This window comes from Adelges cooleyi, unplaced genomic scaffold (genome assembly GCF_023614345.1).
Source record: "Adelges cooleyi isolate 19-005CV unplaced genomic scaffold, UGA_ACOO_1.1 ACOO_flye_CR_arks_rails_tigmint_CR_PRNA_521, whole genome shotgun sequence".
Lineage (NCBI taxonomy): Eukaryota > Metazoa > Arthropoda > Insecta > Hemiptera > Adelgidae > Adelges > Adelges cooleyi.
In genome coordinates this window covers 195832-267920 of record NW_026096210.1, presented here as the reverse complement: position 1 = coordinate 267920, position 72089 = coordinate 195832, and the positions used below count along the sequence as shown (strand labels likewise).

Sequence of the window (72089 nt, the reverse complement as noted above, 5' to 3'; positions counted from 1 at the left end):
AGTGCAAAGAAAGGAAGCAAGTATCGTTTGGTTTTCGTGAAGCAATTATGTTAAGAAAAGGTGTTGTTATGTCAAGTTTGGATAGAATTCTATAGTCATAGTGGCCGTGAAAAAGGATGATGAAAGGATTGGGATCGTGAGAGAGGTAGTTATTAATATAGTCAGCGTTGAGTGTGTTATAGTCAGTAGTGAAGGAGATATCTATTTGTTTGAGAATTGCTGATCTAATTATTGGCTTAGGGGTTAGATAGTTATATACATGATGCCGAAAAGCATCATATTTGTGAATTGGCATTGGTTTAGATTGGGGGTGTGAAATAATTAATGGGGGACCTCTAAGGCGAGTGGGGGTTGCATTACCAATTGCCTGTTTAATGGCACCTGAAACTAATATATCCTTACCTTGATAATTCCCGAATTCGGTGTCGAGGGCAAAGTAAGTGATCTTGTTGTTCATGGTTTAAGAAAATAAAGAGATTTGACACAAAGTTGTAATTAACACCGAGTAAAAAAAAAAAAAAAATACGAAAGTTTTAAACAATTAGACAAATGTTTGTTTAATAGTCCACGTTAAAAAAGTTGTTGTTATAAAAAAAAATCGTATTAGCACAGCACAAAAAAAATAAAAATAAGAACCAAGGTTTGTATAATTATGAAATTGTGATAGAACATCTGCAAGGTCGAAACTTGATTGAGTGGAAACAACCTGAAGATATTCTATTTAAGGGATTTTTTGTCGATTTTTGTGAATTTTGTAGAGGGAGTAGGGGTGCGATTCCTTATTTGGATTTTAACTTGCTTAAGTGCTGAAGTGACAGTGTTATTGTTGTTTATCTGGGGTGCCTTGCCTATGTAATAAACTTGTAATGTTTATGTGACTTTTTACAAGAGCAATTATAAAGATGCTCTGGGGGTTTGATAATGTGGTATATTAAGATACTCATTTGTCAAAACAGGGTAGGCCCTTTTTGGTGGATTCGGTGGTGATGGTCTGTCCATTTCAAATTTGATATTGTCCATCAAGATGATGTTTGCTTGTTCGTCTGAGTTTGGCGCCTTTAAGGGTTGTTTTTGTTCATGATTGTCAGTAGTACCTTGTTGTTTGTAGGATTTATGCATTAAATACTGTGTTAAGTTTGTAAATAATGCTGCTAATAGTTTTATACTAAAACCAAACGACTGATATAATATTGATATATTTAGAGTTGTGTTAATAAAAATCATAATAATTTTATATATGAATAGGATACCGAGAAATCCAGAAATTAGATTACCAAGGAAAGTAAACCATCCCCATAACCTGGCAATCTTTTCCTCGACCAATTCACTGAGTGTATCTTTGTCTATTAATGAATTAAGTTTTAGACCTTGATTCATTACAGAGTATCCAAGAAGTGACCCTCGTATAAGATTAGATTCAGCTGCAAGAATTTCATTTGGAAACAATAGATGTCGCTGTAAGGTGTTAATCATTTCCTTGCTATATAATCCTGCATTCATAAGATTTTCTGGTGATTTATAAGACCATGAAAAATCTGCTTGTGGTTTTAGCATCTGTGGTGTACGAACATCGATGTAATGAGGATTCATTGAGAACCATTCGCCTTCCAAGTTGAAAACTGCAGGTAAAAGTTCATTACAACTGATTTCAGTTCCATATAATTGTAATATGTGGGATTTCGGTGTTAAGTATCTGGTGTTGTTTTGATATGTCACTGCTAGTTCATTAAAACATGCTGTTGGTTTTGCCAGTTGTACGTCGACTTGTTTACATTTTAATAAGTAAACTACTTCTCCTGATTTTAAGGCAGCAAAGCCTGGACCTTGACCCATAATGTAAGCAAATTCATTTAAATTATATGAAGCAATAGATAGTTGTTGAATTAGCAATTTGCGTTCTAAATTGCATTGTTTCATAACTAAATCTATATACATTGAAGTTACAGTTGAACTTAAATAATGCTCAATGTAAACAAATTTAGAATTGAAATAGGCCAATAAATCTGTTTCATGTACAGGTAGTGATTTAGAATTAAAATGAGACATGTGTGCTAAGTCTGTTAGAATTACTAAACGTGGGTGTTCTGTCGTGAATATTTCAACGGAGCAAGCATATGCTGAGTGTAATCGTTTTAGGGCAAATACGATTTTATCAGTTTCGACTAAATATGTAAATGTTTCTTTAGTGTCACCATGTTTAAGTGCCTGAATTAGTGTTGCTGGCCCATTGTATATCACTGTGAATTCGTCGATGTCACAGACTAAGTTTGTCGTTTGCCATATTACTAGGCCTTTAAATGGATCAGTGCCGGATAACTGTGAGAGTTTTAACCTTGTGCCGGTCGGTAGAATTATAGTGTCTTCCCTATAATTGGCGATTGCTGTTCCGTCGGTTAAAGATAGTTGATATTTTACTTGCACAATGACCTGCTTCCAAGAATGCCTTTCTGTCGAAAAATTATCTCCCGTACAATCTCCGTCTCTATTTACTGACCCTGCTATTATTGCGGCAAATGATTGTGTGTGGTTTACCCTTAAATTTGATATTATGTTACCGTTCGGTAGTTTAAATATTAGTTTTTCATGCATTTCGTGACATTGGTGGTATGAGAGTTCAATAATTTCCGTGAAATATCCATTTTCTACTGCTTGTAAGTCGCTTAAAAATGCACATCTTGATACGAGGTAATCGGCTACCACATAACATGAACGATATCGAATCATCTGGGATTCAGTTTTTTGTAGTAATTTTATGATTGGAATTTTAGTAACTTTATTTAGTGTAGGTGGTTGACAATATTCTACGTCTAATGTGCTAAAGGAAGTGATATTTATTTTCGGGCCTTGACAATCATATGCTATGAATGCATATGATAGTTGTATTAATGAAAATGTTGTAATTATTATCATCGTATGTTTCATTTTTGGTTTTATTGTTGTTAATGCGTTTTGCTAGTGTGATGAATGTGAAGTGTTGTGTAGTGTATTAATGTGGATATATTAATTATTTACCTTGTTGCGTGTTGGACGAAGTTGCGATGTCTTGTATTAAATTATTTTCTCTTGCATGATATGGTTTCAATCTTCTAATATGAATGACATCTTTTGTTAATTTATTGTTTAATAAAAGTTCAACTAGGTAATTAACATCATTTATTTTGGATATAATTTTGAAAGGGCCTCTATATTTTTCGGCTAGTTTAGGGGTTTTATTCGCTTGCTGAAATGGAAATTTTATTAGAACTAGTTGGCCAGGAGTGTATTGTGTTAATTGGTGTCTCTGATCGTATTGTGATTTCTGTGTGTGTTGTGCTTTGGCTATGTATTCGGGTATCTTTAGTCTAACTTGTTTTAGATCTTCCAAAGATTTTTTAATGTCATATGGTAATTGTTCAGATAATAAAATATGGTCTAATCCAATATCTGCATTAAATCCGTGTAAAAGGAAAAAGGGAGAAATGGAAGTTGAAATTTGTGGGCAATTGTTATAAGCGTGTGTAATGAATGGTAAATAATAAGACCATCTAGATTGATCGTTGTCCTTGATGTAGTGTTTTATAGCGAGGCAAATAACGCCGTTTATCTTTTCAGTAAATCCTTGTGTTTGAGGAGCATAACTTGAAGAGAATAATTGTTTTATTCCGAAATTTTGGCATACTTCAGATAAAAGATTATTTTTAAAATGCTTGCCTCTGTCTGACGAAAGTTCTTTGGGTACACCGAAAGTTGTTATAGTTTGTATTAGAAAAGATACCACAGAATTTGCGTCTGCTGCCTTTGTAGCTTTTGTGAGTACGAATTTAGTGCTTTGACATGTCATCACCAGGATGTAATTTTTCTTATTGCTATTTGGTAAAGGACCTAAGAAGTCTATTGTATATCGAGACATAGGTTTGCAAGTTAATAATTGTATAGGCTGTAAATGGCCTGCTGGCTTGCCAGGCGCGTTTTTGTGAATTTGACAAGAGTGACAAGTTTTGATAAAATTGGTTATATCTTTTACTAAATTTTTCCAAAAATATTTTATTTGAATTAATTTGATTGTTTTTGAAATGCCCATGTGAGCTGCAAGCGGCGGACAATGGTATGCCGAAATTACCTTATTGACTAAGGATTGTGGTACAACTAATAGGTTCTCTATATTTTGTTTTGGTATATTTCTTTTGAGATATAATATATCATCTATTATTGTGTATCGTCGTGCCATTTTATTAATTTTGTTGGGACATTCTTCTCCTTTTAAAGCTTTTATTATGTTGAGACAAAAGTCATCTTGTTGTTGACTTTTAATTATGTCAATGTCTTTAGATAACTCGTTTTCTATATTTTGTATAACATTCTGTTCATTGTCGTTTGTATGAACATAGTATTTGTGTGTTGAGTCAGTGCTGATTTCATCTGTGTTTTCTGTGCAATAAAGTGTATTATCATCCCTTGTGATTTTTTGTGTATAATTATATTGTGTTAGTTCATTCGTTTCTGTTGAGTTATTGTTGCTGTCTGTTTGTTCATATTGAAATATTACAGCGTCTATTATGTTCATTAGGACTTCTCTAGAAAGGCAGTCTGCAACTTTGTTATCCTTTCCAGGTTTGTGTTTAATGACAAAGTCAAAGTCAAGAATTTTTAACGTTAGACGTGCTATTCTAGCTGATGGTATTTTTAAATTTTTGTAGTATTGTATGCTTATATTATCTGAAAAAACTGTGAATTTTCTTCCATATAAGTATTCTCTGAAATATGTGATACCGTAGCATAATCCTAATAATTCAAGTGTGGTTGACGAATAAGTGTGTTCAGATTGCAAAAGTTTTCGTGATGCAAAACCTATTGGTCTAAATTTGTTAGTATCGTCATATTGTTCTAAAACAGCACCTAGGGCGATTAAACTGGCATCGACACTTAGAAATGTTTCTTTAGTTTCTGAAAAGTGTGCGAGTACCGGTTCATTGGTTAATGCTTTTTTGAGTAAATTAAAGGCGTCTTCGTGTTGTTGTAGCCATTGAATTTTTTTGCAATCATGTTTAGTTAAATCAAATAGAGGATTAGCTATTTGTGAAAAGTTTTTTATTAGTCTACGATAGAACCCGCACATTCCGATAAAGCTTCTAACTTGTTTAGGAGTTTGAGGTCTTTGAAATTGAGTTATGGCTATTGTGTTTCTTTGTAGAGGCTGAAAACCGTGCTGCGAAATCTGATGCCCAAGGAGGTCAATGCTATGAGAAAAAAATATACATTTCGAGGTTTTTAATGAAAAGTTGTATTGTTTTAGTATTTTTAGGACTTGGTGTAAATTTGAGAAAGCTGTTTCAAAGTTTTGTCCAAATGTGGCTAAGTCATCTATGAAAATGATTACCGATTTGAACAAGTATTGTGAAAATGCCATATTTAGTTCTCTTTGAAAAATCGCACTTGAGTTTTTAAAGCCTTGAGGTAATCTGCAAAATGTATATAATCCTAAAGCAGACGTAAATGCTAACTTGTATTGGTCCTCTTTTTTAATTGGAATTTGAAAAAATCCACTGTTCAAGTCTAATGAAGTAAAGTATGTTGATCCTTCCAAAGATCTAAATAAATCAGTCGATCTGGGTAATGGGTAATTATCTGATTCAACTCGTTCATTGAGGTCCTTGTACGATATTACCAACCTGTGTGAAATTTTGTCTTTCTTTTTGACTAAGAAGGCTGGTGCTGCGAAGTTTGATTTTGTATGAATGATTATATTTGCGTTTAGTAATTTGTCTATGTGTGATTTCAACTCTAGCCTTTGAGAAGGAGAAATTCTGTGTGGTGAGTGAAATTTTGGTGTTGTTGTATGTGGTTTTAATTTTATTTCGACGGGTGAGACATTTGCTGCTGGTATTTTCGAAGTATCAGTTGAGAATAAGTGTATGTATTGTTTTAGAATGTGGGTAACTTTGTTATGTTGATTAACATTTAATTGTGGTGATATTATTATTTGTGTGCCATCTCTATCAAATATCTGTTCTTTTGTTGCTTCATGTATCATATTAATAGTTTCATTGTTGTGAGATGTTAATGAAATAAAATTGTGACATGCTTCTATGACTATATCTAATGGAAGAAAGTTTTCTGTTTTTATGATTTTAATTGGAATTCTGTTTGATGTCTTATTTTCTGATAATAATTTTCTACCAGGGATCCAGTGTGAACCGTCTTGTGAATTATATAATACCACAGGTGGTCGTGTGCCTGTGCCATATACATAACCAAGTTTGGTTTTATCTGAATAAATATATGTGTCAAAATTGTAATGATTAGCTAATGAAGCTAATTCGTCGTCATTCCACCAATATTTTGGTAGATCGTCTATTTTTAGTAATTTGTAGATGTCTGCTAGGCTGACAATCCTTTGTGATTTATTATCGTTTATAGAATTGATAAGAGCATAAATTCCGCAGTTTCCATCTGAAAGAACATTTTCTCCAATGTTGTATTTGGAGAATACTTCTTTATATATATCTGTACTGTCTATGGCATTTATGGTTTTTTGCTGTGTGTTACAAATTTCTGTGTCAGACTTATTTTTTGGTGAATGACATATGAGTATGTAAATTTTGGTTTTGAAAAATATATCAAATATAATGTCTTTAATGATGTCCCATTGAAGTTGTTCATTAACTATATCATTAACAGCTATTGCAATGAAGTTATAGTTATAATTGATTGCTATTTCTTTGAGATTATGTAAGCAGTCAAATATGTCTAAATACGATGTAGGTATATCATGTTGTTCTTTTATGGCCATATAGTGTATTGTTATGTGATTGTTGCTGATTGTATTGACTTGACCTAATTTTATTTGTTCCTTATTTAATAAAAGAGTTAAGTTCCCATACTTGTTTGATATATCGTGATGTATTTGTGTTAGATATTTAAGATCAGTGGAGATGCAATTGACTAATGAGTATATTTGTGGTATATTGGTTATTTCAATATTTACCTCCGATATATTTCTTGATCTAATTGATTGTATAATTTTATTTTTATCATCTTGTATGTTTTTATTGTTTTGTAAAAAATTATTGTTCATAATTTTGGTTTTAATGATGCCATTTAATATAATTGTTTTTTGTGAATAATCGATTTTTGCCATATGGTCCGATAAAAATTGATTTCCTAATATTATGGTGCTACTTAAATTGTGTATGATGTGCGTAGTGATTTTAAATGATGTGTTTTCAATTTGTAAATCTATTGTACAAACACCTAACTGCATCAATGGAGATTTATCAGGGCCAAATAAACTATGATTAAGTGTTCTGTTAATTTTTTCTTCACTAATTAAATCTGGGCGAATGCAGTTCAGGTTGGCTCCAGTATCGATTGTAATTTGAATATTTTCATTATTTAATTTTGCAAGAATGTACAAAGCGTTTGCTTTTCTATTGTGTTTTATTATTGTATTAATGATGTGTTCATTCTTATGTGAGTTTTGTTGTAGCATTGGATTTGAAGGGTAATACTTATTTCCAATGATAGTATTTAACCTGTATTCGAGTTTTTTGATTCGTTGATTTTTAAATAACATGTTTCTGCTGTATGATAACGTTTGTTGCAAAAATCGCATTGTAATATCCATCTGCAATTATCTGTTGAATGATTAGTAAAATTGCAATGGTTGCATTTTGTTGTGTTTTTCTCGTTGTTAACTTGAGAGTTGTTGTTTTTGGGTGTGCTTGTTTTATCATTCCTGTTGGTTGTTCTGTTGTTCCTGTTGAAGTTATTGTTGTTATGAGTTTGTGTCCATTCATTATTCTGTAATGGTTTGGAATTATATAAGAAATTTTCAATTTTTGAAATTTGCTGAGCTATGATTTCAATTTGTTTTTGGGTCTTAGTGTCTTGAATATTGTATAAATGTTCTTTTGTTATTTGTGTTTTAATATCATGTGGCGATTGTATTTCGTTATCATCTCCAATCATGAATTGTATTGATTCGTATTTTCTAATGTTCTGTTTTAGTTCCTGTAAATTTTTATTGTCTAGAATTCCAACATAGCGCACAATTTGTGGTTTTAAACCTTTCATTATCGTGTGAACTAATTCAGATTGTGACATTTTTGCGTCAATCCGTTTGCATAAACTTTCAATTTCGTTGATATAGGACGAGACTGGTTCGTCACATAATTGTTTTCTTTTGTCAATCATGATTCTTAAAAGGTGCGATTGGGCCGTAGGTTCAAATTCTAATCTAAGTGCTTCTTCAATTTGGGTCCAATTGGTTAATTCATTATTTTGTTCGAGGTTTTCGAAGAAAGTAAGTGCTGTGTCAGACAGATATATGGCCAAAAAGGATCGTTTTTGGGGTTCTGTCCATGCATTTATTTTAGCCGCGCGATTGTACTTATTTAAAAATAAATCTACTGATTCATTTATGGCGCCGGAGAAATTTCCGGGTTTACAGAAGGGAGTCTTATCATTCATGTTATTTTTTTTTGTGGTCTCAATATTTACGGAGAAATCGTTTGGGTGCCAATCGCCTGCGAAGTAGCGAGATAGGCGATCTTTCAATTGCGTCAGCGATCCTTCTACTTTTAGTTTGCGCTTCAATAATTCAGACGTAACCGAGTTAATAGGTGCCTTTTTTAACCACTCTAATTGACTTGAGTTGTTCAATTGATAAATATCATTTAAATGGTCATTTTCCATTTGACATGATAATGGAAACGTGTTGTTGGGTGTTGTTTATGTTTGCGTGTAATATATGGATTCTAATAATTGTAATATTTCCAGGAATAACGCTTGAATCGTTGCAGGAAAGATAAAACTTCTGATTGTTCTGGTTAATAAGACCGTATGACAATATTTTATAGCTTCTTTGTCTTTGATATTAGTATTTCTGAGGGCTTGTGTATAAATTTGTTTTATTAAATTTTTGTATTGATTGTGGGAGGTTATTTCAGTTGAAAAATCTGCCTGTGATATGAATATACGAATAATTTGTCTTAAGATGTTTGTGAGGTCGTCTGTGTAATGTTCACTTGTGGGAATAATAGTCGTGGGAGATAATTTGTTTAAAATGTTTTCAAAAATTAATATTAATTCCAATATTAATTCATTGCTAGTTTTTGGATAGATGATTCCTCTAATTAGTCTGGATTCAAAAAAATGTAAAAACGCATATAACGTTTTTGGAGAGAAGTTGTTGTTTTCGTTTGTTACTGTCCAGAGTAAGTTGGCTAAAAAGGTTTGTAATTTGTTTTTGTTTTCAAATGCAACAGGGGAATTATGAGTGCTTATGATTTTCTGAATTAATTGTTTTATTGTATTAGTGACTTCAACGGTGTGTACTGAACTCATAGGTTTTAAATTAATGTCTCTTTTTCATTTAGTTGTATAAAATCTGTATAATTTGGAATTGAATGAAATATTTTGTGTACTGAATTTTTGACGATAAATTGAAGTGTTTCCGTTACTTTGTTTATTAAAGTAATGTCCGAGATAGGAAAAGTTTGACGATTGCTGATATGATGTGTAAAAAATCTTTGGAACAGAAGGGAGTTGTTTACATCAATGTCATATTTTGTAGAAATGTCCCAGATTATATTTGTAATTATTTGAATGATTTCAAAATAGTTTGTTATTATTTTATCGTTGTATTGGATTATTAATTTGATGAGAATCTGTTTGGCAGTTAAAATAAAAAGTTCTTTTGTTGTGCGAGTCATTAATATGTTTCTAAACAAGTGTGTGATATTTTTGAAAATGTGAGAGAAAGAATATTTTTTTTTTTTTTTTTTTAGAGAAAAGGGAAAAATAAAGATTATTTTTGAACAATGCTTAGAAAAATTGTGTTTTGTAGGTATAAGCTTTTGGTTGGGCGCCAATTTGTAATAAAAGAAAAGGACGGGGAAGCGGCGGTGAATGGATATTTTAAATAAGTATGAAAACGACTCTTAATCGGGGTGTGCATATGTGTATGTTTACTACAAGGGCTCACTTCCTGCCTCTAGACTTATTATTACACAGTGTTATAATATTGTATGCAGTACATACCTTGTCGTGGAGTCACTCGAAGCTTTATGACCTTGTCGATATTCCTTGAGTATGTGATCTTGATATGCCGAAGTGAACGTTGTTTTAACACGAATGTTTTCATTCATAAAATATTTCAAACACTGGCGTTTTAACGTTATCTTATGACCATCTGTTTCTCGTTAAAGTGTAATTCAGTACACGGTCTACCAATGATATTATAATAATCAGTGCGCTTGTCAGAAATAACCACGTCTACTGAGTTATTATAAGCCGACTACATTCCTTGCTGACCAAAAATAGTCACATGGGTGTAATAGGATTGTTCGACCGCTAGAATTAATGTCCTTTAACGATACCTTTAAGAGGAAAGTAATTAGGTATAGGTATATGTATATAATGAACGAAAGAACAACAGTGTTTTTTTGTTGGTTAATAATGACACGTGTGTGATAAGAAACTCGTACGGTTTAAAGTATTTAAGTAATTGAACTGTAATATAGTATTTTTATATATCGCTACGGACTCGGCGTATGTATGTGTAAGGATAATAAGGAAGGATTATGTTATTGGTGGCCGCGGCGGACTGATAACAGCTACCCGACTTTGGCGTCCACACAATAAGGAAAGGAAAGATATTGGTGGCCGCGGCGGACTGATAACAGCTACCCGACTTTGGCGTCCACACAATAAGGAAAGGAAAGATATTGGTGGCCGCGGCGGACTGATAACAGCTACCCGACTTTGGCGTCCACACAATAAGGAAAGGAAAGATATTGGTGGCCGCGGCGGACTGATAACAGCTACCCGACTTTGGCGTCCACACAATAAGGAAAGGAAGGATATTGTTGGCCGCGGCGGACTGATAACAGCTACCCGACTTTGGCGTCCATACAATAAGGAAAGAAAGGATATTGGTGGCCGCGGCGGACTGATAACAGCTACCCGACTTTGGCGTCCACACAATAAGGAGAGGAAGGTTGTAAGAGAGATGTGAGAGAGCAACTGCGCTTCGCTGCGCTGTGGGCTGGGTTAAATAGTGCGTTTCTGTGTTGGTTAAGTTCGTCTCGGATAAGTTCGTGTCGAGTCGTGTGTTTTACTCCTTCTTTAATGAACCTATTGTTATGTAAATGTTACGCCTAAAATGAGTATGTACGCTATCTATTAGAGTATTTTAAGTTTATTGAAATTATTCAAAGAGGTTCTATATCACACTACGCGCGTTGTATATTGAATAATAATAACATGATAGTTATATAAAAATGTCACATATAGTATAAATTTGAATATATAATATGTTATTACAAAATGATAGTTTAATAAATATAGTTAAAACTTAGACATATGCTTTATGTTACTACACTATGTATGATTGTTGGAAAGAATACAAAACTGACGAGCAATGGTTAAAAAGTAAGTAATTTGTTTATTTAAAGTAATTAGTTAATTAAAATAATTTATATAAAAAATAGTATTAATAATGTTTTTACTTAGAATTTTATGTATTCTTAATATTTGACTTGATTTATTAAAGTTGACTGAATATTCTATAATTTTAAAATGTTAAATTCTTTTACTAGAACCTATTACTTCAAGGCTATTATTATCTAGTTTGAACACATTTTAAAATTATAATAATACTTTACTTGATTTTGTTTTTTGAGCATAAATGCACTTTACCTAGCACCTTTTTTGGGGGGTTTTTGGTTTTACCATCTTATAGTTTTTTTTACGGTTATTTTGAAACTGAAGTAAAAAATTGGCTGACGCCATTAGTTCCAAAATTAGAGCTACTTGAAATTTGAATAATACCACGTGCATAATAATAGGCAGCTGGCAGCCGCATAATTTATATGTTACGAGGATAGGTTAGGTTCGGTCTCGTTAGGTCGCTGACGCCTTCAGAGCGATAGGTTAGGTTAGTTTAGTCCTTTAGGCAAGCTATTTTTTTCCTTCACCACAATCTCCTTCAATTTCTCTCGATACTGAACTAATTCCCTCCATTCCTGTTCTCCCAATTTATCAAAGTCTTCTTCTACAACATCCAGCCATCTTTTCTTGGGCCTACCTCAAGGTATTTTTCCCATTGGTTTCCAATTAGGGACTGCTCTAGAATATAATATAATGTAATCACTGTAAAAAAACTCTACGAGATGGTAAATAAAAAGGTGCCCGGCAAAGCGCATTTGTTCCAGTTTTTGAAAATATTATTGTTAATTTCTCTAATCTGCAAAAACAGTATAATGATTTATCAGCTCAACATTTTAAATATTTATTGCAGTTAACGATTTAAAAAAAAAATGAACCAACATAAGAGATAACTTTACAAGATCAGTCAACGATACGAAAAAAATAAAATCTGGTAGTGAATCCATTCCGATCAAGAAGTACGCATACAATGATATTTTGTAGTTCCTATTGCCAGTTCTTAAAAAAAGGAAGTAAGTAAAAATATAGGAAGTAACAATATTATATTATTGTTAGTGTGTAAACAATATCATATAAAATAAACAATACTTTAAAAATTAGCTCTTTTACAGTTTAACTATACTAAACTATAAACTACTATAAACTTAGTATACTATAAACTTAGTTTAGGGGAAGTCATGTGGAAAACAGTTCCCCCGCATTGCTTCTGTATTAAAAAAAAAATAATTAGATGAGTATATTGCATATTTTTATGCAACTTTAAACATAATTTCTTTATTAAATACAAACCTATTATTTGAACATATTTTATTTATGTATATTTTTTGTAGAATTGTATATGATGGCTTGGAATTTTTCAAAGTTTTCTCTAGACACCTCTAGAGTCAATTATTTTCTAAACATTTCAGATCTGTTGACACTTTTATAAAATGTGCCGATAAATATGAAATGTACAAGTGAAATGATATTTAAAATAAAATTGTATTTTATAGGACAACTGGTAATTTTTGAGAATGAAAGTGATCCATATTAGACCCAACTCAAAGAATTCCATATTATTTTACTGAAGAACACGATGACACAATAGATAGTGCTTAAATGCTTTAAACATTTAAAAAATAAAATAGTGAAGATCAGAAAGGAGTTTAGGATTCTAAAAACCTTAAGACTTAAAATTAGTGATATAATTAATTTTTTTTTATTTCACAAAAAAATAAATGTAGGCTTTTTGAAAAACACTAATTTTAAGTTATAATGTTTTTTTATCCCTGGCCTCACCCCTGATCTCCATCAATGTGTTAATGTAACCTTATCTTTAAATATGTGTATTAACAGTTTCTTTGGTAGCTGTTCTTACAGGCCTATGTTTTTAATAGAGTGACGCTATGCACCTACTCTTCTCTACAAATCTAATGATCCTATATAAGAGTTACGATGTATATAATACTTTAATATATTATTGAACAAAAGTTACTTATCTATACTAAAAGACAAAAGTAGCAAGTATATAATATAATGTACTGTTGTTTATTACATATAAGAAGAATATACAAATATAATATTTAGTACAAAAATTAATTCACAATATTGTATTACACAGTGTATACCAATTATTTGTATTATTAAAAAAGTAATATTTACTTATGACTATATTTTTTAATTTTTAATGTTATCATTAAAAAATCAGTGTAATAAGTAAGAGTAATAATTATTTAGTATTATTACGGTCTAAAAAATTATTCTAATGGTATACCTAGAGCTTTATCCTATACAAATTTCTCTAAGCTCTGAATTCAAACTTTTTATTTTTTATTTATTAAAGGATCAACCAAAAAAGAAGGAAAATTACATTTGGACTGTAGTCAATTTCTAGGTTGCGATGCGTGAATTAATCAACAGTCAACAGGTATTTGTTAACAAAATATTTTCATACATTTACAATGTATAGATAACAACGGTAGCTACTTATTATAGAGTTGACAATAAGCCCTAATCGTATCCTCCATAATACATAAAATATAATATGAATTACGTTATGACTTTTACAATTAAATATTTAAGTTTAAAAAAATAAAAAAAAGTATGAATTTGAATATTGTCTAATAGTGTATAGTAAACAAGATCTTTAGAATTTCATGTCCCGTTGAATTTTTTATGGTAAATTAAAAATATAAAAATATTACTAATGTAAACCATTGTTTGATTTTTATTACACAATAATAATTTATGTTAAAAATATTATTTTATACAATTTTGAATATTGTATAATATTGTAAAATAACAATCTCCGAAAAGAAATACCATACAATTTTGATTTTAAGAGAAAATGAGTGTCCTATCCTTAATTGAATCACCAAGTATTTAAACACATATCAAGAAATTTTCTATCACGTGAACGACTAGAAGACATATATTTTTTCCCAATTGAATACAAAAAAAATATAAGAATTTGTTCAAAAGTTATTAGGAGGGTTTCTTGCATACGTTGATTAAATCGAACAATCGATTAAGTTACTTCAGTATTAAATTATTTAGGCTAAATCCTTAGTAAAGTTTGAAAAATAGATTTTTTTTGTGTATAAAAATGTTTTAATTCTTTCTTTTTTAAGGAAAATCAAGAATCAAAATATAGTCGTAGAAAGATGAAGCATAAAAAATATAACTAACCTGCTTTATGTATCTTGGGTAGCACTAGCATTAATAAGTAAGAAATATTTTTTTTTTTTATTTCTATAGAAAATGAATGTCTGCAAAGGCACAGAGTACAATAAAAGATGTTTTCAGTATTCAATAATTAATAATTCTAATAATATACCAAAAGGAAACAATTATAAACAAATTTAAAATTTACAACTGGACAACCATTAACCTACTAAAATATAATTGTTTTTTAAAACGATCGTCCTAAAGGTTCAAGTACAGTTAATAAAGTGAGTGCTTATTTTTAGATGTTACAAAAGTAATTAATTAAATTAATAAAATATATCTTATACATACAAAAATTAAATACAAAATTCCATACTATATATCCATACTCCAATATAGGACGAACCAAAGCACAAAAAATAATTTTATGGCATAGTACTTTGATAAAAGATTCCATTAAAAAACCTAGTGCTTTACAATTTAAAACATATGTAATATTTTTTTAATACTCGTAGTTTATTACAATGTGTTAGACGTTGAATCAATAAAAGACATGATAGAAGCATATTATATATATAAATATATATATATATATATATATATATATGGAATATGGTACTAAGAAGACTCAGGAATCGAAGATAATCATTGGGTTCTTCTATGTTTAACGCCAAACGATCAACCATGACAAATATTACAAATTATCTCTACATTGAACACAGTAATCCAAAAACCATATATGTGTAAAACAATTTATTCTCTGTGATATTTAGCGTGCCGATTTGGTTTTAAAACTACCTTCAAATTTATAATGACACGGCAATAGCACATGTTGAAAGTAACAACTTAAGAGAATCACTGTATGGAACCCATTTGAACGAAACCAGTTATGGTACTATCAATTTAAGACCGGATTTAGAGGAGCAAGAAGAGCACACCAATATAAGCGTGTATTTAAAAAACTTTTATGAGCCCAAATACGATGTGTATCGAATTTATTTCACATTATAATGTATAACTTTTAATCATTTTAACATTCAGATACCTATCATGACGACTGACGGGTTTTTACACTAATGGCATTTTTTTTTATCTAAAACTCGTAAGTTATTGGCCTGAAAAATTCTATTGATACATATTCCTAAAGAAAATTGAGTTTCCTACAAAAAAACTATCTATGTAAATTTTCCTCAAACAAGCTGTTTTTATCGAAATCGCGCCTTAAACATTTAACGGTTTTTTCAGTTTGAATTTTTGTAACTACCACAAATATCAATATTTAAAAGGCTTGTTTGACGAAAATTTACAAAGATAGCTTTTTTTAGCTAAAAGAAATATATCTTAACTTAAAAAAAAACAAGTTTTATGTACATTCGTTGATATAGTAAAAAAAACCTTTGTGAGTATTTTTGTTAGACTATATAATAGTAGCTTATTTCCAAAACTAATTATCAACCCTTTTTAAAATTTTGGGAGAATAAGAAAAAAAACTGTTTAAAACGTCTAAAACAATCATAGATATAATTTGTTTATTAATCTACATACATTTTAAGTTATTTTTCTGACAAAGTTTCAAATCAAACACTTTAAGGCTTTAAGCCAAATGAAAATATTTAAGAAAAATTATTTCAGATAATTAGTATTAGCACTCAAATGTGTGCATATTATTAATTACTAGATTAAAGTGGGTTATTTCCGAGGAAAAATATCATTACGATTTTATTCATGTTATCAACTACAACTTGGTAAACAAATATAATAAAGTATTTTCGTTTTTTTAAATTTAAATGATTACCAACTTTAAAATTAAATTATAATATCAATTTCCCAGGTGTGCAGGTCTCCTTTTTATATTCCCCACCACCCATTAGACGAATGATGACTTTTGTCAATGCGGATCCTTCCTTTTTATTACCTGTTTTTAACTCATAATTTTTAAGATCATAATATGTGAGTATCTATTGGTTAAATTTCTCATTTCTTATTTGTAATTCTATACTTAAGGGTTTAATATATAATTATGTAAACAAGGGCGCCCATATACATTAAAACAAATAAATAATAGTTTTGGAAATAAATTTACAAATAAAGTTAAACTTTATTAGGGAAATAATGAGTTATGGAAGTATATTTAAAGACCAAATTAAAACAATATATTATTAAAAAACTTTAACATAATATCAATATTAAGTTTTTGAAAATAAGCTACTTTATTATGATAAACTATGTTAAACATAGGGTAAGCCATCTTCTGGTAAATAACATGTTTCTTAAATGTGTGTTTACTTTTTGACTTGTGTCACTTAACAAACACATGTCGACTGCCCCAACGAAAAGGGTCGTATCTCGTTTTTTGCAACTTTTCAGGATAAACCAAACAAACATTCAAATTTAAATTCTTATTCTGTTTTTAACATATCAATTTGAAAATTTGGATACATGTTATAGCATGTTATCCAAATTTTCCAAGTTAAAAACAGAATAAGAATTTAATTTTGAATGTTTGTTTGGTTCATCCTGAAAAGTTTCAAAAAACGATGTACGACCCTTTTCGTTGGGGCAGTCGATGTGTAAATTTCAGTTTTCTTTACTGTTTGTACATTTAACTGTCGTTACATTATTTTACGCCTTTCGTCTCATTGTGCACTAACATTTTTATACTACACATGGCACATATTACAGTAGTATTCTAATTTATGCCACTTTGAACTTAAATAATCACACTTAGCTTAGTCTTCACTTCCTCATCGTCATATAATATCTATATTTTCCAAACTAAGTTGTTCAGTACCTCATAGAGTTTCTCAGGGAATCAACCCCGTGTAAACTCAATTTACCTAAGAGTACTTACATACACCAGCACTTTGAAAAAAAATGATTAAATTAAAATCTAAATTTTATAATTCAAAAAATGTTTAGTAATAATTAATAAAAGCCCAATCCCACTTAATATTATAAAAAAAAAATGTATAGATTAACTAAAACAGTATCTATCTATTTCATTTGTAAAATACCGTGTATTGTTAAAGTTTTCGACGAAATATTACCGGGGGATTTAGCTTTCAACCCCCCTAACCTCTGAATTTTGGGTATGAAAGTCGAAAGTTTGATTGTACAACTTTTTTGTTACTTAGATTTGGTTTCAAAACCGAAGAGCAAGGCTGCGTAATGATTTGAATCTACAAAATTACCACAACAAGTTGCAGAACTGGCGAATGAATAATATTAAAGCGCAAGCCGATTTAAGAGGTAACCTCGTCAACATTTAATTTTAATAATTTCAATAAAATAATTATGTTAACTAAAATTTTACCTTGTATAGGACATCAAGCACTGTATGGAGCCCATTTAAACGAAACCAGTTATGGTACTATCAATTTAAGACCGGATTTAGAGGAGCAAGAAGAGCAGACAAATATAAGTGTATACCTAAATAACTTCTATGAGCCCAGAAACGTTGAGTATCCAATTTATTTTGCATTATAATGTATAACCTTTAATCATTTTCTAAGTTAGTTAGTTATTAATATAATTTATAACATTAAACCATACTTAACAATGATTTTTTTGTCTGTAACCGCTGTAACTTATTTTTATGTTATTCATTAATTGTTTACAAAAAGGTGTGATATTTTTTTAAACACAAAACAAAAAAATTGTTATTGAAAAGACTTATTGATTCAGAAAGACGATGAAGAAGAAAAATTAAGCTGGGAAGAAATCGATGAATGGGTGGATGCTATAATTCAAAAATATGATTTGTTAATAATTAATTCTAAAAATATACCATATATTTTTTTTAATTTAAATTTAAATTCACTTAAAAAATACTTTTTAGAAGACAACACATATAATTGTATAGAGGAGGTGTAGTGATATTTATATTATTTATTTATTTTTTTAAATTAAACAATAATGTTTCGTTCACGTAGTTCTTCAATTATTGATATTATTTCATTACTTACACCTGTATTCCCAGCCTCTTTAGAAGCCATTAAAAGAGCAAGCCTAGACACTAACTCATTTGGATTATCATAATAAATGATTTGTGTATTAGGTTGTACATTCTTATATAATATACCAGATCCTTCTTTTGACTTAAAATGGGCGGTAAAGGCCCATATTGCTACTACTAATCCAATTGAATACATTAAAAGTTAGAGTATCAATAAAATCATTTGTTATGTCATTTTGTGAAATGTTAGAACACTCAATATTTAAACATTGTGTGCACCTCAACTTAAATTTTTTTAAATAGTCCCAAATTCGTTTAAATATTTTATTTACCTCGATAAAAATTCCAACATTTGCAAAACTAGAATCACAATAAACTACAAAGGTATATATTAAAATATTCTATCAATAAATACCGTATGTCACGGATCTTAAACGTTTTGTAGTTTAAATTTAATATATTATGATTAATACCTTATTTAGGATTTTGAAGCTTTATTAGAATGTTCTCAGGAAAAGAAGCCAAGTCGAACAAATTTTTAAAGATATAATTCAAAGATATTTTCACTGAGCCAAATTCTTTCTTCATAGCTGACATTATCAAAAGTTGTTTAGGTTTTGTTGTAAAAACATATCGTAACGAGATGGAATTACTTTTATGATAATGTAAGTGCCTTTTTGGTTAATATCAATCAAGTTCTTTTAAATATAATATAATTCTATATGTAATAATTACATGAAAGTGTCCAAAATTAAAAAAAAAACATGTTTTGGAGTTCATGGTAGAATAGAACAAATTAATTCAGCAGTATGCATAAAGATGAAGATGCTAAGTACATTTTTATTTTAATGGCCAAAAAAACGTCTAAAAATATCGTTATTGAAAATAAATTGGGAGAGTAAAAAAAATATTACCCGGGGATTTAACTTTCTACCCCCCCCCCCCTCTAATATCTGTATTTTGGGTATGAAAGTCGAAAGTTTGATTGTACAACTTTTTGTTACTTAGGTTCGGATTCAAAACCGAAGAGTCAAGTGGCGTAAAGAGTCAAAATTACAGAATGATCAAAACACATTACAGTACCATCATTTGGAAACTATTGCGTCACAAAGTTCTACAGGTAATTCCCGCTGATATTTTATTTTAAAAATTGAAATAAAATAATTATGTTAACTAAAATTTTAACTTGCATAGGACATCAAGCACACGTTGAAAGTAACAACTTTAGAGAATCACTGTATGAAACCCATTTGAACGAAACCAGTTATGGTACTATGAATTTAAGACCGGATTTAGAGGAGCAAGAAGAGCAGACCAATAAAAGCGTGTATTTAAAAAACTTTTATGAGCCCAAATACGATGTGTATCCAATTTATGTCAGAAAAAAAGTCCTAATTACTGAACTAATAGTTAGACATCATAGTTAAACCTTTAAATTAAGATTTTGTGACTCCTTAATAAGACCAGAAGTAGTACCTTATATGTACTTTCAAATATCAAACATGAAACAATTTGTTTCTTTGTCATCAAAAGCATAAACAATATTTTAAATATGTACACTTTTTCCATTTTAATTTGCATTAACGATCAAAAATTTATAAACCAAACTATTTTCAATTACAACTTGGAAAATATATCATGTTGTGATTATGTTCCTTGGATCCCGGACCATTTAAAACATACTGAGAAAATTAGACTGATTAAAGACTATTTTAAGGAGTTGAAGATAGAAGATGAGGATGATGTTGAAGAAGATGAACAAATTGATTATTGGTAATATAAAAAAATGTAAAACATCTTCTATTTTTAAACCATATATTAAAATATTATAGGTATAGAAAGGATTTACTGAATCAAAAAGAGGATGAAGAAGAAGAAGAAGAAGTACAAATAAGCTGGGAAGAGATAGATGAATGGGTAGATAGTATAATTAAAAAATATGACTTAATAATAATTAATTCTAAAAAAATACCATTTCTTTTTTTTAATTTAAATTTAAATTCGTTAAAAAAATACTTTTTAGAAGAAAGTATAAATAATTGTATAGAGGAGTGGTAATGTTTATATATATATATATATTTTTTTTTTTTTAATTAAACAATAATTTTTTGTTTACGAAGTTCTTCAATTATTGATATTATTTCATTACTTACACCTGTATTCCCAGCCTCTTTAGAAGCCATTAAAAGAGCAAGCCTAGACACTAACTCATTTGGATTATCATAATAAATGATTTGTGTATTAGGTTGTACATTCTTATATAATATACCAGATCCTTCTTTTGACTTAAAATGGGCGGTAAAGGCCCATATTGCTACTACTAATCCAATTGAATACATTAAAAGTTAGAGTATCAATAAAATCATTTGTTATGTCATTTTGTGAAATGTTAGAACACTCAATATTTAAACATTGTGTGCACCTCAACTTAAATTTTTTTAAATAGTCCCAAATTCGTTTAAATATTTTATTTACCTCGATAAAAATTCCAACATTTGCAAAACTAGAATCACAATAAACTACAAAGGTATATATTAAAATATTCTATCAATAAATACCGTATGTCACGGATCTTAAACGTTTTGTAGTTTAAATTTAATATATTATGATTAATACCTTATTTAGGATTTTGAAGCTTTATTAGAATGTTCTCAGGAAAAGAAGCCAAGTCGAACAAATTTTTAAAGATATAATTCAAAGATATTTTCACTGAGCCAAATTCTTTCTTCATAGCTGACATTATCAAAAGTTGTTTAGGTTTTGTTGTAAAAACATATCGTAACGAGATGGAATTACTTTTATGATAATGTAAGTGCCTTTTTGGTTAATATCAATCAAGTTCTTTTAAATATAATATAATTCTATATGTAATAATTACATGAAAGTGTCCAAAATTAAAAAAAAAACATGTTTTGGAGTTCATGGTAGAATAGAACAAATTAATTCAGCAGTATGCATAAAGATGAAGATGCTAAGTACATTTTTATTTTAATGGCCAAAAAAACGTCTAAAAATATCGTTATTGAAAATAAATTGGGAGAGTAAAAAAAATATTACCCGGGGATTTAACTTTCTACCCCCCCCCCCCTCTAATATCTGTATTTTGGGTATGAAAGTCGAAAGTTTGATTGTACAACTTTTTGTTACTTAGGTTCGGATTCAAAACCGAAGAGTCAAGTGGCGTAAAGAGTCAAAATTACAGAATGATCAAAACACATTACAGTACCATCATTTGGAAACTATTGCGTCACAAAGTTCTACAGGTAATTCCCGCTGATATTTTATTTTAAAAATTGAAATAAAATAATTATGTTAACTAAAATTTTAACTTGCATAGGACATCAAGCACACGTTGAAAGTAACAACTTTAGAGAATCACTGTATGAAACCCATTTGAACGAAACCAGTTATGGTACTATGAATTTAAGACCGGATTTAGAGGAGCAAGAAGAGCAGACCAATAAAAGCGTGTATTTAAAAAACTTTTATGAGCCCAAATACGATGTGTATCCAATTTATGTCAGAAAAAAAGTCCTAATTACTGAACTAATAGTTAGACATCATAGTTAAACCTTTAAATTAAGATTTTGTGACTCCTTAATAAGACCAGAAGTAGTACCTTATATGTACTTTCAAATATCAAACATGAAACAATTTGTTTCTTTGCCATCAAAAGCATAAACAATATTTTAAATATGTACACTTTTTCCATTTTAATTTGCATTAACGATCAAAAATTTATAAACCAAACTATTTTCAATTACAACTTGGAAAATATATCATGTTGTGATTATGTTCCTTGGATCCCGGACCATTTAAAACATACTGAGAAAATTAGACTGATTAAAGACTATTTTAAGGAGTTGAAGATAGAAGATGAGGATGATGTTGAAGAAGATGAACAAATTGATTATTGGTAATATAAAAAAATGTAAAACATCTTCTATTTTTAAACCATATATTAAAATATTATAGGTATAGAAAAGACTTATTGATTTAGAAAGACGATGAAGAAGAAAAATTAAGCTGGGAAGAAATCGATGAATGGGTGGATGCTATAATTCAAAAATATGATTTGTTAATAATTAATTCTAAAAATATACCATATATTTTTTTTAATTTAAATTTAAATTCACTTAAAAAATACTTTTTAGAAGACAACACATATAATTGTATAGAGGAGGTGTAGTGATATTTATATTATTTATTTATTTTTTTAAATTAAACAATAATGTTTCGTTCACGTAGTTCTTCAATTATTGATATTATTTCATTACTTACACCTGTATTCCCAGCCTCTTTAGAAGCCATTAAAAGAGCAAGCCTAGACACTAACTCATTTGGATTATCATAATAAATGATTTGTGTATTAGGTTGTACATTCTTATATAATATACCAGATCCTTCTTTTGACTTAAAATGGGCGGTAAAGGCCCATATTGCTACTACTAATCCAATTGAATACATTAAAAGTTAGAGTATCAATAAAATCATTTGTTATGTCATTTTGTGAAATGTTAGAACACTCAATATTTAAACATTGTGTGCACCTCAACTTAAATTTTTTTAAATAGTCCCAAATTCGTTTAAATATTTTATTTACCTCGATAAAAATTCCAACATTTGCAAAACTAGAATCACAATAAACTACAAAGGTATATATTAAAATATTCTATCAATAAATACCGTATGTCACGGATCTTAAACTTTTTGTAGTTTAAATTTAATATATTATGATTAATACCTTATTTAGGATTTTGAAGCTTTATTAGAATGTTCTCAGGAAAAGAAGCCAAGTCGAACAAATTTTTAAAGATATAATTCAAAGATATTTTCACTGAGCCAAATTCTTTCTTCATAGCTGACATTATCAAAAGTTGTTTAGGTTTTGTTGTAAAAACATATCGTAACGAGATGGAATTACTTTTATGATAATGTAAGTGCCTTTTTGGTTAATATCAATCAAGTTCTTTTAAATATAATATAATTCTATATGTAATAATTACATGAAAGTGTCCAAAATTAAAAAAAAAACATGTTTTGGAGTTCATGGTAGAATAGAACAAATTAATTCAGCAGTATGCATAAAGATGAAGATGCTAAGTACATTTTTATTTTAATGGCCAAAAAAACGTCTAAAAATATCGTTATTGAAAATAAATTGGGAGAGTAAAAAAAATATTACCCGGGGATTTAACTTTCTACCCCCCCCCCTCTAATATCTGTATTTTGGGTATGAAAGTCGAAAGTTTGATTGTACAACTTTTTGTTACTTAGGTTCGGATTCAAAACCGAAGAGTCAAGTGGCGTAAAGAGTCAAAATTACAGAATGATCAAAACACATTACAGTACCATCATTTGGAAACTATTGCGTCACAAAGTTCTACAGGTAATTCCCGCTGATATTTTATTTTAAAAATTGAAATAAAATAATTATGTTAACTAAAATTTTAACTTGCATAGGACATCAAGCACACGTTGAAAGTAACAACTTTAGAGAATCACTGTATGAAACCCATTTGAACGAAACCAGTTATGGTACTATGAATTTAAGACCGGATTTAGAGGAGCAAGAAGAGCAGACCAATAAAAGCGTGTATTTAAAAAACTTTTATGAGCCCAAATACGATGTGTATCCAATTTATGTCAGAAAAAAAGTCCTAATTACTGAACTAATAGTTAGACATCATAGTTAAACCTTTAAATTAAGATTTTGTGACTCCTTAATAAGACCAGAAGTAGTACCTTATATGTACTTTCAAATATCAAACATGAAACAATTTGTTTCTTTGCCATCAAAAGCATAAACAATATTTTAAATATGTACACTTTTTCCATTTTAATTTGCATTAACGATCAAAAATTTATAAACCAAACTATTTTCAATTACAACTTGGAAAATATATCATGTTGTGATTATGTTCCTTGGATCCCGGACCATTTAAAACATACTGAGAAAATTAGACTGATTAAAGACTATTTTAAGGAGTTGAAGATAGAAGATGAGGATGATGTTGAAGAAGATGAACAAATTGATTATTGGTAATATAAAAAAATGTAAAACATCTTCTATTTTTAAACCATATATTAAAATATTATAGGTATAGAAAGGATTTACTGAATCAAAAAGAGGATGAAGAAGAAGAAGAAGAAGTACAAATAAGCTGGGAAGAGATAGATGAATGGGTAGATAGTATAATTAAAAAATATGACTTAATAATAATTAATTCTAAAAAAATACCATTTCTTTTTTTTAATTTAAATTTAAATTCGTTAAAAAAATACTTTTTAGAAGAAAGTATAAATAATTGTATAGAGGAGTGGTAATGTTTATATATATATATATATTTTTTTTTTTTTTAATTAAACAATAATTTTTTGTTTACGAAGTTCTTCAATTATTGATATTATTTCATTACTTACACCTGTATTCCCAGCCTCTTTAGAAGCCATTAAAAGAGCAAGCCTAGACACTAACTCATTTGGATTATCATAATAAATGATTTGTGTATTAGGTTGTACATTCTTATATAATATACCAGATCCTTCTTTTGACTTAAAATGGGCGGTAAAGGCCCATATTGCTACTACTAATCCAATTGAATACATTAAAAGTTAGAGTATCAATAAAATCATTTGTTATGTCATTTTGTGAAATGTTAGAACACTCAATATTTAAACATTGTGTGCACCTCAACTTAAATTTTTTTAAATAGTCCCAAATTCGTTTAAATATTTTATTTACCTCGATAAAAATTCCAACATTTGCAAAACTAGAATCACAATAAACTACAAAGGTATATATTAAAATATTCTATCAATAAATACCGTATGTCACGGATCTTAAACTTTTTGTAGTTTAAATTTAATATATTATGATTAATACCTTATTTAGGATTTTGAAGCTTTATTAGAATGTTCTCAGGAAAAGAAGCCAAGTCGAACAAATTTTTAAAGATATAATTCAAAGATATTTTCACTGAGCCAAATTCTTTCTTCATAGCTGACATTATCAAAAGTTGTTTAGGTTTTGTTGTAAAAACATATCGTAACGAGATGGAATTACTTTTATGATAATGTAAGTGCCTTTTTGGTTAATATCAATCAAGTTCTTTTAAATATAATATAATTCTATATGTAATAATTACATGAAAGTGTCCAAAATTAAAAAAAAAACATGTTTTGGAGTTCATGGTAGAATAGAACAAATTAATTCAGCAGTATGCATAAAGATGAAGATGCTAAGTACATTTTTATTTTAATGGCCAAAAAAACGTCTAAAAATATCGTTATTGAAAATAAATTGGGTGAGTAAAAAAAATATTACCCGGGGATTTAACTATCTACCCCCCCCCCCTCTAATATCTGTATTTTGGGTATGAAAGTCGAAAGTTTGATTGTACAACTTTTTGTTACTTAGGTTCGGATTCAAAACCGAAGAGTCAAGTGGCGTAAAGAGTCAAAATTACAGAATGATCAAAACACATTACAGTACCATCATTTGGAAACTATTGCGTCACAAAGTTCTACAGGTAATTCCCGCTGATATTTTATTTTAAAAATTGAAATAAAATAATTATGTTAACTAAAATTTTAACTTGCATAGGACATCAAGCACACGTTGAAAGTAACAACTTTAGAGAATCACTGTATGAAACCCATTTGAACGAAACCAGTTATGGTACTATGAATTTAAGACCGGATTTAGAGGAGCAAGAAGAGCAGACCAATAAAAGCGTGTATTTAAAAAACTTTTATGAGCCCAAATACGATGTGTATCCAATTTATGTCAGAAAAAAAGTCCTAATTACTGAACTAATAGTTAGACATCATAGTTAAACCTTTAAATTAAGATTTTGTGACTCCTTAATAAGACCAGAAGTAGTACCTTATATGTACTTTCAAATATCAAACATGAAACAATTTGTTTCTTTGCCATCAAAAGCATAAACAATATTTTAAATATGTACACTTTTTCCATTTTAATTTGCATTAACGATCAAAAATTTATAAACCAAACTATTTTCAATTACAACTTGGAAAATATATCATGTTGTGATTATGTTCCTTGGATCCCGGACCATTTAAAACATACTGAGAAAATTAGACTGATTAAAGACTATTTTAAGGAGTTGAAGATAGAAGATGAGGATGATGTTGAAGAAGATGAACAAATTGATTATTGGTAATATAAAAAAATGTAAAACATCTTCTATTTTTAAACCATATATTAAAATATTATAGGTATAAAAAGGATTTACTGAATCAAAAAGAGGATGAAGAAGAAGAAGAAGAAGTACAAATAAGCTGGGAAGAGATAGATGAATGGGTAGATAGTATAATTAAAAAATATGACTTAATAATAATTAATTCTAAAAAAATACCATTTCTTTTTTTTAATTTAAATTTAAATTCGTTAAAAAAATACTTTTTAGAAGAAAGTATAAATAATTGTATAGAGGAGTGGTAATGTTTATATATATATATATATTTTTTTTTTTTTTAATTAAACAATAATTTTTTGTTTACGAAGTTCTTCAATTATTGATATTATTTCATTACTTACACCTGTATTCCCAGCCTCTTTAGAAGCCATTAAAAGAGCAAGCCTAGACACTAACTCATTTGGATTATCATAATAAATGATTTGTGTATTAGGTTGTACATTCTTATATAATATACCAGATCCTTCTTTTGACTTAAAATGGGCGGTAAAGGCCCATATTGCTACTACTAATCCAATTGAATACATTAAAAGTTAGAGTATCAATAAAATCATTTGTTATGTCATTTTGTGAAATGTTAGAACACTCAATATTTAAACATTGTGTGCACCTCAACTTAAATTTTTTTAAATAGTCCCAAATTCGTTTAAATATTTTATTTACCTCGATAAAAATTCCAACATTTGCAAAACTAGAATCACAATAAACTACAAAGGTATATATTAAAATATTCTATCAATAAATACCGTATGTCACGGATCTTAAACTTTTTGTAGTTTAAATTTAATATATTATGATTAATACCTTATTTAGGATTTTGAAGCTTTATTAGAATGTTCTCAGGAAAAGAAGCCAAGTCGAACAAATTTTTAAAGATATAATTCAAAGATATTTTCACTGAGCCAAATTCTTTCTTCATAGCTGACATTATCAAAAGTTGTTTAGGTTTTGTTGTAAAAACATATCGTAACGAGATGGAATTACTTTTATGATAATGTAAGTGCCTTTTTGGTTAATATCAATCAAGTTCTTTTAAATATAATATAATTCTATATGTAATAATTACATGAAAGTGTCCAAAATTAAAAAAAAAACATGTTTTGGAGTTCATGGTAGAATAGAACAAATTAATTCAGCAGTATGCATAAAGATGAAGATGCTAAGTACATTTTTATTTTAATGGCCAAAAAAACGTCTAAAAATATCGTTATTGAAAATAAATTGGGAGAGTAAAAAAAATATTACCCGGGGATTTAACTTTCTACCCCCCCCCCCCTCTAATATCTGTATTTTGGGTATGAAAGTCGAAAGTTTGATTGTACAACTTTTTGTTACTTAGGTTCGGATTCAAAACCGAAGAGTCAAGTGGCGTAAAGAGTCAAAATTACAGAATGATCAAAACACATTACAGTACCATCATTTGGAAACTATTGCGTCACAAAGTTCTACAGGTAATTCCCGCTGATATTTTATTTTAAAAATTGAAATAAAATAATTATGTTAACTAAAATTTTAACTTGCATAGGACATCAAGCACACGTTGAAAGTAACAACTTTAGAGAATCACTGTATGAAACCCATTTGAACGAAACCAGTTATGGTACTATGAATTTAAGACCGGATTTAGAGGAGCAAGAAGAGCAGACCAATAAAAGCGTGTATTTAAAAAACTTTTATGAGCCCAAATACGATGTGTATCCAATTTATGTCAGAAAAAAAGTCCTAATTACTGAACTAATAGTTAGACATCATAGTTAAACCTTTAAATTAAGATTTTGTGACTCCTTAATAAGACCAGAAGTAGTACCTTATATGTACTTTCAAATATCAAACATGAAACAATTTGTTTCTTTGCCATCAAAAGCATAAACAATATTTTAAATATGTACACTTTTTCCATTTTAATTTGCATTAACGATCAAAAATTTATAAACCAAACTATTTTCAATTACAACTTGGAAAATATATCATGTTGTGATTATGTTCCTTGGATCCCGGACCATTTAAAACATACTGAGAAAATTAGACTGATTAAAGACTATTTTAAGGAGTTGAAGATAGAAGATGAGGATGATGTTGAAGAAGATGAACAAATTGATTATTGGTAATATAAAAAAATGTAAAACATCTTCTATTTTTAAACCATATATTAAAATATTATAGGTATAGAAAAGACTTATTGATTCAGAAAGACGATGAAGAAGAAAAATTAAGCTGGGAAGAAATCGATGAATGGGTGGATGCTTTAATTCAAAAATATGATTTGTTAATAATTAATTCTAAAAATATACCATATATTTTTTTTAATTTAAATTTAAATTCGTTAAAAAAATACTTTTTAGAAGAAAGTATAAATAATTGTATAGAGGAGTGGTAATGTTTATATATATATATATTTTTTTTTTTTTTTAAATTAAACAATAATGTTTCGTTCACGTAGTTCTTCAATTATTGATATTATTTCATTACTTACACCTGTATTCCCAGCCTCTTTAGAAGCCATTAAAAGAGCAAGCCTAGACACTAACTCATTTGGATTATCATAATAAATGATTTGTGTATTAGGTTGTACATTCTTATATAATATACCAGATCCTTCTTTTGACTTAAAATGGGCGGTAAAGGCCCATATTGCTACTACTAATCCAATTGAATACATTAAAAGTTAGAGTATCAATAAAATCATTTGTTATGTCATTTTGTGAAATGTTAGAACACTCAATATTTAAACATTGTGTGCACCTCAACTTAAATTTTTTTAAATAGTCCCAAATTCGTTTAAATATTTTATTTACCTCGATAAAAATTCCAACATTTGCAAAACTAGAATCACAATAAACTACAAAGGTATATATTAAAATATTCTATCAATAAATACCGTATGTCACGGATCTTAAACGTTTTGTAGTTTAAATTTAATATATTATGATTAATACCTTATTTAGGATTTTGAAGCTTTATTAGAATGTTCTCAGGAAAAGAAGCCAAGTCGAACAAATTTTTAAAGATATAATTCAAAGATATTTTCACTGAGCCAAATTCTTTCTTCATAGCTGACATTATCAAAAGTTGTTTAGGTTTTGTTGTAAAAACATATCGTAACGAGATGGAATTACTTTTATGATAATGTAAGTGCCTTTTTGGTTAATATCAATCAAGTTCTTTTAAATATAATATAATTCTATATGTAATAATTACATGAAAGTGTCCAAAATTAAAAAAAAAACATGTTTTGGAGTTCATGGTAGAATAGAACAAATTAATTCAGCAGTATGCATAAAGATGAAGATGCTAAGTACATTTTTATTTTAATGGCCAAAAAAACGTCTAAAAATATCGTTATTGAAAATAAATTGGGAGAGTAAAAAAAATATTACCCGGGGATTTAACTTTCTACCCCCCCCCCTCTAATATCTGTATTTTGGGTATGAAAGTCGAAAGTTTGATTGTACAACTTTTTGTTACTTAGGTTCGGATTCAAAACCGAAGAGTCAAGTGGCGTAAAGAGTCAAAATTACAGAATGATCAAAACACATTACAGTACCATCATTTGGAAACTATTGCGTCACAAAGTTCTACAGGTAATTCCCGCTGATATTTTATTTTAAAAATTGAAATAAAATAATTATGTTAACTAAAATTTTAACTTGCATAGGACATCAAGCACACGTTGAAAGTAACAACTTTAGAGAATCACTGTATGAAACCCATTTGAACGAAACCAGTTATGGTACTATGAATTTAAGACCGGATTTAGAGGAGCAAGAAGAGCAGACCAATAAAAGCGTGTATTTAAAAAACTTTTATGAGCCCAAATACGATGTGTATCCAATTTATGTCAGAAAAAAAGTCCTAATTACTGAACTAATAGTTAGACATCATAGTTAAACCTTTAAATTAAGATTTTGTGACTCCTTAATAAGACCAGAAGTAGTACCTTATATGTACTTTCAAATATCAAACATGAAACAATTTGTTTCTTTGTCATCAAAAGCATAAACAATATTTTAAATATGTACACTTTTTCCATTTTAATTTGCATTAACGATCAAAAATTTATAAACCAAACTATTTTCAATTACAACTTGGAAAATATATCATGTTGTGATTATGTTCCTTGGATCCCGGACCATTTAAAACATACTGAGAAAATTAGACTGATTAAAGACTATTTTAAGGAGTTGAAGATAGAAGATGAGGATGATGTTGAAGAAGATGAACAAATTGATTATTGGTAATATAAAAAAATGTAAAACATCTTCTATTTTTAAACCATATATTAAAATATTATAGGTATAGAAAGGATTTACTGAATCAAAAAGAGGATGAAGAAGAAGAAGAAGAAGTACAAATAAGCTGGGAAGAGATAGATGAATGGGTAGAAAGTATAATTAAAAAATATGACTTAATAATAATTAATTCTAAAAAAATACCATTTCTTTTTTTTAATTTAAATTTAAATTCGTTAAAAAAATACTTTTTAGAAGAAAGTATAAATAATTGTATAGAGGAGTGGTAATGTTTATATATATATATATTTTTTTTTTTTTTTAAATTAAACAATAATGTTTCGTTCACGTAGTTCTTCAATTATTGATATTATTTCATTACTTACACCTGTATTCCCAGCCTCTTTAGAAGCCATTAAAAGAGCAAGCCTAGACACTAACTCATTTGGATTATCATAATAAATGATTTGTGTATTAGGTTGTACATTCTTATATAATATACCAGATCCTTCTTTTGACTTAAAATGGGCGGTAAAGGCCCATATTGCTACTACTAATCCAATTGAATACATTAAAAGTTAGAGTATCAATAAAATCATTTGTTATGTCATTTTGTGAAATGTTAGAACACTCAATATTTAAACATTGTGTGCACCTCAACTTAAATTTTTTTAAATAGTCCCAAATTCGTTTAAATATTTTATTTACCTCGATAAAAATTCCAACATTTGCAAAACTAGAATCACAATAAACTACAAAGGTATATATTAAAATATTCTATCAATAAATACCGTATGTCACGGATCTTAAACTTTTTGTAGTTTAAATTTAATATATTATGATTAATACCTTATTTAGGATTTTGAAGCTTTATTAGAATGTTCTCAGGAAAAGAAGCCAAGTCGAACAAATTTTTAAAGATATAATTCAAAGATATTTTCACTGAGCCAAATTCTTTCTTCATAGCTGACATTATCAAAAGTTGTTTAGGTTTTGTTGTAAAAACATATCGTAACGAGATGGAATTACTTTTATGATAATGTAAGTGCCTTTTTGGTTAATATCAATCAAGTTCTTTTAAATATAATATAATTCTATATGTAATAATTACATGAAAGTGTCCAAAATTAAAAAAAAAACATGTTTTGGAGTTCATGGTAGAATAGAACAAATTAATTCAGCAGTATGCATAAAGATGAAGATGCTAAGTACATTTTTATTTTAATGGCCAAAAAAACGTCTAAAAATATCGTTATTGAAAATAAATTGGGAGAGTAAAAAAAATATTACCCGGGGATTTAACTTTCTACCCCCCCCCCCTCTAATATCTGTATTTTGGGTATGAAAGTCGAAAGTTTGATTGTACAACTTTTTGTTACTTAGGTTCGGATTCAAAACCGAAGAGTCAAGTGGCGTAAAGAGTCAAAATTACAGAATGATCAAAACACATTACAGTACCATCATTTGGAAACTATTGCGTCACAAAGTTCTACAGGTAATTCCCGCTGATATTTTATTTTAAAAATTGAAATAAAATAATTATGTTAACTAAAATTTTAACTTGCATAGGACATCAAGCACACGTTGAAAGTAACAACTTTAGAGAATCACTGTATGAAACCCATTTGAACGAAACCAGTTATGGTACTATGAATTTAAGACCGGATTTAGAGGAGCAAGAAGAGCAGACCAATAAAAGCGTGTATTTAAAAAACTTTTATGAGCCCAAATACGATGTGTATCCAATTTATGTCAGAAAAAAAGTCCTAATTACTGAACTAATAGTTAGACATCATAGTTAAACCTTTAAATTAAGATTTTGTGACTCCTTAATAAGACCAGAAGTAGTACCTTATATGTACTTTCAAATATCAAACATGAAACAATTTGTTTCTTTGTCATCAAAAGCATAAACAATATTTTAAATATGTACACTTTTTCCATTTTAATTTGCATTAACGATCAAAAATTTATAAACCAAACTATTTTCAATTACAACTTGGAAAATATATCATGTTGTGATTATGTTCCTTGGATCCCGGACCATTTAAAACATACTGAGAAAATTAGACTGATTAAAGACTATTTTAAGGAGTTGAAGATAGAAGATGAGGATGATGTTGAAGAAGATGAACAAATTGATTATTGGTAATATAAAAAAATGTAAAACATCTTCTATTTTTAAACCATATATTAAAATATTATAGGTATAGAAAGGATTTACTGAATCAAAAAGAGGATGAAGAAGAAGAAGAAGAAGTACAAATAAGCTGGGAAGAGATAGATGAATGGGTAGAAAGTATAATTAAAAAATATGACTTAATAATAATTAATTCTAAAAAAATACCATTTCTTTTTTTTAATTTAAATTTAAATTCGTTAAAAAAATACTTTTTAGAAGAAAGTATAAATAATTGTATAGAGGAGTGGTAATGTTTATATATATATATATTTTTTTTTTTTTTTAAATTAAACAATAATGTTTCGTTCACGTAGTTCTTCAATTATTGATATTATTTCATTACTTACACCTGTATTCCCAGCCTCTTTAGAAGCCATTAAAAGAGCAAGCCTAGACACTAACTCATTTGGATTATCATAATAAATGATTTGTGTATTAGGTTGTACATTCTTATATAATATACCAGATCCTTCTTTTGACTTAAAATGGGCGGTAAAGGCCCATATTGCTACTACTAATCCAATTGAATACATTAAAAGTTAGAGTATCAATAAAATCATTTGTTATGTCATTTTGTGAAATGTTAGAACACTCAATATTTAAACATTGTGTGCACCTCAACTTAAATTTTTTTAAATAGTCCCAAATTCGTTTAAATATTTTATTTACCTCGATAAAAATTCCAACATTTGCAAAACTAGAATCACAATAAACTACAAAGGTATATATTAAAATATTCTATCAATAAATACCGTATGTCACGGATCTTAAACGTTTTGTAGTTTAAATTTAATATATTATGATTAATACCTTATTTAGGATTTTGAAGCTTTATTAGAATGTTCTCAGGAAAAGAAGCCAAGTCGAACAAATTTTTAAAGATATAATTCAAAGATATTTTCACTGAGGCAAATTCTTTCTTCATAGCTGACATTATCAAAAGTTGTTTAGGTTTTGTTGTAAAAACATATCGTAACGAGATGGAATTACTTTTATGATAATGTAAGTGCCTTTTTGGTTAATATCAATCAAGTTCTTTTAAATATAATATAATTCTATATGTAATAATTACATGAAAGTGTCCAAAATTAAAAAAAAAACATGTTTTGGAGTTCATGGTAGAATAGAACAAATTAATTCAGCAGTATGCATAAAGATGAAGATGCTAAGTACATTTTTATTTTAATGGCCAAAAAAACGTCTAAAAATATCGTTATTGAAAATAAATTGGGAGAGTAAAAAAAATATTACCCGGGGATTTAACTTTCTACCCCCCCCCCCTCTAATATCTGTATTTTGGGTATGAAAGTCGAAAGTTTGATTGTACAACTTTTTGTTACTTAGGTTCGGATTCAAAACCGAAGAGTCAAGTGGCGTAAAGAGTCAAAATTACAGAATGATCAAAACACATTACAGTACCATCATTTGGAAACTATTGCGTCACAAAGTTCTACAGGTAATTCCCGCTGATATTTTATTTTAAAAATTGAAATAAAATAATTATGTTAACTAAAATTTTAACTTGCATAGGACATCAAGCACACGTTGAAAGTAACAACTTTAGAGAATCACTGTATGAAACCCATTTGAACGAAACCAGTTATGGTACTATGAATTTAAGACCGGATTTAGAGGAGCAAGAAGAGCAGACCAATAAAAGCGTGTATTTAAAAAACTTTTATGAGCCCAAATACGATGTGTATCCAATTTATGTCAGAAAAAAAGTCCTAATTACTGAACTAATAGTTAGACATCATAGTTAAACCTTTAAATTAAGATTTTGTGACTCCTTAATAAGACCAGAAGTAGTACCTTATATGTACTTTCAAATATCAAACATGAAACAATTTGTTTCTTTGTCATCAAAAGCATAAACAATATTTTAAATATGTACACTTTTTCCATTTTAATTTGCATTAACGATCAAAAATTTATAAACCAAACTATTTTCAATTACAACTTGGAAAATATATCATGTTGTGATTATGTTCCTTGGATCCCGGACCATTTAAAACATACTGAGAAAATTAGACTGATTAAAGACTATTTTAAGGAGTTGAAGATAGAAGATGAGGATGATGTTGAAGAAGATGAACAAATTGATTATTGGCAATATAAAAAAATGTAAAACATCTTCTATTTTTAAACCATATATTAAAATATTATAGGTATAGAAAAGACTTATTGATTCAGAAAGACGATGAAGAAGAAAAATTAAGCTGGGAAGAAATCGATGAATGGGTGGATGCTATAATTCAAAAATATGATTTGTTAATAATTAATTCTAAAAATATACCATATATTTTTTTTAATTTAAATTTAAATTCACTTAAAAAATACTTTTTAGAAGACAACACATATAATTGTATAGAGGAGGTGTAGTGATATTTATATTATTTATTTATTTTTTTAAATTAAACAATAATGTTTCGTTCACGTAGTTCTTCAATTATTGATATTATTTCATTACTTACACCTGTATTCCCAGCCTCTTTAGAAGCCATTAAAAGAGCAAGCCTAGACACTAACTCATTTGGATTATCATAATAAATGATTTGTGTATTAGGTTGTACATTCTTATATAATATACCAGATCCTTCTTTTGACTTAAAATGGGCGGTAAAGGCCCATATTGCTACTACTAATCCAATTGAATACATTAAAAGTTAGAGTATCAATAAAATCATTTGTTATGTCATTTTGTGAAATGTTAGAACACTCAATATTTAAACATTGTGTGCACCTCAACTTAAATTTTTTTAAATAGTCCCAAATTCGTTTAAATATTTTATTTACCTCGATAAAAATTCCAACATTTGCAAAACTAGAATCACAATAAACTACAAAGGTATATATTAAAATATTCTATCAATAAATACCGTATGTCACGGATCTTAAACGTTTTGTAGTTTAAATTTAATATATTATGATTAATACCTTATTTAGGATTTTGAAGCTTTATTAGAATGTTCTCAGGAAAAGAAGCCAAGTCGAACAAATTTTTAAAGATATAATTCAAAGATATTTTCACTGAGCCAAATTCTTTCTTCATAGCTGACATTATCAAAAGTTGTTTAGGTTTTGTTGTAAAAACATATCGTAACGAGATGGAATTACTTTTATGATAATGTAAGTGCCTTTTTGGTTAATATCAATCAAGTTCTTTTAAATATAATATAATTCTATATGTAATAATTACATGAAAGTGTCCAAAATTAAAAAAAAAACATGTTTTGGAGTTCATGGTAGAATAGAACAAATTAATTCAGCAGTATGCATAAAGATGAAGATGCTAAGTACATTTTTATTTTAATGGCCAAAAAAACGTCTAAAAATATCGTTATTGAAAATAAATTGGGAGAGTAAAAAAAATATTACCCGGGGATTTAACTTTCTACCCCCCCCCCCTCTAATATCTGTATTTTGGGTATGAAAGTCGAAAGTTTGATTGTACAACTTTTTGTTACTTAGGTTCGGATTCAAAACCGAAGAGTCAAGTGGCGTAAAGAGTCAAAATTACAGAATGATCAAAACACATTACAGTACCATCATTTGGAAACTATTGCGTCACAAAGTTCTACAGGTAATTCCCGCTGATATTTTATTTTAAAAATTGAAATAAAATAATTATGTTAACTAAAATTTTAACTTGCATAGGACATCAAGCACACGTTGAAAGTAACAACTTTAGAGAATCACTGTATGAAACCCATTTGAACGAAACCAGTTATGGTACTATGAATTTAAGACCGGATTTAGAGGAGCAAGGAGAGCAGACCAATAAAAGCGTGTATTTAAAAAACTTTTATGAGCCCAAATACGATGTGTATCCAATTTATGTCAGAAAAAAAGTCCTAATTACTGAACTAATAGTTAGACATCATAGTTAAACCTTTAAATTAAGATTTTGTGACTCCTTAATAAGACCAGAAGTAGTACCTTATATGTACTTTCAAATATCAAACATGAAACAATTTGTTTCTTTGTCATCAAAAGCATAAACAATATTTTAAATATGTACACTTTTTCCATTTTAATTTGCATTAACGATCAAAAATTTATAAACCAAACTATTTTCAATTACAACTTGGAAAATATATCATGTTGTGATTATGTTCCTTGGATCCCGGACCATTTAAAACATACTGAGAAAATTAGACTGATTAAAGACTATTTTAAGGAGTTGAAGATAGAAGATGAGGATGATGTTGAAGAAGATGAACAAATTGATTATTGGTAATATAAAAAAATGTAAAACATCTTCTATTTTTAAACCATATATTAAAATATTATAGGTATAGAAAGGATTTACTGAATCAAAAAGAGGATGAAGAAGAAGAAGAAGAAGTACAAATAAGCTGGGAAGAGATAGATGAATGGGTAGAAAGTATAATTAAAAAATATGACTTAATAATAATTAATTCTAAAAAAATACCATTTCTTTTTTTTAATTTAAATTTAAATTCGTTAAAAAAATACTTTTTAGAAGAAAGTATAAATAATTGTATAGAGGAGTGGTAATGTTTATATATATATATATTTTTTTTTTTTTTTAAATTAAACAATAATGTTTCGTTCACGTAGTTCTTCAATTATTGATATTATTTCATTACTTACACCTGTATTCCCAGCCTCTTTAGAAGCCATTAAAAGAGCAAGCCTAGACACTAACTCATTTGGATTATCATAATAAATGATTTGTGTATTAGGTTGTACATTCTTATATAATATACCAGATCCTTCTTTTGACTTAAAATGGGCGGTAAAGGCCCATATTGCTACTACTAATCCAATTGAATACATTAAAAGTTAGAGTATCAATAAAATCATTTGTTATGTCATTTTGTGAAATGTTAGAACACTCAATATTTAAACATTGTGTGCACCTCAACTTAAATTTTTTTAAATAGTCCCAAATTCGTTTAAATATTTTATTTACCTCGATAAAAATTCCAACATTTGCAAAACTAGAATCACAATAAACTACAAAGGTATATATTAAAATATTCTATCAATAAATACCGTATGTCACGGATCTTAAACGTTTTGTAGTTTAAATTTAATATATTATGATTAATACCTTATTTAGGATTTTGAAGCTTTATTAGAATGTTCTCAGGAAAAGAAGCCAAGTCGAACAAATTTTTAAAGATATAATTCAAAGATATTTTCACTGAGCCAAATTCTTTCTTCATAGCTGACATTATCAAAAGTTGTTTAGGTTTTGTTGTAAAAACATATCGTAACGAGATGGAATTACTTTTATGATAATGTAAGTGCCTTTTTGGTTAATATCAATCAAGTTCTTTTAAATATAATATAATTCTATATGTAATAATTACATGAAAGTGTCCAAAAAAAAAAAAAAACATGTTTTGGAGTTCATGGTAGAATAGAACAAATTAATTCAGCAGTATGCATAAAGATGAAGATGCTAAGTACATTTTTATTTTAATGGCCAAAAAAACGTCTAAAAATATCGTTATTGAAAATAAATTGGGAGAGTAAAAAAAATATTACCCGGGGATTTAACTTTCTACCCCCCCCCCCTCTAATATCTGTATTTTGGGTATGAAAGTCGAAAGTTTGATTGTACAACTTTTTGTTACTTAGGTTCGGATTCAAAACCGAAGAGTCAAGTGGCGTAAAGAGTCAAAATTACAGAATGATCAAAACACATTACAGTACCATCATTTGGAAACTATTGCGTCACAAAGTTCTACAGGTAATTCCCGCTGATATTTTATTTTAAAAATTGAAATAAAATAATTATGTTAACTAAAATTTTAACTTGCATAGGACATCAAGCACACGTTGAAAGTAACAACTTTAGAGAATCACTGTATGAAACCCATTTGAACGAAACCAGTTATGGTACTATGAATTTAAGACCGGATTTAGAGGAGCAAGAAGAGCAGACCAATAAAAGCGTGTATTTAAAAAACTTTTATGAGCCCAAATACGATGTGTATCCAATTTATGTCAGAAAAAAAGTCCTAATTACTGAACTAATAGTTAGACATCATAGTTAAACCTTTAAATTAAGATTTTGTGACTCCTTAATAAGACCAGAAGTAGTACCTTATATGTACTTTCAAATATCAAACATGAAACAATTTGTTTCTTTGTCATCAAAAGCATAAACAATATTTTAAATATGTACACTTTTTCCATTTTAATTTGCATTAACGATCAAAAATTTATAAACCAAACTATTTTCAATTACAACTTGGAAAATATATCATGTTGTGATTATGTTCCTTGGATCCCGGACCATTTAAAACATACTGAGAAAATTAGACTGATTAAAGACTATTTTAAGGAGTTGAAGATAGAAGATGAGGATGATGTTGAAGAAGATGAACAGACAACTTTCATGCAAATGATTTCAATTTTAATTATTGAATTAATAAGGTAAAAGTAGATGAAAATTATTTAGTATTGAGGAACCTTTATTGACTATTAGGGAAAAATAGCCAACACCTATATATTAATAGGCCAAGGCTTAGAGGTGTCTAAAATTTATTTTATTTTAAATAAGTGACACAAAGCATATGACTTAAATTTAGTTTAAAATAAAAAAAAATACCAAAACAGTTTACATATTTCATAACTTGAAATTATGATGCGCTATATCGTTTTAGTTTAAAAATAGTCGAATGTTTATAAATTTGTATGGAAAGTTTTTTAAACATAGTTTTATGAATAGGTATACTTTGATAAACTAAAAAAATTATACAAATCCATTCTCCCCAATGGGTAGACATTTTTTACTTTATTTCACTCTATTATGTGTAGTTTATGGCCTTTAGACCTGAAAATTAAACTGAATTTAATTTAGTAAAGGCCCCTATACTATGCTAGGGGGGTATTATATATTTAGTTTTCTCAAAAACGTGTGGTCTGTCTTATTTTTTATTAAGGAAATATAAAAAAAAAGAGTTATAATATCTCATGAATCCCTATGATCTCCAACTATCCAATATGTACCGTTTCCATTATGCAGTGGTTCTAAATCAAAGTTTTTTTTTAAATGGTTAGGTATACCCATTTTTAACACAATACTCTCCAACAAAACAATTAATATTTATGGGGTTTGGCCAACTATTTCAGATTTTAAACCACTGTGTCGATTCCACTAAGCTGTTTCTTAATAAAAAAACATTTTGATTACAATAAGACAATAATAAAATTATAATAACATTAAGACAATTATAAATGTTATAGTCCCATTCTCAACCATATTTATAACGAATGAAAAGTTGTTAATTAATTTAACAATTAAATTATAGTATCTTAGCTTCAATTTCAGGAAGAGTAGGTATTGGCTTTATAGTTATGTGTTTTAGCTTTGGGACGGAGCTAAGATGGTATGGGTAATACAACGATGTGTTATACGTTTTGTTTTGTTTTTTTTTTGTGTAGAACACACATTGGGAGTTAGTATTAGAGTGAATACACGATTGGTAGATCGGCTGTCAATAACATTATGTTACCGTGGTTTCCCATAAGTCGTAATTGACTACCTGTTATGTTCACTCTTATAGAGCAACCTAGTAGTATAGTGAAAGTGTATTTTTCTTCTTTTTTGGACTTTCCTCATATCCCCAAAGCATCTATTCACTCTAATTTTCAGTCCTCAAATCTTAAAACTAACCTTAATAATGTAAAAAAAGCTATGGTTTCCACATCTTCTAGGAGTAAGGGTTTATGATTTTTGTTTGCCAATTCATAGGATGTTAAAAAAAAAATTAACATTCCACAATAATATGGACAAAAAACTTCAAAAAGAAAAACTACAAAATTATAAGTTCCACTAAATCCACATCTTGTTAGGATGATATATTATAAACTTAATCATAAAGAATTTTGAGTTCTTTGAAACACTTGTAATTTATAAATTATTCCGGACTATGAATTGACAACAAATACTACAATTGATAATTACAATAGTTGTAATGAGCAGCTATAAGATTGATTGCTATAAAAAAATACTTTCCGAGGGGAAAAAAAAAAATTTTACATTTTACAATAACCAATTATTATGTATATACTCACCAAACACGACTATTCTAATTAAAAAAAAGATGACTTGTAGCCACTCAGCAAATGTCACAAATATTGGTCGCTGTAAATTATGTTCGTTAAAAAAATACACAAATTAATAATTATTTTAATCATTATTATTTATGGCTATACTTACCTCGAACGATTATTAAATTAAAAACAGAAGATATGTTGCCAGTCAGCAAAACTTGCAAGAATCGGTTGTCATTATTCAAGTTTTCTAAAGTAAGGTAAAACAATTCTTATTTTAAAATTATCAGTAATTTCGTTTATACTAACTATAACCGCAACTGTCTGAATCCAGGAATAAGAAATGTTGTATTTCAGCAGGACTCTCAGGAATTGACGGCTGTAAATGAAGTTCCTGCAAAAACAAAAAAATAAAAACGTATTATTTACAGTTATGAGGTTTTTCCCGTTTTTGTCATTAAACTTGTCAAAATATGATAAATTGAACTTTTACATTATAATTTGTACATCTCATCATTGGACTTTTAATAACTGCGTGTATTAATAAAATATCTATCGCTGTTTTAACTAAACGTTTTAATAATAACTTAAAATAAAAATCTATTCAAAAAACTTTGAATGTGCATTGTTTGAACTAAAACTGACTGTCGTTATATTAAACTGTCTTTAAATTGTATTCATTCTTCTTAACCGAATGGTATGTAAATATATCACACTTCACTAACCTCTTATAACATGATGAATAAGAATTAAAATAATCAAATATTTAAAAAAACCAGTACATCGAGGTCGGGGCATAGTGGGGACGGAGGATAGTTGGATCGGGGCATAGTGGGGACGGGGAGGTTACAGATTTACAGAATTTTTTAAATCTGAAAATGATAAAATCACTTACGAAAAAACGCTTCGATGCAAATCGGTAGTTGATATTTTCAAGCCAGTACAGTCCAAACCAAGCACAGTATAAATCAGAAAAGTTAGAAAGTTTTAAATGAAGGTTCTGTATTTACAAATGAGCATCAAAGCGTTTATTTGAAAGCGATTTATTCAATTTTATCACTTTTATTTATAATAATTCCTGTAGACCTGTGACCTCTCCGTTTCCTCATTGCTTTGATTACATTATGCCAATACTCTACTGTACTAGTCCTCTCGGATAAAATCACTTTCAAATTAACGCTTTGATGCTCATTTGTAAATACAGAACCTTCATTTAAAACTTTCTAACTTTGCTGGTTTATACTGTGCTTGGTTTGGACTGTACTGGCTTGAAAATATTAACTACCGATTTGCATCGAAGCGTTTTTTCGAAAGTGATTTTATCACTTTCAGATTTAAAAATTCCTGTAAACCTGTGACCTCCCCGTCACCACTATGCCCCGACCCAACTATGCTCCGTCCCCACTATGCACCGACCCCACTGTACTGGTTTTTTAATATTGAACCAATTCCTTCGAGTAGCAACTCTATAAATAACAAATTGTATCTAGTTGGTACTTTGGAGGGTATAAGTTGAAAAAGATTACTTCTTCATAGTTAAAATTTAGAAAAACAAACATACGAGTTTTTAAGCTAAGAATTTACTGGCTTTAGAGTAATTTCAGAAGTAATTTAAGGAAATAACTTTTTCTTTATTGTGAATACACGGATGTCAAAAAAAAACTTTGTATAAAATATTACTCCAGTCTTTAATTTGTGTAGATCGAAACAAGTTTTGACCAGATTAAGTATAATTAAAGGAAATAAAACATTGCTTTTTATAAAAAAAAAATATTCAAACATTTATGTTAAGGGAAATATTATTTGATATACACTAATAGTAGATACTATTTAAATATTCCAGTAAAAGTTCAGCATCTACTACATTATTAATAAATTTAAATATTTTTGCGTCATCATCTAACGAAAGAATATATTAATATTTAATAGAAAAAACAAAATCATTAATAAATAAATAAAATTATAATGGGCGTGCTAATCTCCTCGTGGGACTCGAATAGACTGGGATTAGACATGACAATAAAGAGTCATACTTACCTGAGACGGCTCAAGGCCCTTCAGGCTACACCATCACTGGTTAACTGAGGTCCGCGGGGTTGTCACACCCGTTACCCAAAAAGGGTACCCCATGCGGAGATCCTAGCAAATAAGCAATAAAATATAGGCCAAACAATCAAAACAAAACTATACAAAATTGTCTACTCAGTAAAAGTTTCAATAATGTTTATTATTTAAGGCCGCCCAAATTACTTTGTCGCGTGTTTTATTGTTTTTACGAATATTATAATTGTGTGTGTGTTTATTAACTTTTAAGTTACTTTTCTTTTACTTAATTTAAAAGTGTTACCTTTTCTCCCGTAGATTTTAAGGTAATTCGAACTAAGTGTTTTTTTATATTAAGTGTATTGTGTTAAAGACCGCATCTCTTGAGGAAGCCACAGTACGGCTCTTGTTTCTTTGCTAGTGTCAGTACTTGCGTTCAAGCTACCCACCTGTTTATTAATAGTTATAAAGCTAGACGATATAATTGTCCCGAGGCATTATACTATTTATAATCAGAGGCTTGCTCGTTGGATGGAAAAACACCTGAGGCAGAAACAACCCGGAAGGTGACTAGAGGTCTGCCACATTTATGCGTACTTACTAAAAAGTTACTTTAGTGTTTAGGTAAAAGGTATTAAGTAATTTTATTTACAGTGTGTGTGTGTGTTTAACGGTTCGTGTACCAAAGTGCGTATACGACAGCATTCAAATAAAAGTTAAAAGTACACAAACAATCATCAACGCGATACAAACACCCCTCGTATAAGCGATAATACTCGAGAGAGTGACCATTCCCCGGGCTAAGCCCAAGAGAGGGCCTCTTCACATAACAATTTATGCGGCTTTAAATAATAGAAATAAATATAATTTTCGCTGTATAAACATATTAACTGTTTGCCATTTGGCCTAGATATATTGCTTAGTTTCATAATAATACTATTTTTCCTCGCTCCTACTACAACAGTGACAAGAACTTCTTATATACTAAAACCGAAACAAAAACCGAGTGAGCCGTGGAAATTACTCACAATAGTTATGTGTAAACGTCTTATAACGGGTTCTACCTGAAATAAAATTTTAAAAGAGCAGAACTTATCATGTGCATGAACTTTATTGAGATACGATTAATATTATTTTATATGTTTGATATTATCGATTTATGATAACTATAATACGATACATAAAGACGAGACTGTAAGTTGTTCAATTTTCGCTGAACAGCAATATATTATATCTGAATATCTATAATCTATCTGTTCGCTAAACTCGTCTCGGTCACTCTATAGAACTTGTGGCTCCTCTGCAGAAAAGAAAGACTCATTAACCTTAACGCCATAATATATAAATAGTGGAGTGTCAATTAGATGGCTGAGCCAATCTTTTACTACGCGTTTCCGGACAAACCCTATTAGGTAACTTGAACGGTGAATTTTTTAGCTTCAATGCAAAGCGAAGGTATTGGTTTTACTCTGATGTGGGCTTTTTTTTTCACTGTATACACTGTAACTTTTTTAATACTAGACCAATTCCTTCGAATAGCAACTCTATAAATCGCAAATTTCATCTAGTTGATACTTTGGGGGGTAAAAGTTGAAAAAGTTTACTTCTTCACAGACGAAAATTGAAACAACAAAAAAAAACCGTACGAGTTTTTAAGTTAGAAAACTTTTACTGGCTATAACTTCGAGAAAAAGAGTCGGATCGAATTGAAATGTATAAGAAATAATTATTTGGTATGCCCGCACACGTCAGTTGTGTCAAATTTAAACTATACCCATTTCCCACCCTCCTAGGGGGGGTACAAGATTTTTTGTTTTTCGGGGTTTTTAGCCGTAATTTTAAAACTTTTGGGTTGAAAATTTGCCAGTAGTTGTAAATATGTATCCATAACATATTAAACGGAAAAAAAATTCGTCACTTCAGTTTTTTTTTAATTTCCGGGAAACTGTGTTTTCGCAGATTGCGTATATTTTAATCAAAACGCCTAAAATCTTTAAAAAAATCTTTTACCTAAACACTAAAGTAACTTTTTAGTAAGTACGCATAAATGTGGCAGAGCTCTAGTCACCTTCCGGATTGTTTCTGCCTCAGGTGTTTTTCCATCCAACGAGCAAGCCTCTGATTATAAATAGTATAATGCCTCGGGACAATTATATCGTCTAGCTTTATAACTATTAATAAACAGGTGAGTAGCTTGAACGTAAGTACTGACACTAGCAAAGAAACAAGAGCCTCACTCTGGCTTCCTAGGGAGATACGATCTTTAATGCACTTGTGTAAATGTGGCAGAGCTCTAGTCACCTTCCGGATTGTTTCTGCCTCAGGTGTTTTTCCATCCAACGAGCAAGCCTCTGATTATAAATAGTATAATGCCTCGGGACAATTATATCGTCTAGCTTTATAACTATTAATAAACAGGTGGGTAGCTTGAACGCAAGTACTGACACTAGCAAAGAAACAAGAGCCGTACTGTGGCTTCCTCAAGAGATGCGGTCTTTAACACAATACACTTAATATAAAAAAACACTTAGTTCGAATTACCTTAAAATCTACGGGAGAAAAGGTAACACTTTTAAATTAAGTAAAAGAAAAGTAACTTAAAAGTTAATAAACACACACACAATTATAATATTCGTAAAAACAATAAAACACGCGACAAAGTAATTTGGGCGGCCTTAAATAATAAACATTATTGAAACTTTTACTGAGTAGACAATTTTGTATAGTTTTGTTTTGATTGTTTGGCCTATATTTTATTGCTTATTTGCTAGGATCTCCGCATGGGGTACCCTTTTTGGGTAACGGGTGTGACAACCCCGCGGACCTCAGTTAACCAGTGATGGTGTAGCCTGAAGGGCCTTGAGCCGTCTCAGGTAAGTATGACTCTTTATTGTCATGTCTAATCCCAGTCTATTCGAGTCCCACGAGGAGATTAGCACGCCCATTATAATTTTATTTATTTATTAATGATTTTGTTTTTTCTATTAAATATTAATATATTCTTTCGTTAGATGATGACGCAAAAATATTTAAATTTATTAATAATGTAGTAGATGCTGAACTTTTACTGGAATATTTAAATAGTATCTACTATTAGTGTATATCAAATAATATTTCCCTTAACATAAATGTTTGAATATTTTTTTTTTATAAAAAGCAATGTTTTATTTCCTTTAATTATACTTAATCTGGTCAAAACTTGTTTCGATCTACACAAATTAAAGACTGGAGTAATATTTTATACAAAGTTTTTTTTTGACATCCGTGTATTCACAATAAAGAAAAAGTTATTTCCTTAAATTACTTCTGAAATTACTCTAAAGCCAGTAAATTCTTAGCTTAAAAACTCGTATGTTTGTTTTTCTAAATTTTAACTATGAAGAAGTAATCTTTTTCAACTTATACCCTCCAAAGTACCAACTAGATACAATTTGTTATTTATAGAGTTGCTACTCGAAGGAATTGGTTCAATATTAAAAAACCAGTACAGTGTATAAAGATAAAAATTGGATTTTTAGTTCCAACTAATTTTATGAAAGAGCTATTCCATCCTTTAATAAAAAAATGTATTCGATGAGGTTAAAACATTGTTTGGTCTCCTAAATACCAAATAGAAGGAGGGAACTACAGATTACCACTAATAGTTCTATCAAAGTATGAAATAATTGGTAATAACTCTTGAGAAATTGTTTTAGACCTACATATGACTAATTTCAATTAAAATGTCGTTAATAGGTAAAAGTCATTGAAGTAATCATTTTATACTCTTAGGATATTTTTTCTTTTTATAATTTTTAAGGAAACAACCCTGAACTGGACTCTAATAAAAACTGTAGTTGTTACATTAATTACTCTTACCTCGAAATATACTACGCTTTTTTAAGGTTTAAGAGGTGTTTTGGTTTTAAAAAATTCTTAATAATATAATTTGTTAATATTTTCTTTAAATTCGCCTCGTATAACGCACAATTAAGCAAATATACTGAAGCCCATTAATGTACCATCCATAAACCATACATTTTCAGAAGAAAGTACAACAAGACCTTAAGATGTACACTTCCGTTTTCATAAATTTAAAAATTTAGTTGACTTACCATCCATTGTAGTTTTCCACATATCTGGTAATGAAAAAAAGAAGATCTTTGGACTCGTCAGGAATAATATATTTACGACGTGCACATCTTATCTTCGTCGAAAGGCGACAGTATTTCCCAGATATGAACAAACTGTATCTATTATAAATTATAATGAACATCAATATATTCATTATTTCCCTATAAAAAAAAATATTTTATTATTTATATTCCATGTATGGTTGATAAAATAATTTTAAAGGCCAAGAATGCGGTATTAACTTAGTACAGTCGTTATCAGATAAGTCGGCACAACGGCGGGGGCGTTTATCAATTTTTGTTACTACAATTATTATTATTATTATTATTACAAATTTTATAAAAATAAACTATCAACTATATTTGACAAAGCATAATAGACAAATATAGGTTTTTTAGGTTGTTTTTCACGAAAAATCGATTTCGATTTTTATCATAAAATCAGTCAGATCATATCAAATCTCTTCTTTATTCATAAATATTTTTTTAATAATGAACATTTTTTTATTAAAAAAAAAAAAAAAATACGTCTTAGTAAATTTTTGTTTTTTGCATATTTTGTGAGTAAAAAGTGTTAAATGTGCCTTACGATAAAAATGAAAAATAACACTATATTTTTATTTTAAGATTTAAAAAAAAAATAGAAATAAATCTCGGCTCATTCCCGTTTTTGGACGAAAATATTTAGTTTGAGTCTGATTTTATAATAAAAATTTCAGAATTTAGAATTTTAAAAATGGTCGAAACTGATTTTCGTGAAAAATAACATACAAAACCTCTCTATTTTAGTGGTAAATATTTTGTAATAATAGAGAAAGAGAGAGCGAGGGAGAGAAGAAGTATAAATATGCTAGGACGGATTGTAAATATTATGTTCGTTATGAAAAATAAATATGTGCGTGTTATTAATTTATCCTAACTTCTCTTATTTCCATTATTACTCTAAAATTATTATTATATAATATTTCCAAGTACCTTATTCGTGATGATGTAGAAGTTGTATCTGACGTCGATGAAGATGATTTAATTTAAAACATTTTACTTTAAGTAAAATACCACTGTTAAATACTAATATTGTACGATTCTACACTTATCGTCTGTTTAAAGTAACGATGTTTTCACTCATATGATTTATTTGTACTTATGCAAATTTACCTAACTTAACTGTATTATCAAGGACTTAACTGTGGAAAAAATGAGTACAAGATCATTCGGGCAGCGCTCTACTTCACAAACTAGACTGTTGTAGAGAAATACCTACAACGCTGAACGGTGACTGAAGGACCGATCACGGATGCCTTGTTGCAAGCTGTTTTATTTGGTTAGTCCGGATGTGGCGCCCTAGTCGATAATGTTCTGTAGAGGGGTGTATAGTGTGTGTTCATTGGTGAATTCCTTATGGGTTTCTGTCTCGTTTGCATGACTCCTCCCATTTAAGTTTTTTTATTAGCCACTTTTGAAATGGTACCGTATACATTTCATTAAGGGGAACGGAAAGCGTCAATTTTTTTACAAATAAAGACTAAAATGAGGAGTCAATTTTCTGAAGGGTCTACCTAATCGATTTAAATCATTTTTTTGTTTGTTTTATAGATTAACATCATCTCTATGGGGGCTAAAAAGACGATTTTTTATTATTGTTTTCAAAAAATACTTATAAGCATTATTATTTTAACTATTTTAAAGTTTTTTCTAATACATCTAACTACTTTTTTAATAGCTAAATATAAAATCGGCCTTTCAGCCCCTATAGAAAAAATAGTAAGATTAAAAAAAACAACACAAAATTTAAATTTGTACAATAGATACGCCAGAAAATGACTTCTACGAAAGTAATTTTTTATCAAACCTTCGTCATAACTCGGAGGAAAACAATTTTAAAGAATTATATTTAGAAAATTGTAATACGTGTAAAAAGTTAATAAAATACAATATAATAATAATGAATTATATGCGTTTATATTTAAGTTCCAAAAGTTGCTATAAATTGATTTAAAGTTTAAACGATAAACATTTTTTTTTTATGATATTGATTAATTTCAATAAGAAATATTTAATATTTTTAAACGATCAAAAAAAAAAATTATGTAACCAATATTCGGACCGTACTAATTGTCCGCGTTTAGCATTTTAAACAATGGACTGTTCAATGTAACCGTTAACATTATGGAGGTTTTTTTTAATCGACGTTCCCCAAAAAGGCTTTAAATTATGAAACACATCCTCTAATATTTGGAATTTTTATCTTTATCCCTTAAACTCTCTATTTTGACGAGAAACGTTTACTTAAGATTATAGATAATTAAACGAGGAGTTTTTAAATATTTATGAGATTAGATTGTCAATTCACTCGAAAAATATTTTATGCCGAGAGAAGTTTTTTTTTTTGTACGTGAAGGGTTATCGTTGAAACAGGAAGACGAGAGGAGAAAGATTAAAATCCAAATAAACTACAGGAATATTTTTTCACAACTTGAATCCTTTTTGAAGGGGCGTTGAATTAAATTAAAATAATAATATGAATAATAAGGAACACTCTTATTGTGAAACAGAACAGATGGAGTTTATACATCTGATTTGTTTCACAATAGTATAATGCGTCTGACCGACTTCCTTTTAATATATCCTGTATAACTAGTATATAAATAGTAATAGAATTATATAATAATAGGAGTCCGGTTTTGAATAGATTAAAATCTATGTGACAGAAAATAGAGGGAGTCTTAAGGCTATGTTACAGCTGGATTTCATGAAAGATTGACAACTGAATCGCTGTTATGTGTTTTCAGACATTTTTTAATTATGAGATAATCATTAACATTTGGCTATACATTTTTAACCGAGGAATACTTTAAAACATCGATGAGATGTGGTTGTCATCATCCCGAAAGATACTTTATTCTAGCTGAAGTTTTTTTTGTAGGTAAAGGCTTATCGTTGAATCCTTTTTGGGGTTGTTGGCTTAAATTTTATAAAATATAATAATAGGGACCACCCTTGTATAAATTCCATTCGTTCTGTTTCACAATAATGCAATGCGTCTGGCCGACTTCCTCCTAATTTACATATACCCACTCCATTTACATACATATATATATATATATATATATATTTATATATATATATATATATATATATATATATATATATATTTATATATATATATATATATATATATATGTGAACGTAATCGTCGTACACTAAAAACGGTAGCCATCGATGTGAATTTTACTGCAAATACAACAGCGAGTGTAAAGCAAGAACTGTTTCTATCACGGGGTAAAAATAAAACTTGTTTTATAGAATAACTAAACGACAATTTTCGTGAACATGGCTATAGAGTTATACAAGCTGAGACAGATGCTGATTATCTCATTGCAACGACAGCCATACATATTGCCAATAATACAACGGCAGTTGTAGCGGGCGATAACGTTGATCTTCTTGTGTTATTAGTAGCACTAACCTCTCAAGGAAATAATGTTAAAAATAACATCCTCATATCACACGACATGAGTGGGTGTGATACAACATTATACATGTATCGTAAGAGCAAAGTTAATTATCACACGATACTTAATAGCGATCGATTGGACTGGGTGGCTCAAGTTTTTGATAACCCCGACTCGTCGCCACAACTCCCAATAAGTTAGCAGTATGGCATTTAACTACCTGCTAGCAATTTACGGAGCACCAGAAAAGGAGACTTCAATAAGCGCCTTCCGTTTTTTCACTTCACTAAAAGTGCGATGAAGAAATTTAACTTGGCTTCTGTTACGGTGAAGTGCGGTGAGTGGATCACACTCACGACTGTCCGCCTTCTAGGGCTAAATCAAGGGACCCTAGCCGGGACAGGAAGCTAACCTGTATCTACCCTGAAATAATCCTAGAGACTCTTTATACATTTATACAACCGCCCGAAGAGCAAAAGGGCCGGTCGTACCTTGGATAAACTAAAATAAACTAAACTATGAATTAACTAAACTCTCAAATAGCAACGTACAATATTATTTATTTAAAAAGGCTTAACGCCGAATAGAAATTAAGTTAACGATTAAAATATTAAAATAGCTATAAAACAATAAGTATAAAATATATTTACACCTGTATCTGGGGTCCTTGGTATCCGAAAACAAGAACAGGCGGAGTGACACGCACAAAAATATAAAAGATGCCGAATTGATTAGGTAATTATTAATTATGATATGAGCGCGTAGATGGTAAGATGTCAACTAATTGTTATGTGTATGGGCGCGAATGCTGTCCACCGGTGCAAGACGTGTCACTTCCTCTACTCTAATTATTATATTATTATACTAACAATACGCTCCCGGACCAGGGTACTGTCCGACATGTTTAGACTCCATAGATTTGGTTTGGAAGTAACGATAGCTACCAGCCATGCACAATACTATTATTGTTAATAATATTTCAGGCAAAAGCCATTGTTACACTTCATTACCACCTACGGAAGATGAGAGTAGATTCTATGCAAATTGTGCATACTTGCAAGTACAAACATGGCTTGGAAATCAAAAGAATCCAATTTAATGGGGTTGGCAGCTTGTCAATGGCATCTTAGCACCTATTCAAATGTTAAATGTTCAATTCAGACTTAAAAAAATCCAGACACAGAAATGTGTAGAATTAAAGGATGTTTAGATGATAAAGGCATTTTTGCAAGCGGTCTCTTACTATAAAATAGTCGACAGAAATAAATCGTATGTTATGTTAAAGTTGTAAACTCCCTCGATCCTGTATCACATATATTGTAACCTAAAATGTTTTTTTTTTTTAATTCCCGCTTGTTACCTCGTTTTTCATAATTAAATCCTATCTTGCCTACACTATATATATAATTCATATTTATGTATAATCTACACTTTTTTTTTAATTTATGACCTTTTGAAATTTTTTTTGGTTCAAATTTTTTCTGTTGTGTTTTCAAAAAAAATAATGATGTTTGACAACAATTTTTTGGTCGACTGGTTCAAAATTAATAGGCCTTTCAGACTGAGGTAAGTACAACGACATATCAATATTTAAAAAAAATCATTTTTTTTATTCAAAACAACTTAGAAATATCTAGTCTTTACGATTGCTTTTTTTATTACATAGTTAAAAATGTATTGTAATTGTAGTATGGAATATGTTTAGGTACATTAGATATTATTATAATTTTTAGTAAATTATCATATTACTAATAATATTTATAATTTGTACATAGTATTATAGAGGGGTGTATAGGCAACCAACAATGAAAAGGAGCGTTACGTCACCAGCAGTTTTATTGGAACTTCCCTTATTCTAATCTATAGTATTTAACAGTTTGCAGGCTACAGTCTTGGAGGAAGTAACAGATTTAAAGAAAAGTTAAGTTTAAACTTTGAAAAAATAAAAATAAGAAAACTAGCACTATGTTGAGAGTTGAACTCGAACCTCCCGCCTGCAGTCAAAGAACCTAACCGACTGCATGGTCACCGATATACTCATTGTTGGTGTCTCGTAAACAAAATATCTACCTTCAGTCTAAATTTCAGCCCTTAAGTCTTAAAATTGCGCCTAAAAGATAAAAAAAACGAAAAACTTCGGATCCCCCCCTAGGGAGCAGAGGGTTGCCAAAATTTTAGTTTGAGGGCATGTATAAATAAATACATGCCTAATCAATGTATTATACAAATTTCAACTATATCCGACGGTTTTTTGCTAAGTTACAGCGACATATAGCTGAAAGTTGAAAAACTGCCAAATTATTTTCTGAAGTGAAGTAGTTAACTTTTTCTACTTTTGATCCTTTGAACCACCAAAGTACTAATCGCATACGATTTTGGATCTAAAAATGGTGCGACACGAGTAATTCGGTCCTCAGGAAAAAAAGTTATCGTGTCTACAGACACAAAAAAAAACCTCGAATATTTGTATATTATACAGGTGGTGTCTGTAAAAAAAAATATATATACAGATTACAGAAACATGACATTATATTTTGTAATTTTATTGTACTAATTAATAGATGTATATTTTTGTTTTTAAATTGATATAAAGTAATTGTCTTCTTCTTAGTTCTTTGTAGAATGTTTCTTTAAATAATTGCTCACCTTTGTGGATGATCAAAGAGTGGTTCAAAGTTTAAACCCGTCAAACGTCTGCGTTGTTTGTAAATTACCGATATATTTTGTATATTCAATTACTCACTATTTAAATCAAATGGGAGCCACCAACTATACTTTTTTTTTATTTTGTGAAAAATTATTAAAGAAACGAATTTACGCAACAAACTATAGGCATTTTTAAGCAAAAAAACACGTAAATCAGTTTATAGGTTCTCAAGTTAAAAGGATACTAACAAACACAATTACGTTTTGTATGTTTATTTATAATATGTAATGATGCACATTATAAGTATCCTAATAAAATATTTTTCAAAGTATTCGAATTACAATTTTCCTTAATATATAAAGTATAAACAATACAATGCCTGTGTGGCTCTCGGGTTAGAATAAGGCCAGGGGCTGTTCCCCCTATCGTAAAAGGCGATTAATAGGAACACCGAAAGTCTCCCGGGATAAGGAGACACCTCTACAAAGCTAACGGCCTTAGGGGCGGATGAGCTGCGTAGAGTGGGGCAATCTCTTGTCCTCGAGGTAGGAAACTACCTTGAAAAGACGGATGCACCACATAAGATGGTCAACGGCTGGAGGATGCAGAAGTCCACAGGGAAACCACTGCATTAAAGATCCACGGATTTCCTAACTACCATGTAACCAAATAATGAACTCTTTGGTTACAACGACAAGGCCTTGCTTTTAGAAACTGATGATGAAACAATACAAAATAATGTGAGAGTAAAAAAATGTAGTTGTGTGCTATATAATGTATTGGGTCGTATAACTACCAACAAAAATTAATTATTTAGAGTTTTATATCTATTTTTATTATTTATAACTTTTTATAATATATTTTTATTTAAATGATTAAAATATATTTTTTTTAAATTACTGGGTACTGATTATAACTGGTATGAAGTACGAACAGGTCGATTATGCACTGATGAACAAAAACAACAGATCTAAAGTTATAGAGGGCTCAGCTAAAATAAGTGTTTCACGTTTGTAACATCGAATTAAATTGCATGGAATATTTCACAAAAATCAATCATGTGACATAAAACTGTAATGGGTAATAATAGAGGGTTCATAATTTTGCATCTACTATAATTTACTGTAATACATTTCATGTAGCGACCTCCCTTCTTTATACACATATATACATATATATGCTAAAGCTATTATTTTGGAGCATGGTGCAACAATTACATTGTGTTCAGATAATTTGTTTGAACTTCTCCCAGAACTCTAAATGCCTACCGGATATGATTAATAATAATGTCAAACATGACGTTCATACGTATTTACAAATTACATTATATTATAATGTACTTTCCTTTGATATTGTAACTATGGTAGATACGGTTGTGATAGCTGTGTCAGGGCTTTTATGAAAATACAGAATCTATGTATATAAAACCCTGTCAATATAATTAAATTTATCGGGAGACAATAGTAACATATTATATGGCGCACTAAGCGCATTATACTAGAAACCTTGCGTTACGTTTTATTCAAACAACCAACTTTAAGCTAGCCGCTCTATTTATCTGGTGAATCAGACTTTTTATTACAGTCCACAACATGGTCCTTCGGTCACGGATATTTAGAGTTGGCAATTAGCGTAAGCTGAAAGCTGTTTTTTGTTTTGTTTGTTAGTACATCGGTTTTTACTAAAATCACGTGGTAGTTCGGCAAAGAGGTGCGTCTCTTTTCGTCAGTCGACCCGGGGCGGTGACGGGCAGCACAACCTGGCGATAGGTTTGGTTGCCATTTGTTAAGACTTATTATAGTCCATCATTTAAATCAAAATAATCCAGAAAGCGTTCCGTTGATTGTATATATAGTTCGAAACTTAGTTCGAACTCCGAAGATTTGATCCCGGAATAAGGATACGGTCGATCAAATTAAGTTTATTCAGAACCGGCGAGTTCAGAACCTAACTATTTGCTTCTACGGAAGTTAACAGCGGAAGAAGACAGCGGTTATAGAAAACGTTCCTGAAAATAAGGTACGAGATAAATGAGTTTCCTTTAACTTAATTGTGGTCCTTCCTTTTAGTGCTCCATCCTAATTCCAAAAATAAAAGGCGAGAGTCAAAGGTGCAGTCGGGTATTATTAAACAGGTTTTACCCGGTTAGGTAAAATCATTATCTGGTCGGTATTATCGAATGTCATATAGAGTCTTTAATAGTAGTAGCGTAGTAGTATTAGCAGTGTCAGAGCCTCACACAGCGCAGAAGCCAATTAAAGGCTGCCGTTACAAACATTTTTAAATTCTTAGAGGGGGATAACGTAGGAAAAGACCAAATAAATTAATTGAAGTGACTAGTCAACCAGCAGGGAATGGAGAAATGAATAATGACGAGAGGTCGGAAAAGAATACCCACAATCAACTAAATAAATTCGTGCCACATATTAAGTTAGCAGCCATAAATATACCCGTATTTTCCAGCGAATATAAAGATTGGATAGCGTTTCGTGATCTGTTTTCCCAACTTATTCATACAAATATAAACTTAAGCGAGGTTCAAAATTTTGTTATTTGCGTTCTTCGTTATCCGGAGACGCAGCGAGCGTGATTAAGAGTTCAGAAGCTACTACCGGTAACTATGAGCACGCGTGGAGTATGTTATCTGCGCGATATGACAATAAAAAACTATTAATACAAACTCACGTCAAATCCATTTTCGATCTCGAACAGTTGAATCAAGAGTCTGTGATAAAGCTTCGGCAGTTTATAAATTTATTAGTCGGCCACTTGAACGCGCTTAGAATGTTAGGCGAAAAACCAGACGAATGGGGGCCGATGTTGGTGCACGTAATCGCCACGAAATTAGATCGAAACACGCTACGCAAATGGGAAACGGAAGCATCAAAAGATAAAGTAGCAAAGATCTCCGAAGTATTAGAATTTTTAGAAAATCATTTTAGAATATTAGAAGCAGTCGAATCGGCAAAATCAATATATACTCATAATAGCGCTCCGGTAGTAAATAATTCGTTCATAAATAAATAAATGTCGATCCGCGGCGGTAGCAACAAATCAATCGGTGAAATGTTATGTATGTAGTTGTCCGCATACGATTTATCAATGTCCGAAATTTATAGCCTTTGCCCGTTTCTGTAACGGACAGAATAAAAAAGGTGACCGAACACAAACTATGTAAAATTTGTTTAAGACAACATGTCGGAAAATGTAATTCACGAAATTTTTATAAATGTTCTAAGCGCATAACACATTGCTGCATCTTGTTACATCTAAGAGCAGCGAAAATATCGAGTCGGCTGAAAATCAGCCAACCCCGTGACATCGTCAACAAGCGCTCATGCAACGGGCCAAGCGCAGGAACAAATTTTGTTGTCTACAACATACATAAATAATGAGTGGGGTGAATCGAGACGCTGTAGGATTGTATTAGACTCCGGATCTCAATGCAATTTTATAACGGAAAATATGGTACAATTGTTAAGGTTAACTAAAAAGCGCGAACATCGTACGGTAATTGGTATAGGAGGCGCCAAGCAGCATATTACGTCCATGGCGACAGCTGTCATCTCATCCCGCGTCAGTTCATTTCAGTTATCGGCAGAACGCCTCGTTGTACCAAAGATCACTAATGTACAACCATCAAACTACATTAATGATAATGATATTATTCCCGACGGTATTGAATTAGCCGATCCGGCGTTTGCCGTGCCACAAAAATTTGATTTGTTATTAGGCGCATGTCACTCCTTCGACGTTCTTAGCAGTGGTAAAATGAAGCCGTTAGATAACGGGCCTACTTTTCAAGAAACACATTTTGGTTGGGTAGTAGCCGGTGTTATAAAGTTATAAATAATATAGGGAGATCGGTGAGTCATATAGTGACAAGTAATGAATATGTCCAAATAGAACATTTATTATCTAAGTCTTGGAAATTAGAAGAAGTGAATATGGCAGTGCCGATGACCGTAGAGGAAAAGAAGTGTAAAGAGTTTTTTATAAATACAGTCACGAGAGATGATAGTGGGCGATTTGTAGTTTATTTGCCTTTCAAAGAAACGACCAATGAACTAGGCCAATCTTACGAGATAGTCAAAAGACGATTTTTTAAATACGGAAAGAAAACTACAAAAAGACAATCGGTTAAAAGAAGAATATACAAAGTTTATTAAGGAGTACAAATCATTAGGACATATGGAGGAGGTAAATGAGACAGAACCCAAGTTTGGCGACAAAATATGCTATTTACCGCATCATGCCGTTTATAATTACAACAGCACGACAACGCAATTACGCGTAGTTTTAGATGCGTCGTGTAAGACTCAGTCTGGTTACTCGTTAAATAATTTGTTATTAGAAGGTCCGGTTTTGCAACAAGATATGGTTTTCATCTTAGCCCGTTTCCGTACATATAGGTTCGCTTTAACCGCCGACATACAAAAAATGTATCGTCAAGTTAACGTAACGCCCGAACACCGCGATTATCGAAGTATACTGTGGTGAGACGACCCAAAATTACACATGCAAACGTATAGATTAACAACGGTGACTTATGGTACGGTCCCTGCGTCGTTTTTGGCCCCCGCTTGTTTAGAAAAATTAGCGAATGATGGGTTTGATTTTCCTACAGCTTGTACGGCAATTAGAGATAATTTTTATATGGATGATCTTTTGAGTGGTAGCGATAGGATCGAGGAGGCGGTGCAATTGCGAGACGGTCTTATTTCAATATTTAAGCGGGCAGGCATGGCATTACAAAAATGGTTATCAAATGAACCTGTTGTCATACGCGATATAGTAAATAAACAATCGAACGATGTACAGGTACTCGACGTGACCATAATAAAAATACTTGGCTTATCGTGGGACCCGTCTAATGATGTATTTAGGTATCAAATAAGCGCGTGTAAACTGTAATAACACAAATGTGCAATTTACCAAACGAAAAATATTATCTGATATTGCCAGTTTATTCGACCCATTAGGATTAGTCGGCCCTGTGATTGTTCAAGCCAAATTATTTAAGTATAGAAACGGTTTATTATTACTAAATAGTTTGACCATACCTCAAAAAATAAGATGCGAAGGTGTCGGCGTAAGTGTGGAGGTACACGGTTTCTCGAACGCGTCGGAGAAGGCATACGGCGCTTGCCTATATTTGAGATGTACAAACAATTATGGACGACATACGTCAAAATTAATTTGCACAAAATCAAAAGTAGCACCATTAAAAACTATATCGTTACCACGACTAGAGTTATGTGCAGCTTTATTACTTGCGCGATTGACACACAGTATCGTAAAAAGGCTACATTTGAAAATATCGCAAAATTATTATTGGTCAAATTCTGGTATAGTGTTAGCATGGATAGCGTTCCCGACCATTAAATGGAAAACGTTCGTAGCCCACAGAGTTGGCAAAATTCAATAATTAACATGCATGGCCGAGGATTTATTGTCTCGCGGCTGCGAGGCGAGTCAAATATCTACGATGGAGTTATGGTGGCACGGGCCCAAATGGTCGTGTAAAGATAAAAAGGAATGGCCTACGCATAACATTATTGGCGAGGTAGAGAGTTCTATTATGACTCAAGAAGCAAAAAAAGTGCCTAAATTTGTCGGTATAGTGTCGAGGGATTTTAGTTTGTTAAATAAATATTCATCGCTAAATAAAATCTTACGCATAAAAGCCTATTTTTTGCGATACATCGATATTAAAGCAAATCAAATGATTGATAAAGTAGCTACGCCTCTTGATGCAAACAATTTAAATCGCGCATAGTACAAAATAAATATTTTAGTAAAGAGATTAACGATTTAATTAATAAAAAACCAATATCAAAGAAAAGTAAATTATTTCGATTACGACCATTTTTAGATGAGCACCATTTAATCCGCGTAGGTGGTCGATTAAAAAATGCTACTTCCCTCGACGTATTTTAACAACATACTATAGTATTGCCCGGTGAAAATGTGACTATACTCGATTATTGTTTATGCGAGAACACAATCAATTAATGCATAGTGGTCCCCAAGCCTTGTTGTCCTCGGTTAGATTGAAATATTGGCCGTTAGGCGGACGGAATAAAGTAAAAAAACCGTCTATGAGTGTCTCGCGTATTTTCGGTATCGGCCAAAAGTCGCGCAGCCCATTATGGGTGATTTGCCGCGGGGTCGCGTCGAGCATAGTAGAGCCTGGAGCCGGTGCGGAATAGATTTCGCTGGACGCGTGTGGCTTAAGACCAGTCTTCTGCGAAATGCGAAGTCGGTCAAAGGATACATATGCCTTTTTATTTGTTTTTCTACTAAAGCCGTACATATCGAGGCTGTTAGTAGCCTCACCACAAAGGCTTTTTTAGCCGCCTTAAACAGAGTTTTTGACCGTCGCGGTCGTAGTTCAGTGTTGTATACCGATAACGCGACGAACTTTGTAGGAGCGCAGCGTCGACTAAAAGATATATTTAATTTATGACAATTGAAGAGCACCAGAAAGCGTTAAGGGATAAGTTAACAGATGAAGGGGTAATATGGAAATTTATACCTCCGAGATCTCCGCATTTTGGGGGTTTGTGGGAGGCGGCCATAAAATCTATGAAAGCTCTTTTATTCTGGGTGTTCCCGTTTAACCTTTGAAGAACTCAGCACTATTTTAACCCGGGTAAAAGCATGTCTAAACTCTGGGCCGCTGATTTTATTGTCTTCCGATCCCTCCGATCCATCTTGAAATATTTAAAAGTAATATTTTAAAAGTTGAAAACAAATACATCAAAGTGTTAATTTGAAAGTGATTTTAACCGAGAGGACAAGTACAGTAGAGTATAATGGAATCAAAGAAACGAGGGGACGGAGAGGTCACAGGTCTACAGGAATTATTAAAAATAAAAGTGATAAAATTGAATAAAATCACTTTCAAATAAACTCTTTGATGCTTGTTTGTAAATACATCACCTCGATTTAATACTTTCTAACTTTGCTGGTTTATACTGTACTGGCTTGAAAAAACTAACTACCGATTTGCATCGAAGTGTTTTTTCGAAAGTGATTTTATCACTTTCAGATTTAAAAATCCCTGTAAACCGGTGACCTCCTCGTCCCCACTATGCCCCGACCCCACTGTACTGGTTTTTTTAAAAATTATAAATCCGTCCTGTAGTAGGAGCGAGGGAAAATAGTATTATTTTTATTATAATACAATTATGAAACTAAGCAATGTATCTAGGCCAAATGGCAAACAGTTAAAATGTTTATACAGCGAAAATTATATTTATTTCTATTATTTAAAGCCGTACAAATTGTGATGTCAAGAGGACTCTCTTGGGCTTGGCCCGGGGAAGAACTCTCCGCTTAGCATTAACTAGGTGGAGAACGTTTTGTATTTACCTGTGTTTTAAGCTATTATACTTATTGTCAAAGTGTAATCTCGTCTTGAATCTTTATTTAGTAGCGTCACCTTTTACGATTCACCTTTTAGTTTTAAGTTAATTTTAAATAGCGTATACTAAGACAACCTTTTTTAGTGATCAAAATTGCAAATAGGCCTTATTCCTAACGCAGTTCTATATTTACAGAAATATGCCCTAATCTGGCAATAGGTATAATTAGAAATAGGCTTTAATAACGATTAAAAACCGTATTAGGTGTTCTGGTTAATTATTACTTAGTGTGAGTTAATTCGTCTAGCTGAAGTTTAGTTTCGAAAGGTTTAGGTGTTCTGGGCATTGGCTTTGATTAACTTTAAAGAATCCTAGTATAACTATTTTTAAAAGGTATTACGTAATATCAAATTGTGCGTATCGAGTTATTAACATATACGACAATCCCTTATACGTTAAAATCGTATAGACTTGAGTTTTTTTTAAAAGTAACATATGTATTTGATTAACTTTTTTAATTAAGAAAAATTTGCTAAATATTTTGACTGCTTGATAATCAGTTTTGGATAATTAGTTTTTAGGTTATTCAATTTTAAAAGTTATGACGGGAGGGAAATGCCGGTTGAGTAATACGCGCAGATAAAAACTTCTCTATTCTCCATCCTTCTTTCTATTCTATATCCTACTCTCCTTTCTCCCGTCCTAAATTTTAAACTTGAATAACTTGAAAACTAATTATCCAAAACTGGTTATCGACCAGTCGAAATGTTCTGCAAATGTTTCTTAATTTTAAAAGTTAATAAAATATATACGTTACCATTTAAAATTCTTAAGTTCATATGTTTTTAACATATAAGGGATGGGGTAATATTTTTCAAAAATATATTTATTTTGTCCTAACTAGTAACTATACAATAATAAAAAAAATATTTAAAAAGTCTAATATCTTCTAAGTTATTGACTGGTCCATAATTAACCAATCACCCGGTATATAATAGATGTTCTTAAAATATAGAATACATTTCAAAGTCCTACATCTAAAAAATGAATAATAAAAAAAAATAAATTATTATATTATTAATTATTAATTTATTTTGAAATATTATTATATTTGAAGTAACAATAAGATAATATTCTGATGTTTTTTGGTATAATATTATATTAAAAATGTGTGAAATACTTTGTTATAAAATATTTTATTACGAAACACTTTTAAACAATATACAATATTATTATAATGAAGTACAATTTTTAAATCTATCCTAAACTTAAACGCCCTCGCCTCTGCCACCCCAACCAACGACCAAACGGTTTTAGTGTAATGGATTTTTATAATAACGGATGATTGGTCGTATTGAGTATGGTTCGGACAGAAATTTAATCATTTTTTTATCAACAAATATACAAATATTTGTATTAGTTTCATTTTTTACTTTCTTCAATAGTATTCAATAATATTTATAAATCGAGTTATCTATCAAAAAGCTATACACCGACTGCCCCAACGAAAAGGGTCGTATCTCGTTTTTTACAAATGTTCAGGATGAACCAAACAAACATTCAAATTTAAATTCTTATTCTGTTTTTAACATATCAGTTTGAAAATTTGGATACGATATAACATAATATCTATGTTTCACATCAATCGCGTGTCCCGTGGCACACACAGTCTTTTTGCTTTAACGTTTTTTTTACCCAACCCGTGGTGCAGACAAATGGCGGAGTGAATTAAGGGGGCTGTGTATCAACGCACGGTCGCCGGTTCAAAACTCGGCCACTCGGCACTAGCGGTTTGTTCCTCCGGGCGGGCAGCTGTCTAGGGGGAAAAATGACCACCTGCACCTCTCTCTGGACTCAACTTGTTGGGTAGCGATAGGTCGGCAGCCAGCTATAAACCCAAAAATGTCAAATCTTAACCGTCTAAGCTAGGGTGACCATAAAAATAAAATAAAAATACGGGACATTTCAAAAAACAAAATAATCTGATGAATAGATTTTTAAATATATAGTAGATACAGAAAAACAATTTTATTTTGATATTAATGGTGAACTAGTTAAGAATTAAGATCATACATGTATTATATAAGTTACCTAACTAAATATAATAATATAAAAAAAACAAATTTAAATTTAATGTGTACTGTATCATGTTTTTTATATATAAATAAATTATGGTTAGTAAATATTCTTACGTAAACAAAAACACAAAAATATTTATTTTGATGACGATGGTTGGTCTTCTTCTGCTATTTTTGTATACTTTTGTGCTGAACTAATTGCATCAAGTAATTTATCTTTTTTAATAAAATATTATAAAAATCATTGCAAGAATAGTTTGAAAAATGTGTTTTCACTATGATAATTGATTTTATAGTTTCAACTAAAAAACGATTTTTTTCGTCCGTCCATAAGACATTAATGGTAGAAAAAATCCTTTCTACTGCAGCATTTGTACCCGGCATTGCTAAAGCATATTCTACAATTGCTGATATGTTAGTTGTGTCAATGTTATGAGCTTTAGTGTACTCAAATATTTCACACCACTTAACTTCCAATTTAGCTGAACTTTTTTGCCATTCATTTATTCGTGATTGAAAAACTTGTTCAATATGACTGAATTCGTCAAACAAATTATCGTCATCCAGTTTTAGGTTTGAATTATTTTGGTTTTTTTCTATAAGAAATTGTATACATTTTTGAACATTTTCCCAAGTAGGGCAATTTATTAATTGAACCCAACGAAATACTTTTAACTTGTCAAAATGGCAACCCCATTTTTTTATGTAAGATAAAAAAGTATTATAAAATAGATCAGTACTTTTTTTTAATGAGTTTTGATCATACATATTATTGTTTTTCAAATCATTTAAAATCGATAAAATATTTGATGTAAGAAAATTTTGATTTTTTATTTTTCCAACCAAAATCTCTAATTCCTCTGCAACTTCACATGCTGATATTTTATCTCCTTCTATTTTTGTCACAATATCACAGACAACTTTTAATTGGCTTTGCAAAAAATAAAACCATACTTTAGACATAGGATCATTAAAAAAAGATTTTAAAATGGTTGGACACTTTTCCTGTTTTTCGAAGTATAATTTTAAACCTTGGTAAATATCAATAATTCTTGTTATGGCCGGTAATAAAGATAGCCAACGAATTCTTAAACTTCCAAGTATGTTTTTATATTCGATATTTGCATATTCGCAAAACTCTTTCAAATGTTCAACTCGAACTGTATAGATATGAAAAAATTGAAAAATTTTGTTCACTATAATTTCTACATCAATAGGTAACACATCAGCACTTGATTGAATTGCATTATGCAAAATATGAGCAGCGCAACCTATCCCATTAATATTCGTTTTTAAATTAATATTTAAGATTGAAAAAACATTTTTTTTTCCTTTTCGTAAAATACCTCCAAAGTTAGTATTGCAATTGTCACCAGAAAATGCAATAATTTTATCCAATAACTTGTATTTTTTCAAACTTTCAATTATGTAATTTTATAAAATATCTGCTGTTTCTCTTTTTAAATTTGTCACTTCAAAAACTTTAGTTTGTACTCCCAGATTTGGATTAAAATAACGTATTAAAATGGGTACGATTTTCAGATTTTTATGGTTAGAAGTTTCTATCATGATAGTAGCAAAATTCATATTTTCTAATTCCTTACAAATCTCTTGCATGGCGAAAGGAGCTAGCACATTTAAAACAATCGATTCAGCCTTAGTTCGAACACAAGTGAATTTTTTATTATAAATTTGTTTTAAAAGAGATGATGTGCAATCCATCGATCGAAATGAGTGATTGTGTACAACTGTATGAAATGCGAATATCCCTTCTTGTGCCGCGGTACGTCTACTTTCGTCAGTGGATCCATTCGGATTATTCTTAAAAAAAAAGAAGTTACCTTTTCATTTTTTGATGCAGCTGATAACGCCAATAAATGTTTTTTCACTTTTGTGGTATGTTGTTTTATATCTGAAAGTCCACCATGTTCTATAGAAAATACCGATTTACATATTGTACAAAATACTTTTCCAACTTCATCAGCATCTTTTAAAAAAGGAAATTCGGATTTTAAATTTGGAGCAAAAACACACCTCCTTTTCGGCATTGTGAGAAAAAAATAAACAAACTGTATATTTTAAATGACACCACTACGACTGAACACTATTACTACGATGGACAAAATGTAGACTGAAAAAGTACAAATATTATAACAAATAACATTTACAATGATACATAGATCTAATAATATTGTAGATAACGAACTGGCCGCGACCAGTGAGATTATTCTAATAATAATCCAATGATATCAAAATATACGAAAATATAACACTATTATGGCATTATGTCATTATATACGTTTTATATCACCTGACAACAATGTGACGCAACAATTATAATCAAAATAAGAATCTAAAAATACCTACCACTGAAAAATAATAGATTTTAATATTCTATATTGAATAATGTTGTACAAAAATATCGTAAACAAAACGATTTTATAGTAAAATAAATTTCAGAAATTATAAATTAACGGTATGGAAAAAACGGCATTAATACGGGACGGACTTGGAAAAACGGGACAACGGGACACAAAGTTGAAATACGGGACAATCCCGTATAATACGGGACGTATGGTCACCCTAGTCTAAGCCCCGATCGGGGGAATAACGGACGTTAAACGTAAAAGGGGACTTTTTTTTACCGAACCCAATTTTAAATAATATATTCACTTTATACTTATTGAATGATAAATACCTATTAATTTATTTTTTCTTTTGTTATGTTGAATATTTGATAAAAAATTACTTTTATAAAAATAACTATTTGCCACACTTGTTCAAATAATTCATATTTTTTTTTTTTTTTGTATTGAAAGCTTATAATTTTCTTCAAAATATGTAATAACTAAATTAATAATAATGTGTTATTAGGAAAGTAGTTATGTATGCTATATAAATTGTAAAAAAAAAATGTATAAACGTTTATAGGTCAATTGTAAAAAAAAATATAACAAATAGGTTTTCGAACCCCTTGAGAGGAAATAAAAATATTATGTTTGGAAATAACAACGACAAACACAGTTTATGGTAACAAAGGTCGGTTAGGTAGCCTACAAAACGACAAAGGTTATGCCGGCAGCTGTACACCCTCGCCCCGCATCACCTCGACGAGAGTGTACTGCCGGCATTAGAATGACGTTTCAATGGTTGCAATCTAAAGTCATTTGAAAGGAAAGGAAAGCAATGTACAAATGTTATTTTTGTAAAAAGCAATTGAAATATTTTACTCGAATGCTAGACGTTTCTATGTCATTTTTGTAAGCCCTTTTGAAATTTTGTTTTTTATGTCATATTTGTATTTTATTTCGGATTATGATTTTCAACAATTATTTGTCTGAGTCCGGTACTAACGTAAAAAAAAAAAAGGCAGCACAGTAGGCTGTAGGCATATATACTGGAGACAGAGCATAATATTGGTCACGGGTTTTTTGAATTATTATCTATTATAAGTGAACGTAATAAAATCACCATAAAAAAAAAACCTTCAATACAAATGTGTAGATAGCAAAACATAGTTAAATCGATAAAACTATTGCGGGTTAGGAGAAGACATAAAAAAAAAATTGAAGCTACAATACATAATTATTAAACATTTTTTCACTACTTCGGAAACAGGAACTTTATTTTACATAAATTAATGCACATATAAGTAAATAACCTCGAAGTAATGGTAGGTCAAAATTTTATGAGTGAAACTTATCTAAGGAATCTCGATTCAACCTGGGGAGTAGATTTTTACGAGTATTATGTGTTTTTTAATTCAACTCACGTGAGTGCACTTGATTGACTGGCTGCTATAATTTTATTGTAACAATAGAGTTTTATTAATCTATAACAACGACAAAAGCTGAGTGCGCACAGGGTAATTTTATTTTGTCAACGTAAACATCAAACTGAACGTTATATATAAAAAAAAAAAAAGTATTAGACGGGAAAACGGGGAACTTGAAAGGATGAAATAAAGGGAAAGTAACTTTTGAAGTAATCTTGAAGCGCACGTTAAAATATTTATTTAAAATTATAAAAAGATTTAAATAATTACGAAACATTTATTTGTTAAAACATTTTTAATATTAACACTTCTATTATTTCAAAATTGTCTTATAAGTTATAACATTAAAAAAAACCTCGTTAGTTTTTTCCTGAAGGAAAACATTGGATCATGAATATGACTTTATCGTAGCCATGCCTATCTATATAGGAGGGAATTTTAATATAAAAAATTAACAAACGGTACACAGTTTTGAAATAATAAATGTTGAAAATAATTCAAGTTTTAATATCAAAAATGTTTCGTAATTATTTAAACTGTTTTATAATATTAAGTAAACATTTTAACGTGCACTTCAAGTATTACTTTAAAAGTGTTTACTTTCTCTCTATTTCATCCTATCAAGTTCCCTAATTTCCCGTTTTATACGTTTTGCCAATGATATTGATTCTTAATATAAGTTTAGCTGTCTAGTACCTATTTACTTTAAATATATATTTATGTACATGGTAATTTCCCTCCTCTCTCCTCGTCTAAAACTATTTTAATTATTTAAAAATATGATACTAAATATGTATCCAATAGTTAAGCTCTAATTTGGTTTAGATAATTTAAGTAAACTGTTATTGATGAACATTTTTATAAAAACCCTTATTTTAGCGATAAATATTATTCAGAGTCCAGATTTACGGGCTTAAGGGGAACGGAAAGCGCTATTTATTAAGAAGCAAAGGAAAAGCAATATTTGACGAAAATTGATTTTTTTTTTTATGTGTATCTTATTATTTTTTCTATGGGGGCTAAAAGGCCGTTTTTGATTTAGCCATTAAAAAAGTAGTTAGATGTATTAGAAAAATCTATGAAAAGTTAAAATAAAAATGTTTATAAATATTTTTTGAACACAAAAATAAAATATCGGTTATTTAGCTTTCATAGAGAAGCTGTTTAACTATTAAACAAAATAAAAGTTATTGAAATCGGTTCGGTAGACACTTCAGAAAGTGACTCCACGTTTTAGTTATTATTTGTAAAAAAATTGACGCTTTTTGTCTCCCTTAACAAATCCGAAATCCAAAAACAATTTATCTTTTCGGTTTATATTTTATAATAATATTGTAAAAATATTTTAAAACAATATTTAGGTAGAAAATCAAGTAACCATACTTAAAAATTCCCTTATACGTTTTAATCAAGTGTAGTAGAGTGAGTGAATTTTTAAGCAATTGCTTTGCGCCCTATATTACATGTTTTCAGTATTTTTTAAATGTATTTTAAATATATTTTGGCGCGTATTTAGATGATTTTCAAATATTATTTATATTACAATATATCCTACCTACATTTAAAAAAAAATTAATTTTAAATAAATAATAATAATAATTCGGCCGAGCGTTTGTTGGGGAATTCTCATGCTTTACTGTGCGTTATCTTCAGTAAAGCATTTAAATTCTATAACTAAACGTTTAACGTTATAATGAAGTCGTTGGATCACGACGGACAGAGACAGACTTTTATCATTTTTTTTTTGGGGGGGGGGGGGTAAGGTTAGGTTAGGTTAGGGTCAAAAGCATTATTTCTATTAAAAAAGTGTTGACTGTATTTTTATTAATGATGACTATATTGATTTAATTTATATTAATATATAAAATTATATATTTACCCTCCTCTGTAAATTCGCCATTGATGACAGAAATCGCAATTTTGTACCGACCGTATAACAAATCAAATCCTTTTTTTTTAGTGCTTCTTAAATAAGAAAAAAATTGACTTATGATTTTTAAGAAAATCAATAGTTTGACCCATACTAGATCTACTTTTAGTCTAATTTTTAGACATTAAATCCTAAATCGGTTAGGTCTGGTTAGGTTTATCCAGTTTGCCCGAAAAGAAAAATAAGGAAAAAAGTTCTATAGTTTCAAGGGAATAGGCTTTGCGATATTTTTCGGTTTTTTAACGTTTATCAATAGTACTTTATCGGAAGAATCTTCAATACAAATATGAAACTCATTCGACTAATTAACAAAAAGTTATAGCAAACCATTATTTAAAAAATAATGTTAAAAAATATGTAAAATTCTAGGATGTTTTTCTCGATTTTAAAGAAGTGGTGAACGTTTTAAATGTTTGGCCCAATAAATACCTTTCAGGTATGATTCTTGATTTCTTAGAGGTGCTTCATGAATAAATTGGTTCAACTTTCTAGATGATACGTGGGTCCAGACATAAGAAAAAAAAAATTATAAAAACACATTATTGTAAAAATAATACTTTCTCAGCTACTCATCGAAGCTAAAAATATATTTTTTATAACTAACTTTTCTTGTTGAGTATAATACAATGGCTATTTAGATAGCTAAGATATCGAGTGGAATGGCCGTCAACAGCTCTTGCAAACCTCCGGTGCCACCTAGGCACACTTCATCAGCCTCACAAACCATCCTCCCACCTTATACGGCTGCTAGTGCCAAACCGGTGAAATCGGTAAAAATACTTTTCTCTAGACGAAAGTCCATAAAAAACAGAAGGTAATATTTAGTTCTGTTATGTTAGCGGTTTTTTTTTCCTAGAGGAAGATATTTTCCTAGTCTTATGTAAGGACTTTGACTCTGTATTAGCGTACACTTGTGCATTTTCAAAAAAAAACATTTAAATTATGAAATTCAATTGATATGAATGGGTTGTTTTTTAAGTATTATACTGTGTGTTGAACCATATTGATGGTAAGATTAGGTTAGGTAAGTTCTTTGGTTTAGTTAGGTTTTGAATTAGTTGTTTTAATGCGGCGTTTTTTTACATATTCCCTAGATAATTGTTTGCGGTGACTTTTGAGTTGTTTAATGTGTTAGTTTTGTAATTTCATGTCAATGAGATGTTAGTGGAAAAAAATAATCGATCTTATAATATGTGTTATTTTATTATCATAATGTTTAAGAATACTGTTATCTTCATAAGAATGAGTGCTAGTTTTCCGAATCACTTCTACTTCCATCTATTTAATACCGTATATTTGGTTTACTGTTTGATTGTATTGTATTGGTTACTGATAATTATATCGATATTTCAATGTTTGACTGTAAATAGAACGTCATGGGTCTGTTTGTCGTTAAATTATTTCAATGTAGGTACCACCTGAGATATTTTATATAGGTAACGGATTAGAGAGTAGTCTGTTAAAAAAAATTCGATGTAAAACATCTTGATGATATTTTATGTGTTAAACAATTGATGCAGAGATAAGGACTAGATTTATTTTGATAATTCCAGGTTTTGGATTATTGGGCTGTTTTATGCTTTGTGAATAATAGAAGAATATTTAGTGTATATTGCACTTTTAAATTATACTATAAAGTTAATACATTTAATTAAATTTATTAATAGTTTAGAACTACTAAGCTGTAGCATATAACTATTTCACGATTTTAAAAATAAATTTTATTAAGTGTTTATTGAAAAATTAATATATATATATATTTGAAATTAAATACAATAAATTAAATATTTTAATACAGCTATAGTCTAATGCCACTATTCAAATCACGATTACTATCAATAAAGTCTAAAATAACGTTGTACAAAGTCATAATTAAACCAATTGCTCTATATGCGTGTGGTACATGGGCCACGACAAAATCGGGCGAAGGAAAGTTAGGAGTGTTTGAAAGAAAGATATTAAGAAAAATCTTTGGTCCAAAGAGAAATAATGATGGAGAGTATGAAATGAGAAACAGTGAAGAATTGGGTAATCTCTATAAGGAACCTACCATTATTGGGTCCCTGAAGAGCACGAGGATAAGTTGGGCGGGGCACGTATGGAGATCAGAGTGAATGATTGGATCAATAACAAAATGGAAACCCGACACTAAGAGACCTAAAGGCCGCCCCAGACAAAGATGGATGGATAGAGTACAAGAAGACTTGAAACTTCTGAACGTAAGGAACGCACAAGAATCTGCAAACGATAGAGAGGGTTGGAGACAATATGTTGTTGCGGCGATGGGCCTTAAAGGCCTGTAAAAGCCCAGAAGAAGAAGAAGAAGAATACAGCTAATGGTCAACGTTACCGTAGCTTAAAATAATATATATATGTATACACGAGGGGGTACCCAAAAGAAACCGAACTATTTTTGTACAAAGTGATTTATTTAATTTTTTTACAAAAAACCGCTAATTTCCTTCAAAGTACTCTCCATTTGAGAAAATACACTTGTCTAATCTTTTATTCCGCTGTTCGAAATATTTTTTTAATTCATTTTTTGTAATGCCTGACAGCGCCTCCGTCGTTTTTGTCTTTAGTTCAGCTGCGTCCAAAATTTTCATTCCTTTTATGTCACATTTTATTCGGGGGAATAAAAAGAAGTCACAGAGGCTAGATCAGGTGAATAGGGGGGATGGGGCACAATGGTCATACCAATTTTGGTCGAAAATCGGTGCACAGAGAGGGCTGTGCTAGCGAGAGCGTTGTCGGGGTGGAAAAACCAGTCCTCCGACTACCACAAATTAGGGCTTTTCTTTTAGTCGAGTTATGTTTGAGATTTTAAAATATTTTTGAATAGCGTAAATTAGAATACACAAGGAATGTAAAACAAAAATGTTTTGAGAGTCTAAGAAATAATATATATATTTAGTGTTATTGCACAACATTATTACATATTATATTTTAATTTTAATTTATGTACACAATAAATGATGAACACAAAATTGTAGCTTTTTTTAAATAATTATACAGTGATCATTGTACAATGTTATTACATATATTTGTTATTAAAGATATTTTTAAATCTTTAATGCTAAATGTTTTAAATAAAAATTATTTTCAGTATCTTATGTTATTATCAATAGCCAAAAGATATGTATAATGATAAATATTTTTGTTGTGCTTAGTATTATACACTATTTTATCATTATGAACGTGTAATAATACTAAAATATATCTGATATACTTACTGTCACCATGTTATTTGTTTATTTCACTTTCTTGTACTTAATTGTTAATTAATTTACTTTTAAAACATGGATTAGATTTTAAATAATGTCTTATATGAATAATAGCGAGCTGAGAATAAAAATGTTCTACGTTCAATATTTACCAAAAAACTTTATTTTACTAAATTTTTATAATTTTTATTTGCCCGTCTTTTGATCCGTCAATGGTGTCTCTACCTACATTCATTATAAAGATATACAAAATGAA

At 29.9% G+C, this 72089-nt stretch overlaps 8 protein-coding genes and 1 pseudogene across 8 annotated transcripts; 8 read left to right on the top strand and 1 right to left on the bottom strand.

Annotated features, from left to right (window-relative positions):
- The first annotated feature begins 17789 nt into the window (after nucleotides 1-17789).
- On the top strand, nucleotides 17790-20025 carry LOC126842457 (uncharacterized). Its single transcript, XM_050579476.1, has 4 exons — nucleotides 17790-17823; nucleotides 17897-17997; nucleotides 19538-19649; nucleotides 19724-20025. The coding sequence occupies exons 1-4, from the start codon at nucleotides 17790-17792 to the stop codon at nucleotides 19954-19956; spliced, it is 480 nt and encodes a 159-aa protein (XP_050435433.1). The 3' UTR covers nucleotides 19957-20025.
- Nucleotides 20026-20262: 237 nt separating this feature from the next.
- On the top strand, nucleotides 20263-22252 carry LOC126842456 (uncharacterized). Its single transcript, XM_050579475.1, has 4 exons — nucleotides 20263-20273; nucleotides 20362-20446; nucleotides 21681-21792; nucleotides 21867-22252. The coding sequence occupies exons 1-4, from the start codon at nucleotides 20263-20265 to the stop codon at nucleotides 22097-22099; spliced, it is 441 nt and encodes a 146-aa protein (XP_050435432.1). The 3' UTR covers nucleotides 22100-22252.
- A 508-nt stretch (nucleotides 22253-22760) lies between these two features.
- LOC126842455 (uncharacterized) lies at nucleotides 22761-24378 on the top strand. Its single transcript, XM_050579474.1, has 3 exons — nucleotides 22761-22847; nucleotides 23807-23918; nucleotides 23993-24378. The coding sequence occupies exons 1-3, from the start codon at nucleotides 22761-22763 to the stop codon at nucleotides 24223-24225; spliced, it is 432 nt and encodes a 143-aa protein (XP_050435431.1). The 3' UTR covers nucleotides 24226-24378.
- A 153-nt stretch (nucleotides 24379-24531) lies between these two features.
- LOC126842454 (uncharacterized) lies at nucleotides 24532-26521 on the top strand. Its single transcript, XM_050579472.1, has 4 exons — nucleotides 24532-24542; nucleotides 24631-24715; nucleotides 25950-26061; nucleotides 26136-26521. Exons 1-4 carry the CDS (start codon nucleotides 24532-24534, stop codon nucleotides 26366-26368), a joined length of 441 nt encoding a protein of 146 aa, XP_050435429.1. The 3' UTR covers nucleotides 26369-26521.
- A 153-nt stretch (nucleotides 26522-26674) lies between these two features.
- LOC126842453 (uncharacterized) lies at nucleotides 26675-28665 on the top strand. Its single transcript, XM_050579471.1, has 4 exons — nucleotides 26675-26685; nucleotides 26774-26858; nucleotides 28094-28205; nucleotides 28280-28665. The coding sequence occupies exons 1-4, from the start codon at nucleotides 26675-26677 to the stop codon at nucleotides 28510-28512; spliced, it is 441 nt and encodes a 146-aa protein (XP_050435428.1). The 3' UTR covers nucleotides 28513-28665.
- A 512-nt stretch (nucleotides 28666-29177) lies between these two features.
- LOC126842452 (uncharacterized) lies at nucleotides 29178-30711 on the top strand. The gene is made up of 3 exons (XM_050579470.1): nucleotides 29178-29264; nucleotides 30224-30335; nucleotides 30410-30711. Exons 1-3 carry the CDS (start codon nucleotides 29178-29180, stop codon nucleotides 30640-30642), a joined length of 432 nt encoding a protein of 143 aa, XP_050435427.1. The 3' UTR covers nucleotides 30643-30711.
- A 237-nt stretch (nucleotides 30712-30948) lies between these two features.
- Nucleotides 30949-32854, top strand: LOC126842451 (uncharacterized). Its single transcript, XM_050579469.1, has 4 exons — nucleotides 30949-30959; nucleotides 31048-31132; nucleotides 32367-32478; nucleotides 32553-32854. Exons 1-4 carry the CDS (start codon nucleotides 30949-30951, stop codon nucleotides 32783-32785), a joined length of 441 nt encoding a protein of 146 aa, XP_050435426.1. The 3' UTR covers nucleotides 32786-32854.
- A 237-nt stretch (nucleotides 32855-33091) lies between these two features.
- On the top strand, nucleotides 33092-34997 carry LOC126842450 (uncharacterized). The gene is made up of 4 exons (XM_050579468.1): nucleotides 33092-33102; nucleotides 33191-33275; nucleotides 34510-34621; nucleotides 34696-34997. The coding sequence occupies exons 1-4, from the start codon at nucleotides 33092-33094 to the stop codon at nucleotides 34926-34928; spliced, it is 441 nt and encodes a 146-aa protein (XP_050435425.1). The 3' UTR covers nucleotides 34929-34997.
- Nucleotides 34998-63040: 28043 nt separating this feature from the next.
- Nucleotides 63041-64952, bottom strand: LOC126842449 (uncharacterized; annotated as a pseudogene).
- Nucleotides 64953-72089: the final 7137 nt, after the last annotated feature.

Coding starts and splice junctions, on each gene's coding strand:
- LOC126842450 (XM_050579468.1), top strand. Junction 33,276..34,509: donor GGGAAGAGATAGATGAATGG/GTAGAAAGTATA, acceptor TTTGTTACTTAG/GTTCGGATTCAAAACCGAAG. Junction 34,622..34,695: donor TGCGTCACAAAGTTCTACAG/GTAATTCCCGCT, acceptor TAACTTGCATAG/GACATCAAGCACACGTTGAA.
- LOC126842454 (XM_050579472.1), top strand. Junction 24,716..25,949: donor GGGAAGAGATAGATGAATGG/GTAGATAGTATA, acceptor TTTGTTACTTAG/GTTCGGATTCAAAACCGAAG. Junction 26,062..26,135: donor TGCGTCACAAAGTTCTACAG/GTAATTCCCGCT, acceptor TAACTTGCATAG/GACATCAAGCACACGTTGAA.
- LOC126842456 (XM_050579475.1), top strand. Junction 20,447..21,680: donor GGGAAGAGATAGATGAATGG/GTAGATAGTATA, acceptor TTTGTTACTTAG/GTTCGGATTCAAAACCGAAG. Junction 21,793..21,866: donor TGCGTCACAAAGTTCTACAG/GTAATTCCCGCT, acceptor TAACTTGCATAG/GACATCAAGCACACGTTGAA.
- LOC126842452 (XM_050579470.1), top strand. CDS start 29,178: ATGTTTCGTTCACGTAGTTCTTCAATTATTGATATTATTTCATTACTT. Junction 29,265..30,223: donor CTTTAGAAGCCATTAAAAGA/GCAAGCCTAGAC, acceptor TTTGTTACTTAG/GTTCGGATTCAAAACCGAAG. Junction 30,336..30,409: donor TGCGTCACAAAGTTCTACAG/GTAATTCCCGCT, acceptor TAACTTGCATAG/GACATCAAGCACACGTTGAA.
- LOC126842451 (XM_050579469.1), top strand. Junction 31,133..32,366: donor GGGAAGAGATAGATGAATGG/GTAGAAAGTATA, acceptor TTTGTTACTTAG/GTTCGGATTCAAAACCGAAG. Junction 32,479..32,552: donor TGCGTCACAAAGTTCTACAG/GTAATTCCCGCT, acceptor TAACTTGCATAG/GACATCAAGCACACGTTGAA.
- LOC126842453 (XM_050579471.1), top strand. Junction 26,859..28,093: donor GGGAAGAGATAGATGAATGG/GTAGATAGTATA, acceptor TTTGTTACTTAG/GTTCGGATTCAAAACCGAAG. Junction 28,206..28,279: donor TGCGTCACAAAGTTCTACAG/GTAATTCCCGCT, acceptor TAACTTGCATAG/GACATCAAGCACACGTTGAA.
- LOC126842455 (XM_050579474.1), top strand. CDS start 22,761: ATGTTTCGTTCACGTAGTTCTTCAATTATTGATATTATTTCATTACTT. Junction 22,848..23,806: donor CTTTAGAAGCCATTAAAAGA/GCAAGCCTAGAC, acceptor TTTGTTACTTAG/GTTCGGATTCAAAACCGAAG. Junction 23,919..23,992: donor TGCGTCACAAAGTTCTACAG/GTAATTCCCGCT, acceptor TAACTTGCATAG/GACATCAAGCACACGTTGAA.
- LOC126842457 (XM_050579476.1), top strand. CDS start 17,790: ATGAATAATATTAAAGCGCAAGCCGATTTAAGAG. Junction 17,824..17,896: donor AGCGCAAGCCGATTTAAGAG/GTAACCTCGTCA, acceptor TACCTTGTATAG/GACATCAAGCACTGTATGGA. Junction 19,650..19,723: donor TGCGTCACAAAGTTCTACAG/GTAATTCCCGCT, acceptor TAACTTGCATAG/GACATCAAGCACACGTTGAA.